Source organism: Amblyraja radiata, unplaced genomic scaffold (assembly GCF_010909765.2).
Source record: "Amblyraja radiata isolate CabotCenter1 unplaced genomic scaffold, sAmbRad1.1.pri S43, whole genome shotgun sequence".
Lineage (NCBI taxonomy): Eukaryota > Metazoa > Chordata > Chondrichthyes > Rajiformes > Rajidae > Amblyraja > Amblyraja radiata.
In genome coordinates, this window is record NW_022630150.1 from 96,519 (window position 1) to 168,415 (window position 71,897).

Sequence of the window (71,897 nt, forward strand, 5' to 3'; positions counted from 1 at the left end):
TGAGAGAGAAAGGTGGATCAGCCATGATTGAAAGGCAGAGTAAACTTGATGGGCCGAATGGCCTAATTCTGCTCCTATAACTTATGAACAGGGAAGGTTTAGAGGGATATTGGCCAAATGCAGGCAGCGGGAAAGACAATACACCGAAAGAATCTGTGGAATTCTTTGCCACAGACGGCTGTGGAGGCCAAGGCAGTGGAGACTTTTTTTAAGGCAGAGATAGATAGATTCTTGATTAGTGCGGGTGTCAGAGGTTACGGGGAGAAGGCAGAATGGGGTTGGATGGGAGAGACGGGGTGGAAGATTGCAACCTTCATGTGGTCCGCCCTGTTTCGACGAATGCAATCAACCTGGCGTGCACAATCAACTAAGATCAAACAGAACAAGTTGTCATACAACTTTAGGCTGTGCAGGCCAAACGCAAGGAGGAGGAGGGAGTGATATTGTAGATCAGCCACGACTGAAAGGCGGAGTAAACTTGATGGGCCACAAGGCCTAATTCCACTCCGATCACTTATGACCTGATGACGGGGACGGTCAAGGGATCGGCGGTTGTGCGTGGAACGCCTCGCGCTGCACAGGATTCACTCCCATTTCCCACTCCCCATCCCCCCCAGCCCGTCGAGTCTGACAGAAACCCCATGGCCATCCTCCAAATGGATGAATGCTCCATCCAACTGTTCCCCTGATCTGCTGCAGCCACTGCACGATGCGAAATATTAGAACTTTATTCATCCCAGGAGGGAAATTGGTCTGCCAACAGTCATAAAAAGACAAGATACATGAAACATGACCAGTGGAAAGTCCAGCATTATGGACAATAGACAATAGGTGCAGGAGTAGGCCGTTCAATGTGATCATGGCTGATCATCCCCAATCAGTACCCTGCTCCTGCCTTCTCCCCATATCCCCTGACTCCGCTATCTTTAAGAGCCCTCGTGATTGGGGATGTGTAAAGATTGGGGAGGGGGGGAAAAAGAGGAAGGGGAGTCAAATGACCTCACGACTGAAGAGGGAGGAGTTGTACAGTTTGATAGCCACAGGGAAAGAGGATCTCCTGCGGCGTTCTGTGCTGCACCTTGGTGCAAACCAATCTGTTGCTGAAGGTGCTCCTCAGGTTGACCGGTGTGTCATGGAGGGGGTGAGCTGTATTTCAGTATATAATACTGATCTATAAATACACACACTGAACTTTTTGTTCTCGTTTATTATATTACAGTTTACAGTGTTACTACGTTGACATGTTTAAGAAAGAATGCTGGTAAAATCGAAGGCAGACAAAAAAAACGCTGGAGAAACTCAGCGGGTGAGGCAGCGTCTATGGAGAGAAGGAATAGGTGACGTGTCAGACTGATTTTCTGAAGGGTCTGAAACGTCACCCATTCCTTCTCTCCATAGATGCTGCCTCACCCGCTGAGTTTCCCCAGCATTTTTTGTCTAACGACTATGTTTACATGTTCTGTTGCAAGTAAGAATGTTGTTGTTTTGTCTGGGGACATATGGCAATGCAACACTCTGGCCTCTGACACAGCCATTGTCTTGGGGGGGGAAGAGGATGGGGGAGGGGGAGGAGGGGCAAGCTTTTTTGCTTTTTTTTTTTTATAAACACAGAGGGTGACCGGTGCCTGGAATGTACTGCGAATGGAGGGATATGGATCATGTGCAGGCAGATAAGAGTTGCTCTTTGCATCATGTTGACCACAGACATTGTGGGCCAAAGGGCCTGATCTGCTGCTGTACCATTCTGTTATAGGAAAGATATTGTCAAGCTTGAAAGTGTTCGGAGAAGATTTATGAGGATGTTGCCGGGATTAGAGGGTGTGAGCTACAGGGAGAGGTTGAGTGGGCTGGGTCTCTATTCCTTGGAGCGCAGGATGAGGGGGGATCTTATAGTGGTGTAGAAAATCATGAGAGGAATAAATCAGGTAGATGCATAGAATCTCTTGCCCAGAGTAGGGGAATCGAGGACCAGAGGACATAGGTTCAGGGTGAAGGGGAAAAAATTTAATAGGAACCTGATGGGTAACTTTTTATCACACAAAGGGTGGTGGGTGTATGGAACGAGCTGCCAGAGGAGGTAGTTGAGGCTGGGACTATCCCAACATTTAAGAAACAGTTAGACAGGTATGTGGATAGGACAGGTTTGGAGGGATGTGGACCAAACGCAGGCAGGTGGGACTGGTGTAGCTGGGACATGTTGGCCGGTGTGGGCAAGCTGGGCCGACTATGTGTTTGTCCAAGTCTATATACCTGTGATGTTGCTGTAAGCAAGATTTTTCCATTTAACTTGACTTTTTGTTTTAAAACCACTCCATCTTGCTGTGTGATCACCTTCTTTGAGTCTTCCCCAATCATCTTGGTCTCTACGGTCAAATCCCCAACTAATCTGATTAACATACCCTCAAATAATCGTAGGCCTCAGTTCAGGTAAAAAATAATACGCAAATGGAAAAGTTCTCCAAAATAGAGGGAGCTTTATTCTCAGTCCATCCACCTGTGTGTGTGTGTGTGTCTGTGTGTGTGTGTGTGTGTGTGTGTGTGTGTGTGTGTGTGTGTGTGTGTGTGTGTGTGTGTGTGTGTGTGTGTGTGTGTGTGTGTGTTGTTAACAATGGGAGCTCTTATCTCATCAACCACCTTTCACCAAAGACCCTATAGCGGAGCAAGATAGACCACTCCTGCTAAATGCAATGGGCTGACGTGTAGTACTCAACGGAACGGAACGTGGGCCTTTTTTTCCATCCATTTCAGTAACCCGACCCGACGTGTAATCAACGTTGCGGGGGAACAGTTTGTGTTAATAAATTTAAATTCTGAAAATGACAAGATTTTTACCAAATAAATAATTTTACGAGGATGTTTCCATAACCGGCTTCCGTCTAGGCACCAAAGATCCCATAGCGGAGCAAAGATACTAGTGCGGAGACGGAAGGCGGTTACGGAAACCTCCTCGTAAAAATAAAAGTTCTTTGGTAAACATCTTCTCCTCGTTTTCAGAATTATAATTTATTAACACAAACTGTTCCCCCGCAATGTTGATTACACTGCGAGTCGGGTCGGGTTACTGAAATGGATGAAGAAAAGGCCCACGCTCCGCTCTGTTGCGTACTACACGTCAGCCCATTGCATTTAGCAGGAGTGGTCTATCTTTGGTGGGAAGCGGGGAGGTGGGGCGGTGGGAGATGGGGTGCAGGATTTTCTGGAGCACCTTCCTATTGCCAATATTTTGTATGTTCAAAGTTAATAAGGAGGACTAGGCAGGAATATCAAAATGATCACCTGCAGCTGAGAAATAAAAAGATGATTTGTGTCTGAAGACGCCATGACCAAAGCTAAGATACTAGAGCAGAGACAGAAGCCGGTTACTGAAATGGTGCTGAAGATTACCCATGACCCTACTACGGCTTTTTCGTCGAGTGGGCTATCTTGCTCCGCTATAGGATCTTTGGTTCCAACAGAGTAGGAAGGAACTGGTTTACACTGAAGATAGACAAAATGCTGGAGTATCTCAGCGGGACAGGCAGCATCTCCAGAGAAGGAATGGGTGACATTTCTCGTCTCGACCCGAAATGTCACCCATTCCTTCTATCCAGAGATGCTGCCTGTCCCGCTGAATTACATTTTGTGTCTATTTACTGTTCCAACTGACACTAGATTCTGCCTCTACCTCTCCTGCGGCCTGTTGTCCCAGAGGATTATCCACCAGGGGCAGCTGTATGAGGAGACAAAAAGAAACAACAAGGGCTGTTCCTATTTTCCCCCCCCAATAAGATTCAATTCAAAAGGATGTTAAACCAGCAGTACATTACACACTGAAAGAGAGAACAGATCCCACCCATAGGTAGACAAAAGTGCTGGAGAAACTCAGAGGGTGCGGCAGCATCTATGGAGCGAAGGAAATAGGCAACATTTCGGGTATGAACAAGGATTTTGGCCCGAAACGTTGCCTATTTCCTTCACTCCATAGATGCTGTCGCACCCGCTGAGTTTCTCCAGCGCTTTTGTCTACCTTCGATTTTCCAGCATCTGCAGTTTCTTCTTAAACAGATCCCACCCATAGCCTGGATCCACCCTCCTTCCAGATGTTGGGGCAGATGTTATTAAAAGAGAGGTTGAGCAACTGGGTTAATACAAATATATGGGGGTGTGTAGGAAGGAACTGCGGATAGCCACAAAATGCTGGAGTAACTCAGCGGGACAGGCTGAAGAATGTCAGAAGGAATGGGTGACGTTTCGGGTCGAGACTCTACTTCAGACCGAAGAAGGGTCTCGATCCTAAACGTCACCCAATCCCCCTCTCCGGAGACGCTGTCTGTCCCGCTGAGTTACTCCAGCATTTTGTGTCTACCTACAGGAGAAAAGGTGGACAAAATGGTGGAGAACCTCAGCGGGTGAGGCAGCATCTATGGAGCGAAGGAAATATGCAATGTTTCAGTTCGAGACCCGAAACATTGCCTATTTCCTTCACTCCATAGATGCTGCCTCACCCGCTGAGTTTCTCCAGCATTTTTGTCTACCTTCGATTTTCCAGCATCTGCAGTTCCTTCTTAAAAATATAGGAGAAAAGAGTTAAGTTTCACCCAGCATCTGCAGGAGTAACTCATACACAAGGAACTGCAGATTCTGGTTTACACCAAAGATGCCGGAGTAACTAACCACTTCTTTGGAGAGAACTAACTAAACTAACTAACTAACTAAAGGCAGCTTCTTTGGAGAGAAGGAATGGGTGACATTTTCGGTGTGAAGGGCCTTGGCCCAAAACTTCACCTATTCCTTCTCCCAAGAGATGCTGCCTGTGCTGCTGAATTACTGGCATTTTTTTGTCTATCTTCTTGATAAAATTATATATTCTTGTGGGGTTACGTATAAATCATTATTAATGATAATAAAATTGCTGCAGCTGCTGCTGTATATATTTTTCCACGTGAGATAGAATAAATCACTATTAACAAATACAACTCATTCAGATGCTGCAGAACAAATATATATATAGTTCGATTTGTGAGATAGAATAAATCATTATTAATAATAAAACACCATCTGCTGCTGTTTATGTATGTACATATAGATGCATGTATATATACATGTGTATAGGGTACACAAAAATGCTGGAGAAACTCAGCGGGTGCAGCAGCATCTATGGCGCGAAGGAAATAGGCAAAATTTCAAGCCGAAACATATGTATGTGCGTGTATGTATGTTTATATACATGTATATATGTATATGTGTTTATATATGTCTATAAACATGTATATATGTATGTGTGGGTATGCATGTGTGTATATACATCTATGTTCAGTCTGAAGAAGGGTTTTGGCCCGAAACGGCGCCTATTTCCTTCGCTCCATAGATGCTGCTGCACCCGCTGAGTTTCTCCAGCATTTTTGTGTACATGTATGTATATATGTGTATATACATGTGCATATATTATATATGTGTGTTTATGTATATATGTATGTGTGTGTGTATATGTATGTATGTATGTATATACATATGTGCATATGTATGTATATTACATGTATGTGTATAGATATATTATATGTATGTATGTATATATGTATGTGTGTGTATGGATATATTATATGTATGTGTGTGTATATATGTGTGTGTGTATATATATATATATATATATATATATATATATATATATATGTATATGTGTGAGTGTGTGTGTATGTATATGTGTATGGATATATTATATGTATGTGTGTGTATATATGTGTGTGTGTATATATATATATGTGTGTGAGTGTGTGTGTGTATGTATACATGTGTAGATATTATGTGTGTGTGTGTGTGTGTGTGTATATGTTTCCATTTGTAAAATAGAGAATAAATAATTATTAATGATAATAAATCATTATTAATGATGATAAATCTGCTGTAGCCGCTGCCCAGCCCCGTTAACCCACAAAGGGGGACATTTCTACAGTCTGAAGAAGGGTTTCGGGCCCGAAACGTCGCCTATTTCCTTCGCTCCATAGATGCTGCTGCACCCGCTGAGTTTCTCCAGCAATTTTTGTGTACCTGGGACATTTCTACAGCCTGGCTCCCTCTGAGTGAAGCTGGGGGTAGGCCTGGATCCTCGGTGTTTCCTGGCGGGGGGGGGGGGGGCGGGGTCCCGTCCACCGTCCACTCACCTTTCGGTCGATGCGCACCTGGAAGAGCTGCCCGTCGCCCAGCGGCTCCCGGCTCATGGCCAGGCCGTGGTTGAACTCCTCGGTCGGCTTGTTGCGCTTGGCCGTGCGGTTGCCGTTGAGCAGGGCCACCAGCTTGCCGGTGCGCAGGTGGAACTCGGCCGCCATCCTTGGCCGCAGCGGCAGCGGCAGCGGGGCCCGGGGGGGGAGGGGGGGGGGGGGACAAGCGGCGGCGGCAACAGCAACGGCAGCAGCGGCGGCGGCGGCGGGTCCTCCAACGCGCGACACTTTCACCACTGGGAGGCGCTCCACTTTACGGCTGCGTGGCGCCTCCTTCAATCAGACGGCAGCCCGCTTTACGGCAGTGCCCCGCACGGAGGGGCGCTGCTCGACCCTTTACGACTGATCCACCCTACGGCTGAGTGGCATCTCCACTTTACGGCTGAGTGGCATCTCCACTTTACGGCTGAGGGGCATCTCCGCTTCGCCTCTCCCTCGGCCAAAGCCCTGGCGCACCGGCCGCTTTACGGCACCCCGCCCCCCCCCCCGCTCGGTCGCAAGGAGGTGCGAGCTTTTCGACGGAGGGCGGCGTCCGCATCCACACAATACACAATACACAATACACAATCCACTTTGCGGCAGCAGGTCAAGGTGTGGCGGAAGCGGTGGTTGAATCAATGGCATGGCGTTGCCAGGACTGAGTGTGGCAGAAGGTTCAAGTTCAAGTGAGTTTATTGTCATGTGTCCCTGATAGGACAATGAAATTCTTGATTTGCTTCAGCACAACAGAACATAGTAAGCATTTATTACAAAACAGATCAGTGTGTCCATATACCATGATTTTGGTTTGAAATCTGAGGAAGGACATTATTGCCATAGAGGGAGTGCAGAGAAGGTTCACCAGACTGATTCCTGGGATGTCAGGACTGTCTTATGAAGAAAGACTGGATAGACTTGGTTTATACTCTCTAGAATTGAGAGGGGATCTTATAGAAACTTACAAAATTCTTAAGGGGTTGGACAGGCTAGATGCAGGAAGATTGCTCCCGATGTTGGGGAAGTCCAGGACAAGGGGTCACAGCTTAAGGATAAGGGGGAAATCCTTTAAAACCGAGATGAGAAGAACTTTTTTCACACAGAGAGTGGTGAATCTCTGGAACTCCCTGCCACCGAGGGTAGTCGAGGCCAGTTCATTGGCTATATTTAAGAGGGAGTTAGATGTGGCCCTTGTGGCTAAGGGGATCAGAGGGTATGGAGAGAAGGCAGGTACGGGATACTGAGTTGGATGATCAGCCATGATCATATTGAATGGCGGTGCAGGCTCGAAGGGCCGAATGGCCTACTCCTGCACCTAATTTCTATGTTTCTATGATATAAATCCATGAGATCAGTGTGAAGAAGGGTTTCGGCCCGAAACGTGGCCTATTTCCTTCGCTCTATAGATGCTGCTGCACCCGCTGAGTTTCTCCAGCATTTTTGTGTACCATGATATAAATATATACACACATGAATAAATAAACTGATAAAGTGCAAATAACAGAAAGTGGTTATTAATAATCAGAGTTTTGTCCGAGCCAGGTTTAATAGCCTGATGGCTGTGAGGAAGTAGCTATTCCTGAACCTGGTTGTTGCAGTCTTCAGGCTCCTGTACCTTCTACCTGAAGGTAGCAGGGAGATGAGTGTGTGGCCAGGATGGTGTGGGTCTTTGATGATACTGCCAGCCTTTTTGAGGCAGCGACTGCGATAAATCCCCTCGATGGAAGGAAGGTCAGAGCCGATGATGGACTGTACGGCACGGCACCCGCCCCGCTCGGTCACAAGGAGGTGCGAGCTTTTCGACGGAGTGCGGCGGGGGTTCCACATCCACTTTGCGGCAGCAGGTCAAGGTGAGGCGGAAGCGGTGGTTGAAATCAATGGCATGGCGAAGGACTGAGTGGGGTGGAAGGAACTGCAGATGCTGGTTTACAATACAATTTATTTGTTGTCATTTGAACCCCATTGAGGTTCAAACGAAATTTGGTTTCTGCAGTCATACACACAAGAAAAAAAAACAAGACACAATACAATTTACACAAGCAAAGTCTTATATCTCCCCTGCACTCCTCATTCTCCTCCCGATGTCAGAGCCCCCGGCGGGCGATGGTAAGTGTCCCGCGGCCATTCGCGCCGGGCGATGCAAGGCCGCGCTCCGGGTCTTGGTGTTGGAGCCCCCGGCGTGCGCTAACAAGTCCCGCGGCCATTTAAAGCTGCGCCGGGCGATGATGTATGGCCCCGCTCCAGGTAATTTTCAACCCCGCAACTCGAGCGTTATACACCGAGTATAAACACAAAAATGCTGGAGTAACTCAGCGGTCAGTCAGCATCTCTGGAGAAAAGGAGTGGGTGACGTTTCAGGTCGAGCACTATTCTGCACATTAGGAACAATTTACACTTTACAGAAGCCAATTAACCTACAGACATGCACGTCTTTGGAATGTCAAAGATTATGGGGAGAAGACAGGAGAATGGGGTTTGAAGAGAGAGATAGGGAGGAGGGAGTAGACTTGAGGGGCCGAATGACCTAATTTTACTATCTCTTATGAATGTGGGAGGAAACCAGAGTACCCGTTGAAAATCCATGAGAACATACAATCCACAGAACATATAAACTCCGTACAGACAGCACTTGTAGTCAGGATCGAACCCGGGTCTCTGGCACTGTAAGGCAGCAACTCGACCACTGTGCCGCCATGGTTGACTACTTTTAAGGCAGAAATTGATAGGTTCTTGATAAGTAAGGATGTCAAGATTATGGGGAAAGCCAGAATAGCGTTGAGGGAGGGAAATAGACCAGCCATGATGAAAAGGCATAGCAGGCTTGATGGACCGAATGGCCAAATTCTGCAGAAGGTGGACTCAAAATGCTGGAGTATCTCAGCGCGTCAGACAACATCCTTGGAGAACAGGAATAGGTGATGTTCCGGGTCGACGTTACTCCAGCATTTTGTGTCTATCTTTGGAATAAACCAGCATCTGCAGTTTTTTAGTTTAGTTTACAGATACAGCGCTGAAACAATCCGCGCTGACCAGCGATCCCCGCACATTGACACTATCCTACACACAGTAGAAACAATTTATATTTATAGAAGGCCTAGACGTCTTACGAGTGTGGGAGGAAACTAAAGATCTCGGAGAAAATCCACCAGGTGATGGGGTGAAGGTGCACAAACTATGTACAGACAGCACCCGTATTTGGGATCGAACCTGGGCTGCAAGCCAGTGCCTTTACCGCTGCCTGCTTTCCTGTACATTGGCCTAATTCTGCTACTATGTGTTATGACCTATCTAATGACCATTTACATAATCTGTTGAGCAAGTAAGAATTTAATTGTCCTATGTGGGGATATATGACAATAAAACACTCTTGACTCTAATACCCACCCGGTCAGTCAGCGGGTGCAGAGAGAAAGTTGCCAAGGTAGGTGACGTCACGCCGCAGTGCGGAGAGTTCGCCGGGAGGTCTGGCGGTCACGCGGGGGAGGGGAAGATCACGTGGTGTAGCGCCGTGCCGGGGTGTGGCTCCCCATTGGCTGTCTCCCCCTAGCAACAGGGCGCCCTACGTGGCTCCGGCGCCTGGCATTGGGCGAGAGGAAGAGGTCACGTGTCTCTCCCCACCCCCCCCGCCCCCTACCCACCCTATTGGCCCGGCAGCGCGGCACCCCACGTGGGGGGCGGTGTGCCGGCTTCGACGTCCGCCATTGGACGAGAGGGGGAGGCGGTCACGCCGTGTCTCGCTCCGCATTGGCTGTCTCCCCCTAGCAACAGAGGCGACGCGGGGCGGCTCCGGCGCCCGGCATTGGACGAGAGGGGTAGGAGGTCACGCGGAGTGGCGCCGTGCCTCTCTCCTTATTGGCTGTCTCCCACCCCCACCTAACCCCATTGGCCCGGCAGCGCGGCGCCCCACGTGGGGGGGGGGGGGGGGGGGGGGGTGGCGGCTCCGACGTCCGCCATTGGACGAGATCACGTGGTGTGGCGCATTCCTCGCCCCGCATTGGCTGCCTCCCCCTAGCAACAGAGTGACGCGGGGTGGCTCCGGCGCCTGGCATTGGACGAGAGGGGAAGGAGGTCACGTGCTTGCGCCGTGCCTCTCTCCTTATTGGCTGTCTCCGGCCGCCATTTTGCGCGCGGAGAGAGCGGCCGAGTCGCCGCCACCGCCATTGTTCACCCTCCGGCGAATAACCTTCTGTTCGGCCGGGAGAGAGCGTCAGTGGCGTCGCCCCAACCTCACCGCTGCTCAGGTGAGGAACCGCCGGCGGGAGGGGCCTCGGTTGAAAACGTAGACTTCATTCGAGAAATAAATATGGACAATAAATGCACGAGATGAGAAAAACATTTTTCACACACAGAGAGACAGAGAGTGGTGAATCTGTGGAACTCTCTGCCACAGAAGGTAGTTGAGGCCACAGTTCATCGGCTATATTTAAGAGGGAGTTAGATGTGGCCCTTGTGGCTAAAGGGATCAGGGGGTATGGAGAGAAGGCAGGTACAGGATACTGAGTTGGATGATCAGCCATGATCATATTGAATGGCGGTACAGGCTCGAAGGGCCGAATGGCCTCTACTCCTGCACCTATTGTCTATGTTTCTATTCGGCCCTGCGAGCCAGCACCGCCATTCAATGTGATCATGGCTGATCATCCACAATCAGTACCCCCGTTCCTGCCTCTAAAGAAGGGTTTCGGCCCGAAAAGTTGCCCATTTCCTTTGCTCCATAGATGCTGCTGCACCCGCTGAGTTTCTCCAGCTTTTTTGTGTACCTTCTCCCCTGACTCCGCTATCTTTAAGAGCCCTATCTAGCTCTCTCTTGAAAGCATCCATAGAACCGGCCTCCACCGCCCTCTGAGGCAGAGAATTCCACAGACATAGAAACATAGAAAATAGGTGCAGGAGTAGAGGCCATTCGGCCCTTTGAGCCTGCACCGCCATTCAATATGATCATGGCGGTGCAGGTACACAAAAAAGCTGGAGAAACTCAGCGGGTGCAGCAGCATCTATGGAGCGAAGGAAATAGGCAACTTTTCGGGCCGAAACCCTTCTTTAGAGGCAGGAACGGGGTACTGATTGTGGATGATCAGCCATGATCACATTGAATGGCGGTGCTGGCTTGCAGGGCCGAATAGAAACATAGACAATAGGTGCAGGAGTAGATGCCATTCGGCCCTTCGAGCCTGCACCGCCATTCGATATGATCATGGCTGATCATCCAACTCAGCATCCTGTCCCTGCCTTCTCTCCATACCCCCTGATCCCTTTAGCCACAAGGGCCACATCTAACTCCCTCTTAAATATAGCCAATGAACTGTGGCCTCAATTACCTTCTGTGGCAGAGCATTCCACAGATTCACCACTCTCTGTGTAAAAAATGACTTTCTCATCTCGGTCCTAAAAGACTTCCCTCTTATCCTTAAAGATTGGGGAGGGGGGAAAAAGAGGAAGGGGAGTCAAATGACCTCACGACTGAAGAGGGAGGAGTTGTACAGTTTGATAGCCACAGGGAAGGAGGATCTCCTGTGGCGTTCTGTGCTGCACCTTGGTGCAAACCAGTCTGTTGCTGAAGGTGCTCCTCAGGTTGACCAGTGTGTCATGGAGGGGGTGAGCTGTATTTCAGTATATAATACTGATCTATAAATACACACACTGAACTTTTTGTTCTCGTTTATTATATTACAGTTTACAGTGTTACTACGTTGACATGTTTAAGAAAGAATGCTGGTAATCCCCAATCAGTACCCCGTTCCTGCCTTCTCCCCATATCCCCTGACTCCGCTATCTTTAAGAGCCCTATCTAGCTCTCTCTTGAAAGTATCCAGAGAACCGGCCTCCACCGCCCTCTGAGGCAGAGAATTCCACAGACTCACAAATCTCTGTGAGAAAAAGTGTTTCCTCGTCTCCGTTCTATATGGCTTACCCCTTATTCTTAAACTGTGTGTGGCCCCTGGTTCTGGACTCCCCCAACATCGGGAACATGTTTCCTGCCTGTAGCGTGTCCACCCTTAAAAATCTTATATGTTTCAATGAGATTCCCTCTCATTCTTCTAAACTCCAGAGTGTACAAGCCCAGCCGTACCCGGAGGAAACCCATGCGGTCACAGGGATAACGTGCAAACTCCATACAACAGCATGGAGTAGGACTTCAACAGCATCTGAAGTCAGGAGAGAACCCAGGCCTGACGCTGTGAGGCAGCAACTCTACCGCTTCCATCCTCTGGGAAAACATGGATCTGAATAATAATAATAATAATAAATTTTATATTTAATGGGCGCCTTTCATACAAAATCTCAAGGACACCTTACATAGTAAAACATATAATCAGAATAAAATAAGTAATAAAGACATCACAGAGACTCAAATTAAAAACAGAATTCATTCCAAAAACAGAAAATCAAAAACACAGTGTGAAGAGAGAGCAGCGGCAACCAATTCGTGCCAGCGTCCACTCTCTCTTCACGGCAGCCATCTTGGACACAGACTTACAGGATTACATTAGACAAAAAAATCATCCCCCCACAATGGATACCACTGTGGAGGAAGGCACAATGTCCAGTCCCCATCCCCAGTTCACCCCAAAGTCAGGCCTATTGAGGCCACCGCAATTGCCTCTACGGAGGCCCGATGTTCCTGGCCGTTCTCACCGGGTGGTCTTGCCCCGGCGTCAGGAGAGTCCTCTCGGCGGCTGGGCCACCTGGAACGGCCGCTTCCTAGCTTGAGACCGCGGCTTCCGGAGCCGACAAGGACGCACCGAGTTGGAGCTCCTAGGCTCCCGATGTTAAAGCCGGCGCCGCCCTCTCCACTCCGCAGACCCGCAGCCCGGGGATGTTGCTCTCGCCGGTCCAGCTCACCAGAGCTCCAGCGCGTCGCTCCAGCGCGGCGACCCAGGCAAGGCATCGCCCGCTCCACTCCGCTCCTGGCCCGAAACGTCGCCTTTCCATGTTCTCCAAAGATGCTGCCTGACCCGCTGAGTTACTCCAGCACTTTGTGTCAGAATAGTACAGCACAGGAATTAGTACTCCGGCCCACAATGTTTGCGTAAAACATGATTCCGTGAGCTTCTGTGAAGTTGTCATAATTTTATATGCTTCAATTGGAGAAAACAATCCATCTATCCAAGCACTCCCTGTAGCTGAACCCCTCAAATCCAGGCATCATTCTGGTAAACCTCTGTGCCTTCTCCAAAGCCTCCACGTCCTTCCTGCAATGGTGCGACTAGAACTGCACACAATACTTCTGAGGGGGGTGGGGGGTAAGCATTGGGGGTAATTATTACCCTAACACCCCGCTCTGGCTTCTGAAAGGATTAAGAGAATGTGCCACCCTGGAATCTTTTAGCTGTGTATCAAGGCATAAAGAATTGGCAAACAAGTCAATGGAGCCAATAGTCAGGTTTGATAACATCAAACCGATTTGTCTTTGTCCCTTTAATATAACCCAACACTGTCTTCTCGATGCCCTTTACCCAGTGTGGCTGGTGCTTGGTTAGTCTTCTCTATGTTCAACTTTTTTTTTTAAATTTATGGAACTTTTTGTTGTTTGTGTATGAGTACTGATCTTCTGAGTACTGTGTTTACAGACCCGTTATGCTGCTGCAAGCAAGAATTTCACTATTCTGGTTTGGTACATATGACAATTAAACACTCGACTCTTAAATTGACTTCCTCCACCAGCTCCTGTACAAACTACATTGACCAGAATTCCCCACTGGTGTCCATGTATTCCAATAATTAGTACATGCATGTGGTCACTTCCTGTAGCTCTTTCTCTTTCCCCCTGACTACTTATGCTTGCTCCCTACAGTGTTACCTTGCATTGCGCTGGTGGTTCATCAACTGCCCACGTTCAGTCCTTGAGACTAATATGGTTCTCTTTGTATACTCCTTTATTACTTCTTTATTGGCTAATAAAATATTATTTATTGGCTAATAATAATAATAATTATTGGCTAATAAGTTTTTTTTATTGGCTAATAAAATATTATTGTGATTGATTTCCCTAAGTACATCTGTTGCTGTACTTCCTTACGATGTGCAGAGGTGGCCCAGGCTAATTTGCAGTGGCCAGTTAATCTACCAACCCCCACATCTTGGGATGTAGGTGGAAGCTGGAGCACCAAGGGAAAACCCACGCAGTCACGGGGAGAACATGTATACTCCATGCAGACAGTGCTGGAAATCAGGTTCATGGCGCTGTGAGGCAGCAGCTCAACCAGTTGTGCCATTGTGTCGCCCTTCATTTTGCACATTACATTGTTCTTGTGAACTATTCATGATATATAGAATAGTACAGCAGGGAAACAGGCACTTCAGCCCACAACATCTGCGCTGAACATGCTGCCAAGTTAAACTAATCTATGCATACACGTGATCCATATCCCTCCATATCCACGTACCTGTCCAAAAGCCTTTTATGCCACTATCATATCTGCCTCATCCATTAACCCAGGCAGTGCGTTCCAGACCCCCACCACTCTGTATAAGGAAAAAAATTGCCGCAAGAATCTTCAAATTCTCACCTTAAAGCTATGCCCTATAATCTCTGTGGGGGAAAAGGTTCTGACTGCCTACCATATCTGTGTCTTTAATCATTTATAAACTTCTATCACAATTCCTGTCAGTTTATCATGCTCCAGACAAAACTGGTTAGTCATTAACAAATGCTGTGTGTCTTTTGCCAGGCTACCAGAGGACGTCACTCTAAGCATGGAATTAGTGAAGGATATTCACTCTGGTCTCCCTCTCCCCGAGTCCGAGTCTGGTGTCCATCGGCTTTCCCTGATCCGGGGAGATTATCTGTACTACCACTACGGCTGCGATGGCATAGATGACTGCGGCTGGGGTTGTGGCTACCGGACAATGCAGACCCTCTCTTCCTGGATCATTTTACAGCAGACTAATCGAAACAACCACAGAGTGCCCACTCTAAGAGAGGCGCAAGAGGCGCTGGTGGAGATGGAAGACAAGCCTCCCAGCTTCGTCAACTCCAAGACTTGGATCGGCTCCTTTGAAATCGCCCTGTGCATCGATAAATTCCACGACGTTCCCTGCAAACTCATCCACGTGCGGAAAGGGGGGGAGCTGCTGCAGAAAATAGACGAGCTTCACTCGCACTTTGACACGCTGGGGTCCCCGGTCATGATGGGTGGAGACAGTGACAGTGCTTCAAAGGGGATCTTGGGGGTTTTCACAGGGTCGGAGCACCACTACCTGCTTATTTTGGACCCTCATTACTCTGGGAAAACCCTGGACAAGGAGTATGCCCAGAGGAAAGGCTGGGTGGCCTGGAAGAAATTGGACCTATTTGATCAGAACTCATTCTATAACTTTTGCCTCCCTCAGTGGAAAGGTGTGTAACTGCTCATCGCTGCAACCTACTTCAGCTGTTGACCAAAACATCTCCATGTCTGCTGTTGTGAAGTGACATATTTACAGAGCAATTTGATGAAATTGCTTAACACTACGTTATGTGGCGCTCTCTGTAAGTTCACCCACTGACAAGAGTCTAATGACCGAGCAGGAGCCTCCATTGCTTCTGACTTTAGAAAGATTCATTCCTTACCATGAAGAACTTTGCCGCCATAAATCAGTGCATAATAGACAATAGGTGCAGGAGTAGGCCATTCGGCCCTTCGAGCCATTCAATGGCTGATCATCCCCAATCAGTACCCCGTTCCTGCCTTCTCCCCATATTCCCCCGACTCTGCTATTTTTAACAACCCTATCTTGCTTTCTCTTGAAAGCATCCAGAGAATCTGCCTCTACCGCCCTCTGAGGCAGAGAATTCCACAGACTCGCCATTCTCCGTGAGAAAAAGTGTTTCCTCGTCTCCGTTCTAAATGGCTTACCCCTTATTCTTAAACTGTGTAGCCCCTGGTTCTGGACTCCCCCAACATCGGGAACATGTTTCCTGCCTCTAGCGTGTCCAAGCCCTTAACAATCTTATATGTTTCAATGAGATCCCCTCTCATCCATAATCTTGACATTGGAGTCTGGATTTTCGGTGCTTCAGTCGTTGCCATTGTTTCCAATGGGAGATATTAACTGATGAAGGTGTTTAGATTTACATTGAACCACAGTTGATCATTTTGCATCAGAATTGACCGGCTCTAGATTGAGATGACATTAAGCTGTCACTATGGCTGAGTTTTAACGTAGCCCATTATCGTCATCCCATGATGTTTCTAGGGAACGGGAGAATTTAACAAACCTATTTGACAAAATTTAACAAAAGAAGCACGTTACCTAAATGAAAAGCTGCACACCCGGAACCGTTCAATTAGCTAAAGTGTAGGTCAGCTGTTGCCTTAAAAATTAAATAACTATTATTTATTAAAAATTCAAAAGTTAAAAATCCCAAACAAATAACCCAAATGCAAATAAAATTACCACCAAAATACATACAATTTAAAAAAAATTAAATCCATTTAAAAAAAATGTGAATGCTGATGATCCCAATGAGTGCAGATAGTCTCTTGAGCGATTAATGCTTTCTGTAATTTCATCACCAGAAAATCTAAAACCACCTCGTTCTCTGTAAAGCATATACCTAGCCATCCTAAAATAACACAGTAGAGGTCCTACTGTGGCCATATTGCATTTGTCAACAACTCCCTCCTCCATATGATGATGCTTGTTCGCTTCCTTGAGATTTCGTGGCCCTGGGACATCCGACGTTGTCCTCAAAAGTGCAACTAGTACTTGTTTTGCTGATACCCTCCCAGACTAACTCCTCCTTTAGTACCTCAGGAGAAACTGCAGATGCTGGAATCCTGAGCAGAAAAACAAACCACTGAAGGATCTCTCAGGAAGGGTTTCAGCCCGAAACGTTGCCTATTTCCTTCGCTCCATAGATGCTGCTGCACCCGCTGAGTTTCTCCAGCACTTTTGTCTACCAAAAGATCTCTGGGTCAGGCAGCAACTGTGGAGGACAAATGACCATCCGGGTCTAGCACCTTCTCCGTCTCGAGAAAGGTTCTGACATGAAACGTCACCTGTCGATTCGCTCCATGGGTGCTGCTTGACCTGCTGAGTTCCTCCAGCACTTTGGCTTTTGCTCAGGATTCTAGCATCTGCAGTTTCTCGTCTCCTAAACAACTCCCACTCTCTCTGCAAATTTGCTTCCGTTCATCTGGTACTTGCAAGCACGTGGCGGAATAGCTGGTCAAACTGGCAAACAGGAGCACAGGTGTAGGAAACAATTTACGTCATTGACCATTAAACTAATGTGGAATCTGGTCAGGTGTACTGTAATCACATTTATTTTGTGCCTACAATTATGCTCGTTACATCTGCATTCTAGAGTTCCTCCGTGCAATGAGAGTTTAAAGATGCATCTTGCATATTTGTCTCAAATGGCTGAGTTGCATAGCGACTACCCTTGTGTACCTATCAATAGTTTAGCTTAATTATAGATAACACCCAAGAGGCAAGAGTTGGGGATGTCAATTTAATTTCAGAAAAGATAGGAGATATTAGTCCCTCTGGTTAACAGTCAAGGGTGTTTTATTGTGGCATGTCCCAAAAGAGAACAATAAGTTCCTAATGGCACTTGGGAATATCAGCAATCATCTGAAGAAACTTGACTCATTGGACTGTTGGATCCTCGAGATTGATGCTGTTGCTGCTTCTGATGTCAGTAATAGTTAATTAAAACTAATTTATCTGTGAATAAATGTTTTAAGAAAGAACTGCAGATGCTGGAAAAATCAAAGGTAGCCCATAAAGCTGGAGAAATTCAGCGGGTGAGGCAGCATCTATGGAGCGAAGGAATAGGCGACATTTCGGGTCGAGACCCTTCTTCAGACTGATGTCGGGGGGGCGGGGGAAGAAAGGAAGAGGCAGTGACGGTAGGCTTGTGGGAGAGCTGGGAAGGGATGGGGAAGGGGAGGAGACAGCAGGGACTACCTGAAATTGGAGAAGTCAATGTTCATACCGCTAGGGTGTAAACTACCCAAGCGAAATATGAGGTGCTGCTCCTCCAATTTGCGGTGGGACTCACTCTGGCCGTGGAGGAGGCCCAGGACAGGTTCGGAATGGGAGGTGGGGTTGAAGTGCTGTGAATAAATCTATCTTGTAACTTGTTCTGATGCAATGCAGTGTTTTGACTTTAAAATTCCCACCGCCTGGGTTAATGCCCCGGGGGTGCTACATGTGAACTTGAGATTGAGGGTTTTCAGATAGATTTGGTGTCAGTGTCAGTTGGTCAGGATTTTCTTGTTCTTAAAAAAAAAACATTGCTGTTACAAGGACGGCACATTGGTGCAGCCGGTAGAGCTGCTGCCTCACAGCCCCAGACCTTGCAAGTTTGCCTGTTCTCCCTGGGACCACGTGCCGTTCTTCCAGGCGCTCTGGTTTCCTCCCATAGCCCAAATACGTATGGGTTTGTAGGTTAATTGGCTACTCTAAAGTCGACCCTAATGTATTGGAAGTATATTGGAATGTGGGAAACCTAGAGTGTGTGATCAATGGTTGGTGAGGATTTGGTGGGCTAAAGGACCGGTTTCCATGCTGTATCTTTATTTTTATAAACTAAAAAATAATTACATTGTCCATGTATGTTTATGGTGCTAATTGGGGGGGAAATCCAAACGAAATTTGGAAAACTACAATACTTAACTGACCTTCCAAAGTTGGTGTACAGCACTGCCCCTCCTCTTGAAGCTTTGTTTCCAGTGCCTTCCTTCAGTTAGTCTGAAGGCCTTGACCTGAAACGTCACCTATCCATGTTCTCCAGAGATGCTTCCTGACCTGCTGTCACTGCAGCACTTTGTGTGTCTCTCTTTGGCAGACCAGCATCTGCAGTCCTTGTTAATACATTGTGATTGAGAGATGTCCGTTTTCCACTGAAGCAGTTGATACAACTCTTTTTCAATGCATTTCTTAATTGATTTCACCTCGCATCCCCCAAGGGTGCAATGTTTACCTTCTTGGTCTGCACAGATGCTCAGCAGCCAAAGCTGCAGGTTGACAAAAGTGCTGGAGAAACTCAGCGGGTGCAGCAGCATCTATGGAGCGAAGGAAATAGGCAACGTTTCGGGCTGAAACAAAGCTGCAGTTGCACTCCAGCAACCTGAGTTCATGTCCTGACTTTAGTTGCTGTCTCAGATGTGCTGGTAGGTGGCAGCAGAAGCATTGAAGAATTAATGGGCACAAGGGAGGTTAGGAAAATGAAGTGAGGTGTGGGATTGATGGGGATGCGAAGAACTGGCATCGATCTATGGGCCTTGTGTCATCAGAAGATATGGAAACTAACTGAGCCAGCCAAGATGGAGAAGTGTGGGTGTTCAGAGCCTAACGCTGTCCTTATGCCAAGGTAACCACCAGCTTCGAGCTAAAGGCTGACTGGGAGGTTCCTTAAACCACAGGGATTTGTGTCTGCAGTTTCACAGCTTTTGGCACAGTGTTAAACTGGAGTCTAGTGAAACACACAAGTATATTGGAGATCACATTACCCAGAACTTGAAGGAATTGATTACAACTGAGTTATGTATTTTAGCGAGAGGGAATGCAGCTGCCTATTGGTCTTTGATGCCAAGGGAAATCAACCAGTGCTCTTCTTAGTGGTACACAAAAAAGCTGGAGAAACTCAGCGGGTGCAGCAGCATCTATGGAGCGAAGGAAATAGGCAACGTTTCGGGTCGAAGCCCTTCTTCAGCTGCTGCACCCGCTGAGTTTCTCCAGCTTTTTTGTGTACCTTCGATTTTCCAGCATCTGCAGTTCCTTCTTAAACACTCTTCTTAGTGGTAATCTGCTGGAATATAATGTGTGTGGGTGTAAACAAAGACAGGTACTATTGTGCCTGACCTGGCTACCAATATTGAGCAAATCAGACTCCAGATATGTCATGAGAAAGATGGTCTGCACCTAGGAAGTGTTACCTCAACAAGTAGAGGGGGACACAAACCTTAGCAGGTAAACAGTTTTTAAATCATGATTAACTGTGGATTATCAGATTGAGATCTTAACTTAGTTTAGAGATACAGAGTGGAAACAGGCCCTTCAGCACACCAAGGCCATACTGACCAACAATCACTCCACACACTAGTTCAATCCTACAATCTAGGGACAATTTACAGAAGCCAATTAAACTACAAGCCCACGCATCTTTAGGATGTAGGAGGAAACTGGAGCACCTGGATAAAACCTACAGGATCACAGGGAGAATGTGCAAACTACATGCAGACTTCACCAATAGTCATGATCGAACCCGGGTCTTGTGCTGTGTCACAAAGCTTACTGACATTTTTTTTAACTAACAATATTTAATGAACGATAGGCAAGATTTCTCTACCCTTTATTGGACCAAATCAAAGAACGAACTACATTCAAGTGACTAAAAATTACAGTATCAATAACACTTATCAGTAGTGGGTCACATTATTTTGCAAACCACTAAACGTGAACACTATACAAAGAGTAGATTTATTGTGCATCCTCTGCATTTAACTATATTTTAACACAAACATTTTTGAACAAAAGAGGGTTTGCAATTCCCTTGCAAATAAAGTGAACAGCGCAAAACAAAAAAAACATTCTGACACAAGTAAACATCCGTGTCTACTCAAAAGTTACACAAAATATCACCTCTGCTATCTTTACTTCAGAGACTGTAGTGTCACTGGCAAATGCAAACTAGAGTACTACTATTTGGAGCTTGCCTATTTGGTTCAGGTTCAGATTGTTTTGATCAAATACTAATGCCAGGCTATGCAATGTAAGTGAATACCTACGTCCCAAGTTGTTATTTTAACAAGTGGCAGACAGAAAAAGTTACAAGGCCTTGGGGATAAGCTAATTTTATGCCCAAGCAAGCTTCAACATGTTGATGGATAATCAACATATAGTTAAAAAAACAAAAAAACGTTGTGGTTTTTAATTTTAACCACCCATTTGAGGAGATTTATTTCCCCATGACTTTTTCTGGTATTAAGACAATAGACAGAACAACAGAAGTCATTTTACATTAATGTTGGAATGCTTAGCCTAGAGCCACAGGTAATTTACTGCCACCTAAAATTAAATGTATGTTGCCTCAAAACTTCTTTGCCCAAGTTTAGGACATTTGCAAATATACAGTATCAGACCACCTGACTAGGAAAATATATTGCAGTACTTTAATCTTCACTGCGTCCAAACCCTTTAATTCCTTACAAAGAATGGAGAAAAGATTCATTCTCAGGGCTGCAGTGATTTATAATGGCAGCACTTACCCCACCTTCAAAGTAATTGGGGATGATCTTGCCATCTATAAAATTGTATAAATAAAAAGCAATTTGTGAAGTCGCATGGAACACAAGACCTAGTCTAGTTTCACCTATACACCATAACATGGGGACATAAATAAAACTTCCCTGAAAGTCACTCTTTGTTCGAATGCACTCTTTAGCCACTTGGCTTGATGTCAATTTCACCCTTCTCCAAAGCAGCTGACTCTTTTCAGCCATTGTGAGAATCCACCCTGGTCTCCCAATTTCCCAGTTAATTCCTTCATTAAAACCCAGCTCTTTATCACTTGAAAGAAAGAACAAAAAAAATGAAATCCAAATTTGAGTCAGGACATCAAAACAAAGCTCTTAACATTGTTAATTATTGCCAAAAATATCCCTGTATATTCACAGATCCATTTTGTAGAATTACTGAATTACTAGAATCACTGCGAGTTGTCGACAGGTATAGCCTCCGCATACTATTCCTTTACCGATGGTGGCAGCAAGGAGAGACAACTTGATTGACGGGGCAGAATTAATTTGAACATTTTGCCACAAGTCTCCAGAGCAGAAATAAAACAAAACAGATTTGGTGCCAGATAAACAGTGACTTAGAGCACATTTCTTCATTCATGGCCTGCTGTACGTCTCCCCCTCCCACCCCCAGGTTAAATAAGGAAATCACAGCTGCCAACTTCTATCTCCTGAGTAACCGTTGGCAAAATGTCTGTTAACCTCACTGGGTCAAATACTTTAAACTCAGACCCCGAGGATGTGCTGTTTAATCTTGACGCCCCATTACAATCAGAGGAACTCTGTGGCGGGATGGAGTATTCACATTCAGGCAGGGTTTCTGGATAAATTGCATAAAGCTCTGTGTCATGGTGAGACTTTAATGAAGGGCTGCTACTGTCATTCAGAAGCGAAAGGTGCTTTTGCTCAGTTCCATTGCCGCCCTGGATTCCTGGGGCTCCTGAATCGTCCGATAAACACACAGTGTTAATTTCAGCCTCTGCTTGGTGGATGCCCTTGCTCTTGGCTGGGCATTTTGGTGAATCTGCCACTGCGCAGTCTAACTGAGTGCACTGTTTGAGTTCAAGCAAGGTGCTGATGGCGTCGTGCTCCGCTTTAGAGACGGGCCTGCTCTGCTCCTGACACCCGTTTAAGGAGGGAGGGATAGGGCACGGCGCAGTTGGCTGGACGTTCGTTGGAGCCACGCATGCAGACATGATTGGAGGTGGAGTGTTAAGTTGTAAACCCTGCATCATCTGAAAACACAAATTGGATCATCATTGTTAATAACACTTTACTGACACCAGTAACACATGACATCATCATATGATTGTATAGCACAAAAATGGGCCCCTCTTAAATTTGTGCTCTCGAGCTCTAAACGCCCCTTACCTTGGAAGAAAAAGACTCTCACTATCTGTCCTATTTATGCCCCTCAATTTTATAAACCCACCCAGCTTCCTTTGCAGGGAGTCAATCAGCTCTTCATACACCCTTTATTCCAGGCAGCCTCCCAGTGAAATGCTAAAATAAAAATGCCTGACAGGCTAACACCAGCCACTTTAATATATAGCAGCCACACCGATGGTCGACATGGACTCGATGGGCTGAGGAACTATTTCTATGCCGTATATCTCTAAACATAAAAAAACACATCACTGTTACAGCCTGAAAGAGGTACTCAAAATTGACCACATTGTAACACGGTAAAATGCAGAATCCCAACTAATGAGGTTGACTCTAAGGAAGGAATAAAGGTTGGGCAGTAGTTCAGGTGGGGCCTATAGATACAGTTTTGTTTACAAATACAGCATGGAAACAAGCCCTTCAGCCTAATGGGTCTACTCCGGTCATAAATCACCCGTTCACACATTATCCCACTTTCTCATCCATTCCCCACACACAAGGGGCCAATTAACCTACAAATCCACACGTCTTTGGGATGTGGGAGGAAAGCGGAGCACCCGGAAGAAACCCATGCAGTCAAAAGGAGAACATGCAAACTCCACACAGACAGCACCCGAGATCAGGATCGAACCCAGGCCTCTGGTGCTATGAGGCAGCGGCTCTACCAACTGAGTCACTCATGACTATGAGTGACAGAGAGCTGCAAATACGGGGCAGCGAGTAAGCAACGTCCAAACTGTTCTATTACCTGGCGTGTCGGATGCGAGAGATGGTTGTAAACTCGATAACCGGAGGGCAGCATTGGGTCGGTGTAGAAAAACTCACACGGCTGAAGAATTGGCACTGCAATAGAAAGGACAGGAGACGGTGAGTTAAACAGCCTTATTTATTCTGCTCTTCATAGAGCCGCAACGGGCGAGGTACGAGAGAAACTCTCCATGTGAAATGACAAGGAAATGTTGCACAGCTAGTGTTGCTGCCACAGCTCTGACAATAATAGGTTCCACCCTGACCTGTGTGTTGCTTTCCTCTGGATGACCAAGTTGCCTCCCACGATCGCTCCCTTAATTGGCCACTGCAAATTGTCCCTAGTGTGTAGCTTTGTGGTAATACCTGGGGGAGCTGGTGGGGACATTGGGGTAATTAAATGGGTTAGGATAGGATGTTGCATGGTCAGCCTAGACTTGGTGGGCTGCAGGGCCAGTTCCCATTCTGGCTCTCTCAATGACCACCACTATAAAGATGTGCAATATTTCCTATTCAACTAACTACTTGAATGCACAGAGTATTTTGCCCCGAGCTGGGAAATCAACAAACCAGAGGACATGGGTTTAATGTGAGAGGGGAAAGATTTAATACGAACCTATATAACCATTAAGCACGGAAACAGGCCATCTCGGCCCTTCTAGTCCGTGCCAAACACTTATTCTCACCTAGTCCCATCTACCTGCACTCAGACCATAACCCTCCATTCCTTTCCCGTCCATATACCTATCCAATTTATTTGTAAATGATAAAATCGAACCTGCCTCCACCACTTCCACTGAAAGCTCATTCCACACAGCTACCACTCTCTGAGTAAAGAAGTTCCCCCTCATGTTACCCCTCAACTTCTGTCCCTTAATTCTCAAATCATGTCCTCTTGTTTGAATCTTCCCTACTCTCAATGGAAAAAGCTTATCCACGTCAACTCTGTCTATCCCTCTCATAATTTTAACGACCTCTATCAAGTCCCCCCTTAACCTATTGCGCTCCAAAGAATAAAGACCTAACTTGTTCAAGGTAGACAAAAATGCTGGAGAAACTCAGCGGGTGCAGCAGCATCCATGGAGCGAAGGAAATAGGCAACATTTCGGGCCGAAACCCTTCTTCAGACTAACTTGTTCAACCTTTCTCTGTAACTTAGTTGCTGAAACCCAGGCAACATTCTAGTAAATCTCCTCTCACCTGTCACCCAGAAGGTGTATGGACCCTCTGGTATATACAAGAGGGTATATGAACAATCTGCCGGAGGAGGTAGTTGAGGCATGTAATGTTACACCATTTAAAATACATTTGGACAAGTACATGGATAGGACATCCTGGTGCAAGGGTCAGGGATGTCACTGAACGGCTGCAGAACATTCTGGAGGGGGAGGGTGAACAGCCAGTTGTCGTGGTGCATATTGGCACCAACGATATAGGTAAAAAAAGGGATGAGGTCCTACAAGATGAATTTAGGGAGCTAGGAGATAAACTTAAAAGTAGGACCTCAAAGGTAATAATCTCTGGATTACTACCAGTACCACGGGCCAGTCAGAGTAGAAATAGGAGGATATTGCAGATGAATACGTGGCTTGCAAAATGGTGCAAGGGGGAGGGATTCAAATTTTAGGGCATTGGAACCAGTTCTGGGGGAGGTGGGACCAGTACAAACAGGACGGTCTGCACCTGGGCTGGAATGGAACCAATGTCCTTGGGGGAGTGTTTGCTAGTGCTGTCGGGGAGGATTTAAACTAATGTGGCAGGGGGATGGGTACAAGAGCAGAGAGGCAGGGGGGTGTAAAATGAGGGTAGAAGCAATAGGTAGCAAGGTGAAAAGTAAAAGTGGCAGGCAGACAAAACCAGGGCAAAAATCAAAAAGGGCCACTTTTCAACATAATTGTATAAGGGGTAAGAGTGTTGTAAAAACAAGCCTGAAGGCTTTGTGTCTCAATGCAAGGAGTATTCGTAATAAGGTGGATGAGTTGAACGTGCAGATAGCCATTAATGATTATGATATAGTTGGGATCACGGAGACATGGCTCCAGGGTGACCAAGGCTGGGAGCTGAACATCCAGGGATATTCAATATTTAGGAGGGATAGAGAGAAAGGAAAAGGAGGTGGGGTAGCGTTGCTGGTTAGAGAGAAGATTAACGCAATGGAAAGGAAGGACATTAGTTTGGAGGATATGGAATCGGTATGGGTAGAGCTGCGAAACACTAAGGGGCAGAAAACGCTGGTGGGTGTTGTGTACAGGCCACCTAACAGTAGTAGTGAAGTTGGAGATGGTATCAAACAGGAAATTAGAAATGCGTGCGACAAAGGCAAAACAGTTATAATGGGTGACTTCAATCTACATATAGATTGGGTGAATCAAATTGGCTGGGGTGCTGAGGAAGAGGATTTCTTGGAATGTATGCGGGATAGTTATCTAAATCAACATGTAGAGGAACCAACGAGAGAGCAGGCTATTTTAGACTGGGTATTGAGTAATGAGGAAGGGTTAGTTAGCAGTCTTGTTGTACGTGCCCCCTTGGGCAAGAGTGACCATAATATGGTTGAGTTCTTCATTAGGATGGAGAGTGACATTGTTAATTCAGAAACAATGGTTCTGAACTTAAAGAAAGGTAACTTTGAGGGTATGAGACGTGAATTGGCCAAGATTGACTGTCAATTAATTCTAAAAGGGTTGACGGTGGATATGCAATGGAAGACATTTAAAGACTGCATGGATGAACTACAAAAATTGTTCATCCCAGTTTGGACAAAAGAATAAATCAGGGAAGGTAGTGCATCCGTGGATAACAAGGGAAATCAGGGATAGTATCAAAGCGAAGGATGATGCGTACAAATTAGCCAGAAAAAGAAGCATACCGGAGGACTGGGAGAAATTCAGAGACCAGCAGAGGAGGACAAAGGGCTTAATTAGGAAAGGAAAAATAGATTATGAAAGAAAACTGGCAGGGAACATAAAAACTGACTGCAAAAGTTTTTATAGATATGTGAAAAGAAAGAGATTAGTTAAAACAAATGTAGGTCCCTTGCAGTCAGAAACAGGTGAGATCGAAAGGTAAATCATGTCTGACGAATCTTATAGAATTTTTCGAGGATGTAACTAGTAGCGTGGATAGGGGAGAACCAGTGGATGTGGTGTGTCTGGACTTCCAGAAGGCTTTCGACAAGGTCCCACATAAGAGATTAGTATACAAACTTAAAGCACACGGCATTGGGGGTTCAGTATTGATGTGGATAGAGAACTGGCTGGCAAACAGGAAGCAAAGAGTAGGAGTAAACGGGTCCTTTTCACAATGGCGGGCAGTGACTTGTGGGGTACCGCAAGGCTCAGTGCTGGGACCCCAGCTATTTACAATATATATTAATGATCTGGATGAGGGAATTGAAGGCAATATCTCCAAGTTTGCGGATGACACTAAGCTGGGGGGCAGTGTTAGCTGTGAGGAGGATGCTAGGAGACTGCAAGGTGACTTGGATAGGCTGGGTGAGTGGGCAAATGTTTGGCAGATGCAGTATAATGTGGATAAATGTGAGGTTATCCATTTTGGTGGCAAAAACAGGAAAGCAGACTATTAACTAAATGGTGGCCGATTAGGAAAAGGGGAGATGCAGCGAGACCTGGGTGTCATGGTACACCAGTCATTGAAAGTAGGCATGCAGGTGCAGCAGGCAGTGAAGAAAGCGAATGGTATGTTAGCTTTCATAGCAAAAGGATTTGAGTATAGGAGCAGGGAGGTTCTACTGCAGTTGTACAGGGTCTTGGTGAGACCACACCTGAAGTATTGCGTACAGTTTTGGTCTCCAAATCTGAGGAAGGACATTATTGCCACAGAGGGAGTGCAGAGAAGGTTCACCAGACTGATTCCTGGGATGTCAGGACTGTCTTATGAAGAAAGACTGGATAGACTTGGTTTATACTCTCTAGAATTTAGGAGATTGAGAGGGGATCTTATAGAAACTTACAAAATTCTTAAGGGGTTGGACAGGCTAGATGCAGGAAGATTGTTCCCGATGTTGGGGAAGTCCAGGACAAGGGGTCACAGCTTAAGGATAAGGGGGAAATCCTTTAAAACCGAGATGAGAAAAACTTTTTTCACACAAGAGAGTGGTGAATCTCCGGAACTCTCTGCCACAGAGGGTAGTTGAGGCCATTTCATTGGCTATTAAGAGGGAGTTAGATGTGGCCCTTGTGGCTAAGGGGATCAGAGGGTATGGAGAGAAGGCAGGTACGGGATACTGAGTTGGATGATCAGCCATGATCATATTGAATGGCGGTGCAGGCTCGAAGGGCCGAATGGCCTACTCCTGCACCTAATTTCTATGTTTCTATGAAAGGTTTAGAGGGATATGGGTCAAACGTGGGCATATGGGACTAGTGTAGATGGGGTATCTTGGTTGGCATGGGTAAGTTGGGCAGAAGGGCCTGCTTACGCGCTGTATGACCATGACAGTGTTTAAATGCCTTACTGTTAATTTCCTGGGAGGGCAGGGCAGAGGCTTCAGATTTTGCCGTGAAGTGAAATGGTGAGCAGGAATTGACGGAGTCTTGCTTGTCGAATGTGGAGCCGTTGTTTTCCGCGGGTCGGCTGTGTCTCCGCTGATTCGCAACAGCAGTGTAGAAGGATTGGAAGGACGGATGCGACAGCAATCTCGTGGAGAACGGGGCAACGATACCCGAATACTTTGCCTACACAGAAGAAAGAAAGATCTATGCATGAATACTTGGGACAACAGTGTTACTATTGGGACCAATTTAATTTGGCATGGTGTTAGTTTCAGTTTAACCTGGCATCATGTTCGATGCAGGCAGTCTCAACCTTTCTCCCAGGGTTGAAATGTCAATTGATACCTCTAGTTTCCCTCCCCCCCCCCCGACTCTCAGACTGAAGAAGGGTTTCCACCCAAAACATCGCCTATTCTCCAGAAATGCTGCCTGACCCGCTGAGTTACGCCAGCATTTTATGTCTATCTTTGGTGTAAAGCAGCATCTGCAGTTCCTTCCGACTCAAAGACTGGAGGGCACAGCTTTAAAATGAGAGGGACAAAGTTTAAAGGAGATAAAGGGGCAAGTTTTTTCTTTTAATCACACACACACACAAACACACAGGGAATGGTGGATGCCTAGAAAACACTGTCAGGGGTTATGGTGGAGGTAGATATGTAGTGGCATTGAAGAAGCTTTTAGATAGGTACATCAATAATCAGGTAACCATATAATAACAATTACAGCACGGAAACAGGCCATCTCGACCCCTCTAGTCCGTGCCGAACACATAATCTCCCCTAGTCCCATATACCTGCGCTCAGACCATAACCCTCCATTCCTTTCCCATCCATATAACTATCCAATTTAAAATGGAGGTAATGGAGGCACCGGCAACGGCGACTTCTCCCGCCCGAATTGCGGGGTTGAGAGTGACCTGGAGCGGGGCCTTACAACGCCCGGCGCGGCTGTAAATTGCCGCGGACTTGCTAGCGCCCGCCGGGGGCTCCAACATCAAGACCTGGGGTAGGGCCCTACATCGCCCGGCGTGGCTTTGAGTGGCTGCGGACTTGCTAGCGCCCGCCGGGGGCTTTGACCTCGACTTCGGGAGAGGAATGGAGAGCAGGGGAGAGACAAGTTTTGCCTTCCATCACAGTGTGGAGGAGACTCACTGTGATGGATGTTTATGTGAATTGAATTGTGTTGGTGTGTGTCTTGGTTCTTTTTTTGTATGGCTGCAGAAACCAAATGTCGTTTGAACCTCATGTGAGGTTCAAATGACAAATAAAAGGTATTGTATTGTATGGAGGGAGGTAGACAAAAGTGCTGGAGAAACTCAGCGGGTGCAGCAGCATCTATGGAGCGAAGGAAATAGGCAACGTTTCGTCCCGAAACCCTTCCGGGTTTCGTCCCGAAATGTTGCCTATTTCCTTCAGGGTTTCGGCCCGAAACGTTGCCTATTTTCTTCGCTCCACAGATGCTGCTGCACCCGCTGAGTTTCTCCAGCACTTTTGTCTACCTTCGATTTTCCAGCATCTGCAGTTCCTTCTTAAACAGGTAATGGAGGGATATGGGTCACGTGCAGACAGAAGGGATTAGTTGAACCTGGCATCATAGAAACATAGAAATTAGGTGCAGGAGTAGGCCATTCGGCCCTTCGAGCCTGCACCGCCATTCAATATGATCATGGCTGATCATCCAACTCAGTATCCCGTACCTGCCTTCTCTCCATACCCTCTGATCCCCTTAGCCACAAGGGCCACATCTAACTCCCTCTTAAATATAGCCAATGAACTGGCCTCGACTACCCTCTGTGGCAGGGAGTTCCAGAGATTCACCACTCTGTGTGAAAAAAGTTCTTCTCATCTCGGTTCTAAAGGATTTCCCCCTTATCCTTAAGCTGTGACCCCTTGTCCTGGATTTCCCCAACATCGGGAGCAATCTTCCTGCATCTAGCCTGTCCAACCCCTTAAGAATTTTGTAAGTTTCTATAAGATCCCCTCTCAATCTCCTAAATTCTAGAGAGTATAAACCAAGTCTATCCAGTCTTTCTTCATAAGACAGTCCTGACATCCCAGGAATCAGTCTGGTGAACCTTCTCTGCACTCCCTCTATGTTTGATATAGGCATTACAGGCCGAAGGGCCTGTCCAGTGTGGTACTGTTCTACGTATCAAACTATTGGTGGGTAAATATGCCCAAAATACTGCAACGCTGCTGTAAATCCAGGATCAACTGAGTAACACTATATCTGTTACTGCATTGGACTCCACATTGCACAGCCCAAGGCTGTTCTGTACTCTGCCACTGCAAACCTATGCCAATCAGACCCGTCACAGGATTGCAGTGCATTTACTTGACTGCAGATTCACATCCTGGGGATTTTGGGGTTGTACAGGCTAGATGCAGGAAGATTGTTCCCGATGTTGGGGAAGTCCAGAACAAGGGGTCACAGTTTAAGGATAAGGGGGAAATCTTTTAGGACCGAGATGAGAAAAATATTCACACAGAGAGTGGTGAATCTCTGTAACTCTGCCACAGAAGGTAATTGAGGCCAGTTCATTGGCTATATTTAAGAGGGAGTTATTAAAGCTTTATTTCAGACACAGGTCCATATAACACATCAAACAGTACAAAGAATTACAAAGATACATTAAAAAATTGCATATTAGCCTAAAATATATATAAGCTATTGCACCAATGCCGTCTTAGCCTAGAAGTGAATCTATAGCAGCTTTTCAGAGGGCTGACTAGGGCTTCAATTATGTGGTTCTCTGATTTGTCCAGGCGACACATAAAACTAAACATCAGCTGTCTTAAGAGTGCCTCACAGGTTGGCACTCTAGTGGACACAAACAATTGACTGGCACTATGCCACCTAGGGACACGAAGTAGCAACCTCATTGCATCATTGTATGCAACCTTAAGCCTCTGCATACTCTTTTTCTTATAATTAGACCACAATTGAGCAGTATATAACGGTGTGATGTAGGTTCTGAACAGGAAACACTTCACAGAATCAGAGCACAGTTAGATGTGGCCCTTGTGGCTAAAGGGATCAGGGGGTATGGAGAGAAGGCAGGTACAGGATACTGAGTTGGATGATCAGCCATGATCATATTGAATGGCGGTGCAGGCTCGAAGGGCCGAATGGCCTCTACTCCTGCACCTATTTTCAATGTTTCTATGTTTCAACTGAAAGGACTGTTGGGGTCCTTGGACGGAGCCGAGGGAGGAGGTATATAGACAGGTGTTGCATCTCCTGTGGTTGCTGGGGGAATTACCTAGGGAGAGGGTGGTTTGGGTGGGAAGGGATGTGTTAACCAAGGAGTTGCAGAGGGAATGGTCTCCGCAGAAAGAGGAGAGGGGTGGAGATGGGTAGACGTGGCTGGTGGTAGTATCCCGTTGGAGGTGGGCGAAAATGTGGGAGGATTATGTGCTGTATGGGAAGGCTGATGGGGTGAAAAGACTAAGGGCCAGGCTCAAACTTATAGAAACGTACAAAATTCATAAGTCTGAAGAAGGGTTTCGGCCCGAAACGTTACCCATTTCCTTCGCTCCATAGATGCTGCTGCACCCGCTGAGTTTCTCCAGCATTTTTGTGTACCTTCAAAATTCTTAAGGGGTTGGACAGAGGGGATCAGAGGGGCCAATTGGCCTACTCCTGCACCTATTTTCTATGTCTCTAAGAAGAGAAAGGAAAGCTTTCTTTACAAACTTTATTTTAACGCTTTAAATTTATTGGTATTAATTTGCTTTTGCAAAGGCTTTTAAAAAATTAATATCATTAAATATTTAAAGCACTTTAATACTTTGTACACCTCCCAATATTACAAATTATTACAAAGCCTCAGAGGGTTTGAATAGGAGGCAATGCTCCACCCTCAGCCTTGTCTCCTGTTAAAAGGTGTCAGGGGGTTAGTTTAGTTTAGAGATACAGCGTGAAAATAGGCCCTTCGGCCCACCGAGACCACGCCGACCAGCTTCAGGTTCCCGGGGGTCAACATCTCCGTTGACCTCTCTTGGACCCACAATACCTCAACTCTGGTCAAGAAGGCTTACCAGCGTCTCTTCTTCCTGAGGAGACTGAAGAAGGTCCATCTGTCTCCTCAGATTCTGGTGAACTTCTACCGCTGCACCATCGAGAGCATCCTTACCAACTGTATCACAGTATGGTACGGCAACTGCTCTGTCTCCGACCGGAAAGCACTGCAGAGGGTGGTGAAAATTGCCCAACGCATCACCGTTTCCTCACTCCCCTCCATTGAGTCTGTCCAAAGCAAGCGATGTCTGCGATGAGCGCGCAGCATCGTCAAGGATTGCGCTCACCCCAACCACAGACTGTTTACCCTCCTACCATCCGGGAGGCTCTACAGGTCTCTCCGTTGCCGGACCAGCAGGTCCAGGAACAGCTTCTTCCCTGCGGCTGTTACATTACTCAACACTGTACCTCGGTGACTGCCAATCACCCCCCCCCCCCCCCCGCGGACACTCCTTCCACCAGGGAAAAAAATAATAATTGCACTACTATGAGTGTATGCACGTAAATATATTTATTTATTCCTCATATTCTATGTCGCTCTTCTAGGGAGATGCTAACTGCATTTCGTTGTCTCTGTACTGTACACTGCACAATGACAATAAAGTCTGAATCTGAATCTGATCACCTGTGCGCTAATTATATCCTACACACCAAAGGGACAATTTTAAAGAAACTGATTAACCTACAATGTGGGAGGAAACCAGAGCAGCCGGCGAAACCCCACGCGGTCACAGGGAGAACGTACAAACTCCGTAAGGACACCCTCCACAGTCAGGATCAAACCCAGGTTATACCGGTGCTGTGAGGCAGCAACTCTGGCGCTGTGAGGCAGCAACTCTACCACTGTGCTGCCCCCTGGGGCAAGAGGTCAGAGATTCGATTAGGCGCCCATCTCTGGAATCGGATCCCAGGACAATTTAATTCAAAATTCTGCACCAGTTATGAGAACAGGAGGACAATGGTTTAAGTTGAGGCAGGTACTATTGTAATGCTTAAGAAACATTTAGGCAGGACGGGTTTAGAGGGATATGGGCCAAACGCAAGCAGTTGGGACTAGTGTAGAAGGGACATGTTGGTCAGTGTGGGCATGTTGGGCCGAAGGGCCTGTTTCCACGCTGTGTGACTATGACGAAAGAGAATAATTAAGCTGGGCAATGGAGAATAAAGTAACAACAGGCATGCGCAAACCTTTCTGTACTGGGAAACATTTCCGAAGCTCACCTCCTCAGCATTGTTCAACGACAATCCCACATCCAGGCAGTAGGGAGACTCTCTTCCTCTTTCGAGTTCGTTACTGGAACAGCCTGGGAAGAAGAGCTCTGTCAAGTCTTACATCTCACAAGGCCAGAATCACTCTCCCTTATTTATAAACACGCAAGAGAAACAAATGAGGTGGCACGGTGGCGCAGCGGTTAGAGCAGCTGCCTCACAGCACCAGAGACCCGGGTTCGACCCTGACCTCGGGAGCTGTCTATGTGGAGTTTGCACATTCTCCCCGCGACTGCGTGAGATTCCTCTGATATCCTCCCACATCCCAAAGATGGGGAGGTTTGATGCTTAATTGGCCCACAGTAAAATTGCCTCCAAATGTGGAGGGAGTAGGTGAGAAAGTGGGATAACATAGAACTAATATGCAGGGGTGATCGATGGTCGACATGCACTCAGTGGGCAGGGTAACCTTTCATTGCAATACCTTATAGTAGGCCCCCCTCGGTCATGACTGACCATGGGTGATGCATCCTGGTCGGATGCAAGCCTGGGCGATGCCATATGGAGGACAGGCTGTTGCCCATGTAGCACGTCCCCCCTCTCCACGTCGCTGATCGATCCAAAGGAACAGCAGGGCCGTTACAGTTTGGCACCAGCGCCATCGCAGGAGCTGCCAGAGCGAGGTTGTAGACAACGATGAACTTAGGGGCTCCGACTCTGAATTTTCTTGAGGTTTACTCCTGGAGCCTTTTCCATGACTGGATATGGGAGGTTTTAAATCAGAGTTTTCCCTCTCCTAGATGGACTGCCTTCCCAGGCTGACGAGCCCCATCTGCCCGAGACTCGTGCGGGCGGGAGCGTCTACCTTCCCATGCAGGTCTATAGCACCTGCCTACTTGCAATACCACATCTATCTTTTTCCTTCATTGATCTTTACGCCGGTTGGTTTCCATGCAAACTCTAAAATCTGTGTCTCACCAGAGTGAAATAAAACCGTCGCTCTGACACAATATGAGCAGTGAGAGTTGATCAGTGAACCCTTGTGACTGGAGCATCTTTGTCGGGATTGACTCAGTAAAAATAAGTGAGGCCCTCACTAAAAACAAACACAAAAAAATGCTGGAATCTCCAATCAGGTCAGGCAGCATCTGTGGAAAGAGAAATAGAATTAATGCTTCAGGTCATCTGATGAAGGACCTGAAACATTAATTCTGTTTCCCTCTCCATCAATGCTGCTGAGTGTTTGTACAATCTTCTATTTTTATTTCAGATTAACAGCATCTGCAGGTTTTAGTTTATTCACTTTCATTGAAGGATAGGAACCATTGGTATAGAGGGATCTTCGTACGATGTTGCCAAATCGCCGAAGGAATAACACAGGCAAGGTTGGATGCTTCGGAAGGCATTGGGGGGGGAAGCTGCCTCTATTAGCTCAGGAACAGAACACAAGAGTAAGAAGATCATGCTTTGAGCACTTCACACAGTTCTGCTCACCACACTACAGGAAGGAAATTATGGCACTGGAGAGATTGACAGCAATAAAGCTAGACAATAAATATGAGGAGACACCGGTCAGGTTAGGAGTATTGTCTTTGGAACAACAAGAGACCGAGGGGAGGATTAATTGAAATGTATAAAATTACAAGAGGCCTGGATGGTTTGTTTACACAAGTCTCACGTACATTCACAGCAGAGATGGATACCTTTGGACACAGAAAGGTAATGGGAAATGTGGACCTAAATGAACGATCGGCACCATGGAGACACAAAGAACTGCAGATGCTGGAATTTTGAGCAAAACATAAAGTGCTGGAGGAACTCAGATTCAGATTCAGACTTTATTGTCATTGTGCAGTGTACAGTACAGAGACAACGAAATGCAGTTAGCATCTCCCCAGAAGAGCGAACATAGAATATGAGCAATAAATATATATACGTACGCACATACATACAGTCGCAGTAGTGCAATTTTCTGGGGGAAGGAGTGTCCGGGGGGGGGGGGGGGGGGGGGGGGGGAGAGGGGGGAGGTAGGTGACAGGCAATCACCGAAGTACAGAGTTAAGTAATGTAACAGCCGCAGGGAAGAAGCTGTTCCTGGACCTGCTGGTCCGGCAACGGAGAGACCTGTAGCGCCTCCCGGATGGTAGGAGGGTAAACAGACTGTGGCTGGGGTGAGAGCAGTCCTTGATGATGCTGCGCGCCCTTCGCAGACATCGCTTGCTTTGGACAGACTCAATGGAGGGGAGTGAGGAACCGGTGATGCATTGGGCAATTTTCACCACCCTCTGCAGTGCTTTCCGGTCGCATATGTGGAGGAAATGGAGAAGCAACCTTTCAGGTCAGGATCCTTCTTCAGGCCTGAAATGTCACCTATCTACTCCCTCCATAGCTGCTGCCTGACCTGTCGAGTTACTCCAGCACTTTGTGTTTTGCTTAAGGTTCAGCACACATTCTTACTGAATGTCAGAGCAGGCTGAATAGCCTGTCGCAACTCTTTTTTTCCCTACCTCACACACAGCTCATTTCTTCAGTGAGCGACCAGAAGCCCTTCCCCAAGAAGCCACAATTTTATTGCTAAAGTTCAAGTTTGTGAACAGTGAGAAATGAACTGCTCGCTCAGTAATTCCCAGTTAAAAAAAACGTGCAAGTCCGTATTAATAATCTGCATTAATTATAATACTCATCGCTGCCATCAACTGCCTCCAATTGGTTACTACAAGGTGAAGTACTTAACTTGTGACGTATAACATGCACAAGCAAGTATATTTTACAGCTACGCAGACAAATTTAATTAGATTCAGAGCTGGATGTGAGATTCTATCATCATCAGGGGGCAACTAAAATTGGGGAATAAATGAGGCCTTCCCAGGCATGCTGGTTGACCGAGACATATGAAAGATATAGGAATTAAATTAATTTCCTCATACTGTTCCCAGGTATGTATCTGAAAAACTCACTGTTACTTTAATCTGTAATCTCACCAAGCATCTTACCTCCGGCAGGCAGAAAAGAGAAAGAACTCTCTGTTCTTGGATCGTTCATAGCATTCTCAAACTCGGTGTAATACTGAGATGGGGGAGGTTTCCCAATGATCTGCAGTAGAGACCTACAACGAGAAAGGACAGTGATCGTCACATTCCTGACCTGACGTTCATTTGAGCTCACCACTCCATTACTCCAATCTATTTGGACACGCTAGAGGCAGGAAACATGTTCCCGATGTTGGGGGAGTCCAGAACAAGGGGCCACACAGTTTAAGAATAAGGGGTACGCCATTTAGAACGGAGACGAGGAGACACTTTTTCTCATGGAGAGTTGTGAGTCTGTGGAATTCTCTGCCTCAGAGGGTGGTGGAGGCCGGTTCTCTGGCTACTTTCAAGAGAGAGCTAGATAGGGCTCTTAAAAATAGCGGAGTCAGGGGATATGGAGAGAAGGCAGGAACGGGGTACTGATTGGGGATGATCAGCCATGATCACACTCAAAGGGTCGAATGGCCTACTCCTGCACCTATTGTCTATTATTTATATTGCCTATTGTCTATCTCTCCCCTTTCAGATCTGGCAAGTGAATAATATCCATTAGCTTTATTGACTTGACACCTTTTGTTCTTGAGACAATGGGTCATCGTTTCTGGATTGGGACTGAATTTCACACTTCTCATCCTGGGATCAGATTCAGACCCTGCCATGAAAGGCTAGCCTGCCTTCCATTACACTGCCAAGCAAGATTTCTTGAGGCAATGGGGTTCCAATAGGAGATAACAGACTGTTCTAGAGATGGGAGTCACCTTTAAGAATAAGGGGTACGCCATTTAGAACGGAGACGAGGAAACACTTTTTCTCACAGAGAGTGGTGAGTCTGTGGAATTCTCTGCCTCAGAGTTCTCTGGATACTTTCAAGAGAGAGCTAGATAGGGCTCTTAAAGATAGCAGAGTCAGGGGATATGGGGAGAAGGCAGGAACGGGGTACTGATTGGGGATGATCAGCCATGATCACATTGAAGGGTGGTGCTGGCTCGAAGGGCCGAATGGCCTACTCCTGCACCTATTGTCTATTATTATAATGCCCAACATCACGCCAAGTTTGCAGGGGTTACTGGACACACAGCAGGATCTCGAACCACAGTGGAGTTTCCACACGCCCTCCCTAGATCTCCCACCAATTGATTAATGGCTGTAGAGGACAGTTATGGAAATATACACTTTCATCCAACTGAGGACTGCACTTTAGCCTGTGAAAATATTGATAGAGTTCCAGGGTCAAAGGGAAAGTTACACCCGACAACATTCTAATCTGTTCAAAGTGGCAAAGCTACAAAATCAGAAATTAAATGGGAGTGACAAACAGACGAAAACAAAACAGGGATAACAGGGACCAGTCAATCCAGTGTACATTGTAAAATGATTCTGCAGATATAGATCTATCTATTATCAGTCCCCGTAGTGAGCCCTTCCATCGAGAAAGTACAAGAGCCTGAAAACCATGACCACCAGGCTCAAGAATGGCTTCTTCCCATCTATCAGGCTCTTGAACACTGCACAACACTAATCCCATCTATGTGCTATGGTGCTATGTACTAAATGATCAGTCAGAAGAAGCAAAACGTCACCCATTCCTACTCTCCAGAGATGCTGCCTGTTTTGTTGTACCGGTATTAGTTATTGATTTATTAAAATTTTGATTATGATATTGTATCTGTGTATTGCCTTTACAGGCCTGTCACTGCTGCAAGTAAGAATGTCATTGTTCTGTTGTCAGTACATCTGACAATTAAACCCTCCTGACTTTTACCTTCATCCCTTCTGCCATTAAATCTCTCCCACCTTTTGTCCGATTTAGTAACTTCCTTTCAGTTCCCTCTTTCTCACCATCTCCTCCGTTCCCAAGATTTTCCCTTTTATGAATTCTCTTACCGTACCCCAGTTCTGATGAAAGGTCACACATCCAAAATATTGACTCAGTCTCACTCCTGGGTGGGTGGAAACCACATTTGGACCTTCCAATAAGTGTAACCACAAGCTCATTCAGGAGCTAAACCATAGTATTCAATGTAAACAATGCATAGAATTGCAATTTTGAAGATAGAAAAATAGAAAACAGGCTCTTCAGTCCACATTGTCGGTGCCAAACACAATGCCAAGATAAACTAATCTCATCTGCCTTGATATGATCCATATCCCTCTATTTCATGCACTTCCATGTGCCTATCTAAAAGCCTCTTAAATGTCACTAAAGCATCTGCTTAGACGTTACCATTGTATCTGCACAATGGAATTTTTTGCAACTTACATTTTATTACATGTACAGTGGAAAAATATTGCATATGGTGTTTAGGGGAGCCCTCAAAACCCAGCCACAATCGTCATGCAGTAAATACCTGAGATAGTCATGCTCTTCAGTTAGCTCCTCCTCCGTGCTGTCCAAATCAGAAGTGTATGCGTCCGACTCTGAAGACCAGTCCCAGGTTTGGTTCCTCGAGCTGCTTGCATGGTTACCGTGAGCTTCTTCCATTGGCGACTCACAATTCCAGTAACATACCTTCTCTGTCAAAAGAAACTTCAGCTAAGTTAAGTTTGTCTAAAAACTGTAAACAATGAGGAAGGATCCCGAGGCAAGACGCTGTTTGTCCATTCCCTCCACAGATAGAAATATCAAAGGTATCAAAGGTATTTTATTAGTCACATTCACATACACCCAGGTGTAGTGAAGTGAAATGCTTTTTGCCATTTTGCAGCACATAAAAAAAGATTACAGACATAACACCAATGAGAGTCTTAAACACATAGAACATCCCCCCACAATGGCTCCCACCATGAGGGAAGGCACAAAGTCCAGTCCCCAACCCCAGTTCACCCATAGTCGGGCCCATTGAGGCCTCCACAGTTGCCTCTACGGAGGCCCGATGTTCCTGGCCGTTCTAACCGGGTGATGCTGCTCCGGCGTCCGGAGAGTCCTCCCAGCGGCCTGGTCAGTCACAGTCACACAGCACGGAAACAGGCCCTTCGGCCCAACTCGTCCATGCTGACCAAGCCCCATTTTAGCTAATCCCATTTGCCCGAGTTTGGCTCATATCCTTCTAAATCTTAGCTATCATGTACCTGTCCAAGTGTCTTTTAAATGCTGTTATAGTACCTGCCTCAACTACCTCCTCTGGCAGCTTATTCTACACACCACCACCCCTCCCACCCCAACTACCACCGAGGGAAAAAGTTACCCCTCAGGTTTCAATTCAAGAATTAGCTATAAAAATTTCAAAAGAGAGCTGGGATAATCACTTACTACAGGTGCATAAATGTTCGATCAACGTACGACATACTCTCATCCAATTCAAAACATTACATAGACTATATTATTCAAAAACTAAAATAAATAAACTCTTCCCTAATGTCTCACCCATCTGTGATAAATGTGTGTCAAGAAGCTACCATAGCGCATTCTTTTGTTTTTTGTACAAAAATCCAAAAATTCTGGTATGAAATATTTGATATCTTTACAAAATTAATCAAAATAAAACTGGTACCAAAACCAGAATGGATCATTTTTGGAATATCGGAAGGTAACCCTGAACTAAACTTGTTTCAGAAGAATTTACTCAATTACGGGCTAATAATGGGAAAAAAAGCTCATACTTAAATTCTGGAAAAATGCGCCCACACCAACAATAAAAATGTGGATATCAAATATGTTTGAAACACTACATCTGGAAGAGATGAGATTCCTCTTAGCACGCAAAGCAGACCACTTCCAAAAGACGTGGTCTACGTTTTTGGAACTATTACAAGCATGAGGTGCAACAGTAATCTAATAAATAAATAAATAAATAAATAAATAGATGGTGCCAGTAAAACAACAAAAACAGACTTGGTTGGTAGTCCCCTTTCTGCGGAGTTTAATGTTATAATAGAGTGATTGTTTCTCCTTTCTTTTTCCTTCTTTTCTAGGGTCTACTTTCTTTCTTTCCTTCTCTAACTTCTTTTCTAAGGGGCTTTCTTTTCTCAACACTCTCTTGCACCTTCACGACTCTTGCGTACTTTCCTTACTTCCTTTACTTCTATCTTTTTCTTAAAGCTCAAAAAATGAAGCCGTACAAAATAATGTATTAAGACATATGTGTTGTGTATTATTGTAACTTACTGTACTTCTAATAAAAATAATTTAAAAAAATTTAAAAAAAAGGTTTCAATTCAATCTTTCCCCTCGTACTTTAAACTTACGCCCTCTGGTTCTGATTCCCCCACCTTGGATTAAAGACTTTGTACATTCACAAAGTTAATCGATTCCCCTCCTGATTGTATACACATCTATAAGATCACCCCTCAGCCTCTTCCATGCCAAGGAACAAAGTCCAAACCAGCCGAACCTCTTCCCGCCGAATTCCTCCAGCAATTTGTCTTTTGTTTAAAAGCAACTGTAAAGGCAGATTGGCTCAGTTAGACAGAGGCAGCTTGGTGAAATGGAAACATTGACAGCAGAACAGGCCATTTGGCCCATTAAATCATTGCTGGCTAAAAATTAGATTAATTATATGTCACAGCTCTGAGGGATACAGAGCTTCCAGTTGGTCTCTCCGTCCTGTCAGGCAGTAACTTCTGGGCCGACATCACTCATTGAGTTAATCAGCTCCTATCCATTGTAAAGCAAGGGCGGTAACGGGGACATTTTGTACCTGTACCAGGACTATTTAATTGGAAATGATGAATTTCCCAGCTCGTGGTCATTAAAATCGTCGCACCAAAAATAAATTTTAAAATGTCGGCAAGTTCCCAGATACTATAGTGTAGGACTGAACATCAGTGCAGAGAGGAGGCCTTTCACGTCTGTACGAACTTAGTAAGAACGTGCTACACCCCTTCTTACTGCTCATTGTATAGAAAATTACGTCTTCGGTAGGTGCGTCATGTCCAATTGTTCTTTACAGGAACATGCCTGTAACAGGTGATTCTATCACATGTTATAGTCATGTTCATAAAACATAACACATTTTTCTGGGGTCGGAATCTTTCTTCAGATACACGCAGGATTGTCACAGTCAGATCCGTGTAGGACAGAGTACGCATTGCTGTACCAGAGAACCAGTAGTTTGTGTCGGAAGGAATTGCAGATGCTGGTATATACCAAAGGTAGACACAAAACGCTACGGTAACTCAGCGGGCCAGGCAGCATCTCTGGAGAAAAGGATTAGATCAATTGGAATTTAATACAGAAAAATGTGAGGTGCTGCATTTTGGGAAAGCTAACATGGGAAGGACCTACACCATGAATGATAGGGCTCTGGGGAGTGTTGTAGAAAGTGGTGTTGCAGGTAGATAGGGTGGTCAAAAAGGTTTTGGGCACTTTAACCTTCATGAATCATAGTATTGAGTATAGAAGTTGAGGGGGTCATACAAGAAGGTACACAAAAATGCTGGAGAAACTCAGCGGGTGCAGCAGCATCTATGGAGCGAAGGAAATAGGTGACGTTTTGGGCCGAAACCCTTCTTCAGACTGAAGAAGATAGAGTCATACAAGATGTTGGTGTGGCCACATTTATAGTATTGTGTTCAGATTCGTCACCATGTTATAGGAAAGATGTTGTCAAGCTGGAAAGGGAGCAGAGAGGATTTACAGGGATGTTGCCAGTATTCAAGGCCCTGAGCTGTGGGGAGTTGAGCAGGCTAGGACTCTATTCTTTGGAACACAGGATAGAAACATTGAAAATAGATGCAGGAGTAGGCCATTCGGCCCTTCGAGCCTGTACCGTCATTCAATATGATCATGGCTGATCATCCAACTCAATATCCTGTACCTGCCTTCTCTCCATACCCTCCGATCCCTTAAGCCACAAGGGCCACATCTAACTCCCTCTTAAATATAGCCAATGAACTGGCCTCAACTACATTCTGTGGCAGAGAATTCCACAGATTCACCACTCTCTGTGTGAAAAATGTTTTTCTCATCTCGGTCCTAAAAGAGTTCCCCCTTATCCTTAAACTGTGACCCCTTGTTCTGGACTTCCCCAACATCGGGAACATGAGGAGTGAACTTACACAGGTGTACAAAATCAAGAGAGGAATAGATTGGGTAAACACACAGACTTTTGCCCAGTGTAGGGGAATCGAGAACCAGAGGACATAGGTTTAAGGTGAGGGCGGACAGATTTAATAGTAACCTGAGGGGTAACTTTTTTTTTTTTACCCAAAGGGTGGTGAGTGTATGGAATGAGCTGCCGGAAGATGTTGTTGAGGCAGGTACAATTGCAACATTTAAGAAAGGTACATTGACAGGATAGGGCCAAACACAGGCAGGTGAGACTGGTGTAGATGGAACATGTTGGTCGGTGTGGGCAAGTTGGTCTGCTGGGCCTGTTTCCATGCTGTATGACTCCATGACTCTACGACCAAGTGACATTCCGAGTCGGGAGCCTTCTTCAGACCCGCTGAGTTACTCCAGCATTTTGTGTCAGCAGAGTTTCCTGGATGACGTGCACCAGACCCTACGGTTAGATGTTCCAAATGAGGGTTAGCAAGCATCTCTATGTCCAGTCACCACTGCTCTAGTGTGGCGGATTGCAGGCAAGAAGAGCAACAGGTGCGATGCCTTCCCCAGCTGAATAGGTTGGCAAGGTCCACCTTTCAAGCTCATTCTTGAAGGATGGCCAGCTTCTGGTGTCTATGGAAACGGCATGAGCCACCGCTACTAAGGAGAGGACAAATACTCCGGGAAGAGGACAAACAGGGCGAAATTAAAATAAGTGACCTCTATTTCTCTGGACATTGAATATTTTGCTGCAGGCTCCCACAAAGGCTACTTGGACACGACAGGGATCAAAATGCAGAATCACTTGCCTCTGTCCCATGCAGACCCGCAGCTGGCTACGTTTTCAGAAGCGGGGTGATCGTCCTCGCTCGGGGAGTTCACAGCCGCCTGGAACCCTTGCCCAGTTCCCGGAGTTGACAATTCATTATCGTCGCCTTCCATTCCTTGTTCAAAATGTCGACAAGTTGAGAAGTTACATCATTAAAGGAGGTCCCGGCACCAGGAGTCTAAAGGACAATGGCAGGTTACCAATCTCCACCCACATCCTAAACCTCTTTGCCAAGAAGCGCATGGTACAGTGAGCTGGAGGTAGGAACCAGCTGAATTGACATTGGCATTGGATCAACTCTTAAGATACTTTCTAAGCGAGCTTTTTTTTTTTACGTAAAAGGGATGCGTTGCAACTTGGGTGGTGCAGCAAACTGCTCATGGGGTTCTGCTCAGACCCAGATTATCGCATTTCTGATGACTATGGGCTGAATCAACTATTCATCTCAGTTAGGTTGGCATCCAATGCCAGACTTCAGTTGGGAAAGGGGATAAACATCGGTGGGTGCACGGGATCCAATAATCGTTCCATGTCTCCTCTTGGAATTGGATGAGAGTTGACACTTTGAGGGAAAGGGTCTAGGGTAAGGTGAGGCAATCACTTCCTGCGGTTACATTAATGCGTGAGGAATGGCTCGACGCACCATGTATGGGCAAGTCTCACAAGACGAATAGCCATGCAAGTGAGGTCATTTCTGGCAACATCGCAGGAGTCTCTGACCACAAGTACCTATGCAAGCCTTATGTCATTAATGCTGCTTATTCCCAGGTACTGGATAATGAGTGGGAGAAGGAGGGCAGCAAAGATGGCAAACAAAAAAAGTTCACGGGCATTCATATGTGGGCAAGTGAGGAACATGTAGTGGGCCCAGGCTTGAGGGGGCTGGGAATTAGAATTAGCAGGGGAAAGGGGCACGGATGGAGAGGGGAATATCAAATTCAGTTTGAGTTAGATGGGTAGAGGGATGTGTGGGTGGCAAAGAGGGTCAGCAAAGGGGATTGGGAGCAAAAAAGATTGGAGATACTGAAATCTGGTGCAAATCGTTGAAGGGATTCAGCGGGACAGGCTGTGAAGGGAAATGGGTAAAGAAGAGTTGTGTAGATGGGGCATCTTAGTCAGCAGAAGCAAGTTGGGCCGAAAGGCCTGTTTACAAGCTGTACAACGCTATGATGATTTGGGTCACAACCCTTCCTCTGGAGTGAAAATAACTTGGATGTGCAGTGAGAGGATACCGGAGGGACACCTAGCATAACAGGAGCAGGGTAAGTAGTTGCCGCAAAGGGTGGGGGCCTGTAGTTTATTTTTAGAGCGGGGTGGGGTTTGGAGGCAACTTTAAATGTCCTGACCTGACGAGGGAGGTATATGAGGAAGGAGGAGGGGGGGGGGGGGGGGGCTTAGAGGAGGGATATGGCCTTTTCGGGGGGGGGGGGGGGTGAGGAGGAGGGGGGAGAGGGTACTAGTGATGATGGGGGGTGGTGGAGATGGAGGGGGTCTAGATGGAGATAGGACAAATGGAGGGAGGGGGTGATGGAAGGGGGAGAGGTGGAGAGACGGGGGGATGGAGAATGGAAGGGGTGGGAGAATGGGGGGGTGAGATGGGGGGGGTTGGTGAGATGGGGGGGGTTGGTGAGATGGGCGGGGGGTTGGTGAGATGGGAGGGGGGGGTTGGTGAGATGGGCGGGGGGGGTTGGCTGAGATGGGCGGGGGGGGTTGGTGAGATGGGGGGGGGGTTGGTGAGATGGGGGGGGGGTTGGTGAGATGGGAGGGGGGGGTTGGTGAGATGGGGGGGGGAGGGTTGGTGAGATGGGGGGGGGGTTGGTGAGATGGGGGGGGGGGGGGTTGGTGAGATGGGGGGGGGGGGTTGGTGAGATGGGGGGGGGGAGGGGTGGTGAGATGGGGGGGGGAGGGTGGTTGGTGAGATGGGGGGGGGAGGGGTTGTGAGATGGGGGGGGGGAGGGTTGGTGAGATGGGGGGGGGGGGGGTTGGTGAGATGGGGGGGGGGGGGGTTGGTGAGATGGGGGGGGGGGTTGGTGAGATGGGGGGGGAGGGGTTGGTGAGATGGGGGGGGGGGTTGGTGAGATGGGGGGGGGGGGGGGGTTGGTGAGATGGGGGGGGGGGGAGGGGTTGGTGAGATGGGGGGGGGGGGGGTTGGTGAGATGGGGGGGGGGGGAGGGGTTGGTGAGATGGGGGGGGAGGGGTTGGTGAGATGGGGGGGGGGGGTTGGTGAGGGGGGGGGGAGGGGTTGGTGAGATGGGGGGAGGGGTTGGTGAGATGGGGGGGGGGAGGGGTTGGTGAGATGGGGGGGGGGAGGGGTTGGTGAGATGGGGGGGGGGAGGGGTTGGTGAGATGGGGGGGGGGGGGGGGTTGGTGACAGTTGACAGTTGGCGGCGAAGAGGCGGGAAACCGCCCGCGCGCCCAACCGCCGCCGCTCGCGACCCCTTTCAAACGCGCGAGGCGGGAAAAGGGTCGGGGGGTGGGGGTGGGGGTGGCAGGGCGAGCAGTTGCGCACGCGCCGCCTGTGTGCGGACCGTGTCGGGAGGATGGCGCCATCTTCCCCTCCCCCCTTCGACCATCGCCACAGCCCCGGCCGGTCCCGGTAATGGAGTTTTGTTTCTCTCACTAACTCAATAACTCCATCTCACCCGCACACAAAAAACAAAACAGAAACAAATAAATGTCGCCGTGCAGGCCTCCCGGGCCTGGGGTGTACAGAAGAGCCGGTTGCGCAGCGATGTCGCGGTTCTCAACTCAACACTAACACATTAACTCCCGAAACGAACACAAACACAAACACACACAGTCGGGTTTTTTTTTTTTTTTATAATTTATTTCCGCCGGGATCCCGTGATCCCGATGAGGGGCCGGCGGGGGGGCTGGTGCCTTCGGGGAGGAACAATTTGCGCCCACATGGACGGGGTGTACAGCAAGGTCCCACATGGAGGGGGTGTACAGCAAGTTCCCACATGGAGGGCGTGTACAGCAAGGTCCCACATGGAGGGCGTGTACAGCAAGGTCCCACATGGAGGGGGTGTACAGCAAGTTCCCACATGGAGGGGGTGTACAGCAAGGTCCCACATGGAGGGCGTGTACAGCAAGTTCCCACATGGAGGGGGTGTACAGCAAGGTCCCACATGGAGGGGGTGTACAGCAAGGTCCCACATGGAGGGCGTGTACAGCAAGGTCCCACATGGAGGGGGTGTACAGCAAGGTCCCACATGGAGGGGGTGGACAGCAAGGTCCCACATGGAGGGGGTGTACAGCAAGGTCCCACATGGAGGGGGTGTACAGCAAGGTCCCACATGGAGGGCGTGTACAGCAAGGTCCCACATGGAGGGGGTGTACAGCAAGGTCCCACATGGAGGGGGTGTACAGCAAGGTCCCACATGGAGGGGGTGTACAGCAAGGTCCCACATGGAGGGGGTGTACAGCAAGGTCCCACATGGAGGGCGTGTACAGCAAGGTCCCACATGGAGGGCGTGTACAGCAAGGTCCCACATGGAGGGGGTGTACAGCAAGGTCCCACATGGAGGGGGTGTACAGCAAGGTCCCACATGGAGGGGGTGTACAGCAAGGTCCCACATGGAGGGCGTGTACAGCAAGGTCCCACATGGAGGGGGTGTACTGCAAGTTCCCACATGGAGGGGGTGTACAGCAAGGTCCCACATGGAGGGGGTGTACAGCAAGTTCCCACATGGAGGGGGTGTACAGCAAGGTCCCACATGGAGGGGGTGTACAGCAAGGTCCCACATGGAGGGGGTGTACAGCAAGGTCCCACATGGAGGGCGTGTACAGCAAGATCCCACATGGAGGGGGTGTACAGCAAGGTCCCACATGGAGGGGGTGTACAGCAAGGTCCCACATAGAAACATAGACAATAGGTGCAGGAGTAGAGGCCATTCGGCCCGTCGAGCCTGTACCGCCATTCAATATGATCATCCAACTCAGTATCCTGTACCTGCCTTCTCTCCATACCCCCTGATCCCTTTAGCCACGTCTAACTCCCTCTTAAATATAGCCAATGAACTGTGGCCTCAACTACCTTCTGTGGCAGAGAATTCCACAGATTCACCACTCTCTGTGTGTAAAAAATGTTTTCCTCATCTCGGTCCTAAAAGACTTCCCCCTTATCCTTAAACTGTGACCCCTTGTTCTGGACTTCCCCAACATCGGGAACAATCTTCCTGCATCTAGCCTGTCCAACCCCTTAAGAATTTTGTAAGTTTCTATAAGATCCCCCCCTCAATCTTCTAAATTCTAGCGAGTACAAACCGAGTCTATCCAGTCTTTCTTCATATGAAAGTCCTGACATCCCAGGAGGGCGTGTACAGCAAGATCCCACATGGAGGGCATGTACAGCAAGTTCCCACATGGAGGGGGTGTACAGCAAGATCCCACATGGAGGGGGTGTACAGCAAGGTCCCACATGGAGGGGGTGTACAGCAAGGTCCCACGGCAAGCTGTGGTCTGGGTGTCAATGTAAACATAGAAACATAGACAATAGGTGCAGGAGTAGAGACCATTCCGCCCGTCGAGCCTGCACCGCCATTCAATCTGATCATCCAACTCAGTACTACACCAACTAGTACAGACCTACACCAAACCCAAACCAATTAGGAGCAGACGAGGGCATTCGATCCAATTTGTGATCCCAGCTACAAAGACAGATGTGTACAGCAATTCGTTCTTCCCCGCACAATTAAAGCATGGAATAATCTCCACCCAACTATAGTTACCCAACCAGATGCAACTAAATTTAAAGTAGCTCTTTCTTCCCAATAACCCTTTCTGGCTATGTGTGTGTTTATGATTATGTTTATAGTTTGTTTGGTTGTTTGTCTGTTTGTCTTTTTGCACAAAGTCCGCGAGCATTGCCACTTTTCATTTCACTGCACATCTCGTATGTGTATGTGACGAATAAACTTGACTTGACTTCAGCCCTCCCTTCACCACCTCCAGTTTAAATTCCAGTTGGAATATTTTGGAGGACCAAGAAACCAAGAACTCAGTATCCTGTATCTGCCTTCTCTCCATACCCCCTGATCCCTTTAGCCACATCTAACTCTCTTAAATATAGCCAATGAACTGTGGCCTCAACTACCTTCTGTGGCGGAGAATTCCACAGATTCACCGCTCTCTGTGTGAAGAAAAATGTTTTTCTCATCTCGGTCCTAAAAGACTTTCCCCTTATCCTTAAACTGTGACCCCTTGTTCTGGACTTCCCCAACATCGGGAACAATCTTCCTGCTTCTAGCCTGTCCAACCCCTTAAGAATTTTGTAAATTCTAAATTCTTCTAAATCTTCTGAATTCCCCTTTCTCATCCCCTCTCTCCTCCCCCCTCTCTCCTCCCATTCCCTATTCCCCTCACCCGTCCTCTCTCCTTACCCCTCTTCTAAAATCTTCTAAATTCTAGCGAGTACAAACGAATGTATGCACGGCTAGATCCCACGACAAGCGGGAAGCTAGGGTTGGGTGCCAATAAGTACTTAGCATGATCCCAGGCGGAGGTGGGGGGGAGGGGGGTTGTATAGCAAGCTCCCACGGCAAGCTGGGGTTGAGGTGTCAATGTATGCACACCAAGATCCCAACCGGGGAGGGGGTGCAGAGCAAGATCCCATGTGGTGGGGCATTGTACAGCGAGATCCCACATGAGGGGAAGGGGGGAGTGTACAGCAAGGTCCCACAAGTTGTGGTTGGGTGTCAATGCACGCACGGCAAGATTTCACGGGGGGGTGGGGGGTGTGTACCGAAAGATCCCACGGCACACGAGCGCCCCACTGGGAAGCTGGTGTTGGGTATCAATGCGTGCATGGCAAGATTCCACATGGTGTTTGATGGGGGGGGGGGGGGGGGGGAGGGGCGTTGTATAGCAAGACCCCATGACAAGCTGTGGTTAGGGTATCACTGTATGTACAGCAAGATCCCACGACAGGTAGACAAAAGTGCTGGAGAAACTCAGCAGATGCAGCAGCATCTATGGAGCGAAGGAAATAGGCAACGTTTTGGGCCGAAACTTTGCCTATTTCCTTCGCTCCATAGATGCTGCTGCACCCGCTGAGTTTCTCCAGCACTTTTGTCTACCTACGATTTTCCAGCATCTGCAGTTCCTTCTTAAACAAGATCCCACAAAAAAAGGTGTGTCCCCACGAGAAGCTGGGATCGGGTGCTAATAAGTACACATCATGATCCCAGGGATAGGGAAAGGTGTATAGCAAGTTCCCATGGCAAGCTGGGGTCGGGTGTCAATTTATGCACGGCAAGATCCCACATGGAGAAGGGGGGTAAGGAGGAGTGTACAGCAAGACCCTACCACAAGCTATGGTTGGGCTTCAATGTATGCACTGCAAGATTTCTCTGGGGCGGAGTACAGAAACATCCCACATCAAGGTTGTGCCCCTGCGGGAGATGGGTGGGTGCACGGCAAAATCCCACGGGGGGGGGGGGGGGAAGAACCCATGGCAAGAGAGTGCCCCTTGTGGGAAACTGGGGTGTCAATGTATCCACAGCAAGATCCCACCCAGGGAGGAGAGGGGCGTTGTACAGCTAGATCCCATGTGGAGGGGGGTATGGGGGAGTGAACGGCAAGATTTTCCACGTCAAGTGAGTGGTCCTGCGGGAAGCTGATACATTACCTATCTGTGTTCTCTACAGATGCTACCTGACCCGCTGGGTTCCTCCAGCATTTTGTGTTTTACAACCAACATATGGAGCATTGGCTTCTTACTTTAATAAACTTTAAGGCCTCATTATTATACAAACGATCAGAAATCTATGTATGTTTAACACAGAAAAAAACAACAGTGCTGGAGTATCTTAGCGGGTCAGGGAGCATTTCTGAAAAACATGAAGTGGTGACATAGGACAGTACAGGAACAGGCCATCAGTCCATAATGTTTCTGCCCAACATTACAAGTTAAATCACACACATGATCCATATCCCTCTTCCACATGCCTATCAAAAACATTTAGGGTCAGTACCGTCCCTTTGTCAGTCTGAAACGCCACCTATCCACGTTCTCCAGAGGTGCAGCCCGACCCATTGAGATACTCCATCACTTTGTGTCTTTTTTTGTAAACCAGCATCTGCAGTTCATTGTTTCTACAATTCTATGTTTAACATTCCACATTTTCTACTTCTACATAACCACCAACTAATCTTAGCCACAAACTCTGAATACTAACAACCACTAAAGCTAGTTTTAACCACTAACCATAGCCTCAGGTTGTGACCTTAACCACTGCCTTTAAATTCTGTTTCCAACTGCTATCCCCAAATCTTAACCCAGATTACTTTTCCAAAGCACTAATCCTCTGTAGTGCATAGTGACTAGGCATTGAGATCATCGTCAATGCAGAAAATCCGGTCGTAACATAGGGTTGCACAGTGGCGTAGCTGGTAGAAGTACTGCCTCACAGCACCAGAGACCCGGGTTTGATCCTGACCTCGGGCGCTGTCTGAATGGAGTTTGGGTGTTTCTCCGGGTACTCCGGTTTCCTCCTACATCGAGTTAATAGGTTAATTGGCCTCTGTGAAATTCCCAAGGCATGTAGGGAGTGGATGAGAATTAAGGGTCAGAAGTTTTGGAGTAACATGAGGGAGAACTTCTTTACTCAGAGAGTGGTAGCTGTGTGGAATGAGCTTCCAGTGGAAGTGGTGGAGGCAGGTTCGATTTTATCATTTAAAAATAAATTGGATAGGTATATGGACGGGAAACGAATGGAGGGTTATGGTCTGAGTGCAGGTAGATGGGACTAGGGGAAAATAAGTGTTCGGCACGGACTTGAAGGGGCGAGATGGCCTGTTTTCCGTGCTGTAATTGTTATATGGTTATATGGAAAGTGGCATAACATAATGCGTGTAAACGGGAGTCATGGACTGGGAAGTCCGCAGGGCCTGTTTCTAGTTTATCTCTAAATCAATTAAAATTTGTAAAGTAAACGGGTTAAATCCTTTGCAAAGGCATTGGGGGAAAAATTTGTAGGCAAATATAAAGTCATACAGAATGGAAACAAGCCATTCAGCCAACTCATCCATGCGAACCAACATGTCCCATCTACATTAATCTTACCTTCCTGGTTCATATCCATCTAACTTTATCCTATCCATGTACCTGTCCAAATGCTTTTTAAACATCGTGATTGTACTTGCCTCAACTACCTTTTCTGGCAGCGCGTTCCATATATCCACCATGTAATAAAATTGCCCTTCAGGTTCCTATTAAATCTTTCCCCCTCACCTTAATGCGATGTGCTCTGGTTCTTGATTCCCTACTCAAGAGTAAAAGATTCTGTGCATTTACCCCATCCATTCTCCTGTGCTCCAAGGAATAGTGTTAGACTGTTCAACCTCTCTCTATCGCTCAGGCCCTCAAGTCCTGGCAACATCATCGTAATTCTTCTCTGCACTCTTTCCAGCCTAACAACATCTTTCCCATAACATAATGACCAAAACTGAACACGGGGACAGTGCCCTCTCACTTGTATGTGTCATCCTACTCCCAATAAAACCACTGGGACAAACCAAAGCCCATCAGCACCCCTGTGTGGTCAAGACTGGGTTGCTGAGAAGAAACCCTAGACAGCCAGTGCCTCGACTGAGTGGCTGGGGCAAGCCTGAGGTGCCAGAACCTCTTTCTACCCACAGACAACAAGGGACTGTGTCCCCACCCACCAAGTCTGGCCACCAGGATAATCCTGAGCCTGCCAGTGTTTCCGCTTCAAGCCCAAAGCTGAGCTGCCAGGAAGAAGTCCTGTCAGCACCTCCTCTCGAGGCAAGGGTAAACTGAGATTGCCATGCCTCCTCCCTTGAAGACCAGGACAGAGCCACCAGGACAACCCAGAGATCGCCAGTATCATCACACATGCACTCTTACAGTGAAGGTCAGTACCCCCGAGCGGTCCTGGACTTTCTTACCATTGTAAATAAAATAAATCGTGAGTTCATGCAACTGCGAGTGCCGGTGTGAACACGGCTGAATTCGCAGTCATCCCTGAAGCCACAACATGGTGCTTCAAATGCGGCCTCACCAATGTCTTGTACATAACCTCCCAACTTCTGTACTCGTATACAAAACAATTAGAAGCTGCTAACATGCAGATGTGATTTCAGGCCCCTACGATCATGTTGAACAGTGAGGAACTCTTGACTTGATCAATGAAATGCTATTTAGTATTATCTTAGTTTACTTAGAGATACAACATGGAAACTTCTTGTATCAAGGCCATTTGGCCCACCGGGTCCACACAAACCATCTGGTAAATCTTGTGACTACGAGATACAACTTTACTCTCAACATCTTTGAAGCTATTAAAGTGAGGAAAATATTTATAATGTAACATCCAGATATAAAACATACTGTAAACTCAACTAAACACATGGGCCAGTGTTTGTTTTTGAAGGGGAGAAGTTTTAAACAAAACTTGTATTCTAAATGATCAGTGCTGAACTACTATCTACCTCTTTGGTGCCCCTCGGACTACCCAGAAGGGGGCCATCGAGCATAAAGGGGGGGACCCGGCGTGGAGCCACCTGCTGCCAAGTGCGATGGCCGACAGAAGATACGAATGTTCAGTGAACTTTTGTAACTTTGTCTGCGCTAGAAACATGGCGACTCTTACGCATGCGTCTAGCGCGACCAAACGGAAGCGGAGTTCGCGCTAAGTATGCGGTAAGTGGGCGCAAAGTTCGCGCGTGACGTAATTTACGTCATACTCACCAATCAGCTGGGCAGGAGGCGGGCCGACTGAATTTGGACGTTGCACGGCGCCGGGTGACGTCATCACGCAACGCCACGCCGGGCGTTGACGTCGTCGTGCAACGCCACGCGCTAGGCGTACGCCGTCAAGACGCTGCGTACGCCCTCAATGCGCCTGCTGGCCGACAGGCCGTTGGCTCGTGGAATTTTCGGACAGTACAGGATTTTTGGAGCCTTGCGCGATGTCGGGACCAGCCCCGCACAACTCCATATGCCTCCACGGCTCGAAGTGGGACCGGCCCTGCGCGGCCGTACGCCTCAAGCGACCACGTTTGGTCGCGCTAGACGCATGCAATCGCATGCTGGTGGGACAGGCCCTTTATGTACTGCCTACGTGGGGTTTGCTGTTTGATTTTACCAGGTTGTATGCAAAACAAAGCATTTCACTGCATCTAGGTACATGTGACAATAAAATATTATCATCAACCTCTCCTTGTAGCTATTACTCCCTAATCCGGGCATCATTCTGGTAAACCTCCTCTGCACCCTTTCCAAAGCTTCCACATTCTTCCTGTATTGAGCCTAGCATAGAGTGATACAGTGTGGAAACAGGTCCTTTGGCCCAACTTGCCCACACCAGCCAACATGTCCTAGTTACACTAGTCTCATCTGCCTGTGTTTAGTCCATATGCCTCCAAACCTGTCCTATCCATGTACCTGTCTAACTGTTTCTTAAATGTTGGGATAGTCCCTGCCTCAACAACCTCCTCTGGCAGCTTGCTCCACACACCCACCACCCTGTGTGTAAAACGTTACCCCTCAGATTCCTATTAAATCCTTTCCCCTTCATCTTAAACCTATGTCCTCCGGTCCTCGATTCACTTACTCTGGGCAAGAGACTCTGTGCATCCATCCAATCTATTCCTCTCATGATCTTCTACACCACTATAAGATCACCCCTCATCCTCCTGCGCTCCAAGGAATAGAGAGTAAAGAGTCACATGTCCCAGATAGAACAATTGAAATTCTTGCAGCAGCACGCTATAATATGCAAACATAGTACACTGTAAACAATATAATAAACTTCTCAGCCTACTCAACCTCTGCCTATAGCTCAGACCCTCTAGTCCTGGCAACATAAATCTTTTCTGTACCCTTTCCAGCAGTTGTGTTGTGTTTTTTGTTGTTTGCAAAGGATATACGTACATGAAGAGGCAAATGTCCCTGCTGTACACGTCCAGTGTTTTCTGGGGTTTTTTTCCACAGGAATCTAGCCCAGTTTCTCCGTCCCCAAAGGAGCATTATGCAGAAAATTACATCATACCATCTCATGCACAACTTGGGTGGTAAATCAGAATCACAAGCATGATTCACGCCCACAAATGCACAAGCGAGTGCCTAGTGTGGCGCAAGATGACCCAAGGTGGTCATTTTAACACATTTCACTCAATGAAAAAGATTCATTTCAATGTCTAGGACTGAAAAAGGCTGCATTATGCAATTGATTCTCAGCATTACAAATTGTAGCATTTACTGGGCAGCAACAAAAATAGCACAACTGAGATTGGTGGTAACAACATCCATATTTTTACTTTTATTTATTAATCACTCTTTCTTCAAATGAAAAGGAAAGCAGTAGAGTTGCTGCCTTACGGCACCAGAGACCAGGGTTTGATCCTGACTACCGGTGCAGTCTGAATGGTGTTTGTACATTCTCCCTGTGACCACTCCAGGTGCCCGGTTTCCTCCCAAACTACAAAGACGTACACTCTTGTGGGTTAATTGGCTTCGGTAAAAAAAATCCCTAGAGTGTAGGATAATGCTAGTGTACAGTGTGATCGCGGTTCAATAGACAATAGGTGCAGGAGTAGGCCATTCGGCCCTTCGAGCCAGCACCGCCCGGCTCGGCCTGCGGACTCCGGCTGCGGGAGGCGGCTGATCAGGAGGTCCGGGCCGCTGAGGAGGAGGATGTTCACCGTCGGGGATCGGCGTCGGCGTTCCACCAGCCCGGCGTGAGGGCCTGAACATCGGGCCACCCGGTGCGGCGACTGCGGGTGCTCGGAAGGCCCAGACCACGGATGAACACCTGGGAAGATCGGAGGGGAGGCTGGCTGTACTATGGTGCCTTCCTCACCTTGGTGCCACTATGTTATGTTGTGTCGTGGACTTTCTGTGTTTGTGCTTTTTTTTTTTTGCTTTTTTTTTTCTTTTCTTTTTTTTTTAAATTCAATTTTATTTTTAATATGTTTTATTATTTATTATTTATTTATTTTTATGGTACTGCCTGTAAGGAAAATTCATTTTGTTGTCTCTAATTGAGACAATGACAATAAATTTGAATACAATACCGCCATTCAATGTGATCATGGCTGATCATCCCCAATCAGTACCCCGTTCCTGCCTTCTCCCCATATACCCTGACTCCGCTATTTTTAAGAGCCCTATCTAGCTCTCTCTTGAAAGCATCCCAAGAACCTGCCTCCACCACCCTCTGAGGCAGAGAATTCCACAGACTCATCACTCTCTGTGAGAAAAAGTGTTTCCTCATCTCCGTTCTAAATGGCTTACTCCTTATTCTTAAACTGTGGCCCCTGGTTCTGGACTCCCCCAACATCGGGAACATGATTCCTGCCTCTAGCGTGTCCAAGCCCTTAACAATCTTATATGTTTCAATGAGATCCCATCTCATCCTTCTAAACTCCAGAGTGTACAAGCCCAGCTGCTCCATTCTCTCAGCATATGACAGTCCCGCCATCCCTGGGAATTAACCTTGTAAATCTACGCTGCACTCCCTCAATAGCAAGAATGTCCTTTCCCAAATTAGGGGACCAAAACAGCACACAATACTCCAGGTGTGGTCTCACTAGGGCTCTGTACAACTGCAAAAGGACCTCTTTGCTCCTATATTCGATTCCTCTTGTTATAAAGGCCAACATGCCATTCGCTTTCTTCACTGTCTGCTGTACCTGCATGCTTACTTTCATAGACTTATGTACAAGGACCCCCAGATCCCGTTGTACTTCCCCTTTTCCCAACTTGACGCCATTTCGGGTCAGTGTGGAAAATGTTGTATCTCGAAAATCCAAAGTTATCCCATCTCTAGTTATCCTCCAATATTTATTCCTGAATCAACATCACAGAAGAAGAATATCTGGTATTGTTCCATTGGTATTTCTTGGGTGCTTGCTGTGCGCAAAAACGCTGCTGATTTCCTATGTACCAACAGTGACCACACTTCCAAAAGAGCTCCATAGAATAACAGAGTGAAACAGCACAGAAATTGGCCCTTCATCCCACTAAATCTGTGCAAATCAATCATCAATCACCCATTTTCACAGCGCCAGTGACCCGGGTTCGATCCTGATGTTTCCCCGCATGGGTTTCCTCCCACATCCCAAAGACATGTGGGGTTTTGCAGGTTAATTGGCCCCTGTAAATTGGCCCCTAGTGTGTAGGGAGTGGAGGAGAAAATAGGATAACACAGAAATAGTGCGGGTAGACAAAAATGCTGGAGAAGCTCAGCGGGTGAGGCAGCATCTGTGGTGCGAAGGAAATACGCAACGTTTCGGGTCGAAACCCTACTTCAGACAGACAGAGACAGAAATAGTGTGAACTGGTGATCGATGGTTGTCTTGGACTCATAATAATATATTTTATTGTCATTGCACAGAGGTACCACGAGATTTGGTATGCAGTTTCCATCCGATGTAATAATTTAATTAACTAAAAATTTAGACACCCAGAGAAACAATATTTTTTTTTAAAGAGTAAAACAGTATAAAGTGCAAATAGGTCGGTGCCGGGTCGATGTGCGACGTAGATCATTTGACCCTCAGTGGGTCAAATGGCCAGTTTCCTTGCTATATATCTAAACTAAACTACACTAATCCTATTTTAATTCCAGATTCAACCACTCACACGAGTCATACAGCACAAAAACAAGATACCCCATCTACACTGGTCCCATCTGCCTTTGTTTGGCCCAAATGTGTGGAGAGAGTGTCCAGCTTTAAGTTTCTGGGCACTCACATTTCAGAGGACCTCACATGGTCCACCAACACCGCTGCGCTGGTCAAGAAGGCACAGCAACGACTGTTCTTCCTGAGAACATTAAAAAAAGACTGGTCTGCCCCAACAGCTGCTGACAACATTCTACCGCTGCACGACAGAGAGCATACTAACGTATGGCATCTCTGTGTGGTATCTCAGCTGCACGGAGGCGGAGAGGAGAGCTCATCAGCGCGTCGTCCACAGAGCGCAGAGGATTATTGGGACACCGCTACCAGCATTGGAGGGCATCTACCACACAAGGTGCCTCAGGAAGGCCGTCAGCATCCATAAAGACTCCTCACACCCTTGTAATTGACTGTTCAAACTACTTCCCTCCGGCAGACGTTACAAGGCCTTCTACGCCCGCACCTCCAGACTCAGGAACAGCTTCATTCCCAGAGCTATAGCGGCTTTGAACCGGCCCTGCTGAGTGCCCCCCACCCCCATGGACTGTCTCTCTCGGATGGTCACGTCGCACAGACACATCTGCACTTTAGTCTGTTTTGACTGTTTTAATGTTCTTTTTACAAACCATGTTCTCGGGGTATCTAAATCTAAATGTTATTAGTTATTTAAGTTATAACATCGGATGGAAACTGCATTCCAAAACTCGTTGCACTTATGTGCAATGACAATAAAATATATTATTATTATTATCCCACTAAACCTTTCCATGTACCTGTCCAAATGTCTTTTATGGGGGCAATTCACAGGTGGGCCAACTAACCTGCACATCTTAGGGAGGGAAGTGGAGCACCCATGGGGCAACAGGGAAGATGTGTAACCTCCACCTATACAGCAATTGAACCAAGGCCTCCGACACTGTGAGGAAGCAGCTCTTCCAGCAGCACCACTACCGCCCTACTTCAGTGACTGCAAAATGCCTTTGGGCATCCTAATAGGGACTTAGAATTGTCATACAAGTGCTAGACATTTCTTTGTGGAAATTTACCTAAAAGCACAGAAATAAATTGCCTGCAATCGAAGACATTGCAACGGTGAGACAGAACTCTTAAAAAAACTCCCCTGTTTTTGTATTTCAATCACTAAAGGTCCGGCCTATGAGTCATTTGCAAAACATACAGTCTGATCACCCCCTGAAATCTTTCAATAGATAATAGTTTATCATAGGAATAGTTTCATCTTACCTGAATCACCAAGTGTGTTTAAGCAAATATCTCCACGTAAGTGCAGTTTTGCTGGATTTGAACTTGCAATCTTGGGTGCCCTGCTTTCCAGCAGTTAAAGCTGGCAATGACTCGCAGTGACTGACCAGGTAGACCACTCCTGTTTGGTCTGCAATCAAGTCGAGAGCCAGGGATTGGCCCAGGTCACACAAAACAAATAATCAATCGGCACCTTCCTTTTGCAGAACCAGCTGAGTGACTGGGCCCAAGAGCAGAAGCCAGATTAGGTGCTAATGGTCACATTGTGTCAGACAGATGGCTTCCAATGGGACTGCTCCTAATCAATGCCTCCCTTCCCCCAGCATGGGACATTCCTAGTAATAGCTGAATATTGTGTGAGGGACAATTGTCATTAAAAATGTTGGGAAAACACCCTACTGGGCTGTGTGAGGAATGCCATCAGCCGGAAACAGTTCAGCATGCTCTAGTTGCATGTAGAAGATATGAAACAGAAAGAAGAGTTTTGATCAGTGAAATGAAGAAAATTGGAATGACAGATATATCAGAAAAGAACATTCTAGAGTATGGAGGGGAAGGAAAAGGAGTAAAGGTGTTGTTTAATTTCTTGAGGGCCTCTGGCCTTATAAAAATGATATAATGTAAAGACATGAGGACTGTGGAGTGAAGCCAGAAGGTGGCAGCAATGCAACATTGTGGATGCCGGCTGCTGTAAAACTCCAAAGAAGAAGAAGAAGAAGTAGGAGAGGGACAATTGTACAATCTTTAGGAGCACTGGGAAGGAGGTGAGAGAAGCAACATTTGGGACCACAAACAGGATTTCCCCCTGATTTATCAGGAAAGTGAAGTCGAAAATCCCCAATTTCTATATTTCATAAGCAGGATCTCCTGTTGCAATGATTTGACGAAAATAATCCAGGACACTGCAGTGCTGTATCGCCAAGGGTCCCGTCTTTAGATGGCTCTTTAAATTAAGTTGTTGTTTGCCTCTTGAATGACCAAAGATGTAACACCAATAATAGATATAAAACGCTGGAGTCTGAAGAAGGGTTTCGGCCCGAAACGTTGCCTATTTCCTTCGCTCCATAGTAAAGTCAAGTTAATTCGTCACACGCAGTTACTAAATGTGCAGCGAAATGAAAAGTGGCAATGCTCGCGGACTTTGTGCAAAAAAAACCATACAAACAGAATGGAACAGAATCACATATTCTTTTACATATTAAATATTGTGGGCGGAAGGAAAAAGGGGAAAAAAATTAAACCAGCAATTAAAAAAACCCAAAAAACTGGGGTGATACAGTAAAGTTAGTCCCTGGTGAGATAGGAGTTCACAGTTCTAGTGGCCTCTGGGAAGAAACTCCTTCTCAACCTCTCCGTTCTCACAGCATGGCAACGGAGGCATAGATGCTACTGCACCCGCTGAGTTTCTCCAGCATTTTTGTCTACCTCCGCTAGAGTAACTCAGCGGGTCAGGCAGCATCTCGAGAAAATGAATGGGTGATGTTTTGGGTCGGAACTCTTCTTCAGACACAATGCCCACTTGGCAAAATACTCAAGTCCACCAACTAGAGAGTGGTCCTGAGCTACCATCTCATAAGGTCATAAGTAGAGCCAGGATGTCATGTCAAGTCAAGTTTATTCGTCACATACACATACGAGATGTGCAGTGAAATGAATAGTGGCACTAAAAAATGATGTAGGCAGGCAAAAAGGCATTATCAGTGAAATCATCAAAAAAGTCATGAAAAGGCACATGGCAAAATCCTGGCTCTAGTCATAAGTAATAGGAGAAGAATTAGGCCATTCGGCCCATCAAGTCTATCTGCCATTCAATTATGCTGATCTATCTCTCCCTCCTAACCCCATTCCCCTGCCTTCTCCCTATAGCCTCGAACACCCGTCATAACCCCATCTACCTCATTGAAGACCTTAGACCTATCTTTAATCAGACTTTCCTGGACTTTATCTTGCACTCAACATTATTCCCTTTATCCTGTATCTGTACACTGTGAATATAGACTTTTTAATGGCTCTTTAAATTAAGTTGTTCTTGGCTCTTGAATGACCAAAGATGTAACACCAATAATAGGTTCAAAAAGCTGGAGTAACTCAGCGGGTCAGGGGGCATCGCTGGAGAAAAGGAATAGGTAATGTTTCGGGTCGAAACCCTTCTTCAGACTGAGAGTCGGGAATATCAAAAGATACATACAAGAGATATGAACTAGTACATAGGGCAAATTAATGAAAGATATCCAAAAAAGACAGATCAAAGCTGTGGACAGCTTTGATGCGTGTTTGGCGGCACTGGGCCTGTATTCGCTGGAGTTTAGAAAGACGAGGGGGGGGTCTCAATGAAACATACCGAATAGTGAAAGGTGTGTATAGAATGGATTTCGACAGTCTGTTTTCACTCATGGAAGAGTCTAGGACACGACGTCACAGGCTCAGAATTAAAGGATGTTCCTTTAGGAAGGAGATGAGGGGGAATTTCTTTAGTCAGAGGGTGGTGAATCTGTGGAATTCTTTGCCACAGAAGGAGGTGGAACGTGTTTCCAGCTTCAGGTTCAGCTTCAGGTTCCTGGGGGGTCAACATCTCCGATGACCTCTCTTGGACCCACAATACCTCAACTCTGATCAAGAAGGCTCACCAGCGTCTCTTCTTCCTGAGGAGACTGAAGAAGGTCCATCTGTATCCTCAGATCCTGGTGAACTACCGCTGCACCATCGAGAGCATCCTTACCAACTGTATCACAGTATGGTATGGCAACTGCTCTGTCTCCGACCGGAAAGCACTGCAGAGGGTGGTGAAAATTGGCCAACGCATCACCGGTTCCTCGCTCCCCTCCATTGAGTCTGTCCAAAGCAAGCGTTGTCTGCGGAGGGCGCTCAGCATCGCCAAGGACTGCTCTCACCCCAACCATGGACTGTTTACCCTCCTACCATCCGGGAGGCGCTACAGGTCTCTCCGTTGCCGGACCAGCAGGTCCAGGAACAGCTTCTTCCCTGCGGCTGTCACTCTACTCAACAACGTACCTCGGTGACTGCCAATCACCCCCCCCCCCCCCCCCGGACACTCCTCCCACAGGAAAAACACTATGTCTGTATACATGTAAAAATATTTATTTATTGAAATCATATTCTATGTCGCTCTTCCAGGGAGATGCTAACTGCATCTCGTTGTCTCTGTACTGTACACTGACAATGACAATTAAAGTTGAATCTGAATCTGAATCTGAATCTGAATCTGTGGAGGCCAAGTCTGGATATTTTTAAGGCAGAGGTAGAAAGATTCTTGATTAGTGCGGGTGTCACGAGTTATGGGGAGAAGGCAGGAGAATGGGGTTAGGAGGGAGAGGTAGATCAGCCATGATTGAATGGCGGAGTAGACTTGATGGGCAGAATGGCCTAATTCTGCTCCTATCGCTTATGACCTTATGGCTTGATTGGAAGCTTATATAGTCTTTTTGCTGACAGGATAGCACACAACAAAAAAGCTTTTCACTGTACCTCTGTACACGTGACAATAATAAACAAAACTAATATTTGTGGCATCCTCTTCCAGACATCGAGGTGTTCTGTCTATATCCCTCCCTCTAGCTTTACATTTTATTCCTTATCTGACACCTTACCGTCTCCTTTGTAACTTCACCCATCTGCCAATGCAAATAACCCCCCCCCCCCCCCCCTCACCTATAGCCACACATTATTTGTGAATAAAATAACTTCAAATGTTGGTTTAAATCGAAGGTAGACACAAAATGCTGGAGTAACTCAGCGGGATGGGCAACATCTCTGGATGGGTGACGTTTCGGGTTGAGATCCTTCTTCAGACTCCATACATCGTTTCCCAGGCTTTGTGCTGCCCACATCTGTCTTTACCAGCTTTCTCCCCCCACTGATATCAATCTGAAGAGCCCTGATCCAAAACGTTGGCTGAAATCTTCCTCCAAAGATTTTATTTGTTTAGTTTAAAAATACAGTGCGGAAACAGGTCCTTCGGCCCACCCCTGACCAACGATCACCCGTACACGAGCTCGGTTATCCCAGTTTCGTATCCTACACACTAGGAGCAATTTACAGAAGTCAATTAACCTCCAAACCTGCACGTCTTTGGGATGGGCAAGGAAACCGGAGCACCTAGAGAAAACCCATGTGGTCACAGGGAGAATGTACAAACACCATACTGACAGCACCCGTAGTCAGGATCGAACCGGGGTCTCTGGGGCTGTAAGCTAGCAATTCTACCTCCACACCATCTGTGCCAGATGTGGCCTGACCCACTGAGTTCCTCCAGCACTTTCTGTTTTGCTCAAGATTCCAGCACCTGCAGTTCCTTGTCTCATTAAGGCCACGTGAACCTCCATTAAGGGCCATGATTATACTCAGACTGCTGTGTTGGGTAGACCACTTCATCCCCATAAAAATCTAAAAACAGCAGATGCTGGAAATCAAAAATGTATAATGCAAAAATGCAAAAATGCAAAAAAAATTGTGGAAAGAGAAACAGTTAACAGAAAATGCTGAAAATACTCAATGTCAGGCAGCCTGTGTGAACCGAGATTCACATCACTCACATCCCTGACACCAGACTCCCGAAGCAAACATTCTATTTCAAGCTCAGGGTAGACAATCAGAACCTTTTTCGGATTCTTAGCAAAGCCGTAGGATGTAGGAAGACCGTTAGTTTGGATATATATTTAGTTTAGAGATAGAGATCGCTGGTCAGTGTGGACTCGGTGTGCTGAATGGCCTGGTTCCACACCGACCAGTGAACAGCCGTACACTACTTCTATCCTAGTCATTTGGGACAATTTACAGAAGCCAATTATATCAATATCAATCAATATCAATATCAGTTTTATTCGTCACTTGCACATAAAGTGCAGTGAAATGAATTTGCCAGCAGCAGTTCAATGACAAAAGAACACACAAAAACACAATAAAAATTTAACACAAACATCCACCACAGCATTTATCACTGTGGTGGAAGGCACAAAATTTGGCCAGTCCTCCTCTATTTCCCCTCGTGGTTGGGACCTCAACCCTCCACAGCCGCCGCTGCGGGCGTCCAGATGTGTAGACAAGGTAAAGTCCAGGTAAGTCCTGAATTAACCTACACACTCTGTACAGGGTTCGATCCCGACTACGGGTGCTTTCTGTACGGATTTTGTACGTTCTCCCTGTGACCGTGTGGGTGTTCCCTGGGTCCTCTGGATTCTTCCCACATTCCAAAGACGTACAGGTTTGTAGGTTATTTGGCCTCTATAAATTCTCCCTGGTGTATAGGATAGAACTAGTGCACGGGTGATCGCTGGTAGGCGTGGACTCAGTGGGCCGAAGGTCCTGTTTCCATGCTATATCTCTTTAATTAGTTTAAAGATTGAAAGACAGACAGCGTGACTCTCCTGTTCAATTCTTCTTCTTTCGTGTCCATCTTCCATGTTTCAAATGTTGACTTCGCTGTCATCGTCCGTCCTGAAAAGGACGCAAGCTTCCGGCGACAATCAGTGGGAGCCATCACTTGTTGCAGTAGATGATGGTGGTAGCAGAATTAGCTCGGGATACTTCCAGTTTCCAGCCCCGCGACGTGGACGCTTCTGCTATGGGGCCTCCTGTTCAATAAAGGAGAAAGACAGAATACAGGTTACTATGGGCAGTTAATTTAATAGTTATTGGCAAGACGCCAGAGTAAATATTTAAATAGGGAGTTGCTAAGAATTTGGAAGAGCTGAATATAATTAAACATAGTCAACATATTTTTATGAAAGGTAAATCATGTTTGGAAAATTTGCTTGAATTCTTTAAGAATCCAACAAGGAGAATGGAAAGCCTTTCGTGTGAGTCTCGACCCGAAACATTTCCTATTTCCTTCGCTCCATAGATGCTGCCTCACCCGCTGAGTTTCTCCAGCATTTTTGTCTACCTTCGTGTGACATGTTTAGATTGACAAGGCGCTGCGTAAATGAAAAGTCCCTGGTATCAGGAAGTATGTTACATTGGATTTAAAACTGACTCTCATAGAATACAGAGCTTAAAGAAATGGGTCCTTTACAGAGTGGAACAAGATTTAGTTTAGTTTAGAGATACAGCACAGAAATGGGCCCTTCGGCCCATAGAGCCCCCGATGACCAGCAACTCCCGCACACCAACACTATCATAGGGACTAGGGACGATTTACATTTATACCAAGCCAATTAACCTGCAAACCTGTACGTCTTTGGAGTGTGTGAGGAAACCGAAGATGTAGGAGGAAACCCACGCCGGTCACAGGGAGAACGTACAAACTCTGTACAGACAAGCACCCGTGGTCAGGATCGAACCCGGGTCTGGCGCTGTGAGGCAGTAGCTCTACCTCTGTCCAGCGCGCCACCGAGTTGCAAGAGTGTTTTGTTTAAAGATCATTTAGAAGATTGAGGGGGGATCTTATAGAAACTTACAAAATTCTTAAGGGATTGGACAGGCTAGATGCAGGAAGATTGTTCCCGATGTTGGGGAAGTCCAGAACAAGGGGTCACAGTTTAAGTATAAGGGGGAAGTCTTTTAGGACCTAGATGAGAAAAACATTTTTCACACAGTGAGTGGTGAATCTCTGGAATTCTCTGCCAGAGAAGCTAGTTGAGGCCAATTCATTGGCTATATTTAAGAGGGAGTTAGATGTGGCTCTTGTGGCTAAGTGGATCAGGGGGTATGGAGAGAAGGCAGGTACAGGATACTGAGTTGGATGATCAGCCATGATCATATTGAATGGCGGTGCAGGCTCGAAGGGCCGAATGGCCTACTCCTGCACCTATTTTCTATGTTTCTATATGGGCGAACACTACTGAGTATGACACAAATGAATAGATACAATAGATACTGAGAATGTACAAAGAGTGCTTTCTTTCTTTTTTAAATATGTTTATTCGTTTTTTTCAAAAGCGAGAACAAGACAACAAAAAAATAATGATAAACATAACAAAGATATTGATACATAGGGATCAGGGTTACATTAATAGGTACACAAAATTGCTGGAGAAACTCAGCGGGTGCAGCAGCATCTATGGAGCGAAGGAAATAGGCAACATTTCGGGCCGAAACCCTTCTTCAGACCCTGCCCTCAAAAAAAAAACTCTCTAACTGCCCCCTCTCTGTGATCCACCCTGCCCTCCAAAAAAAAAAAAAAAAAAAAAAAGTCTTAAACAGGGTTACATTAATGGCAGGTACACAAAATTGCTGGAGAGACTCAGCGGGTGCAGCAGCATCTATGGAGCGAAGGAAATAGGCGACGTTTCGGGCCGAAACCCTTCTTCAGACTGATGGGGGGTGGGGGGGGGAAGAAGGAAGGAAAAGGGGAGGAGGAGGAGGAGCCCGAGGGCGGGCGGATGGGAGGGTGGGAGGAGACAGCTAGAGGGTTAAGGAAGAGGAGGAGACAGCAAGGACTAGCAAAATTGGGAGAATTCAATGTTAATGCCATTCGGACGCAAGGTCCCCAGACGGAATATGAGGTGCTGTTCCTCCAATTTCCGCTGTTGCTCACTCTGGCAATGGAGGAGACCCAGGAAAGAGAGGTCGGATTGGGAATGGGAGGGGGAGTTGAAGTGCTGAGCCACCGGGAGTTCAGGTAGGTTATTGCGGACTGAGCGGAGATGTTCGGCGAAACGATCGCCCAACCTACGCTTAGTCTCCCCGATGTAAATCAGCTGACATCTAGAGCAGCGGATGCAGTAGATGAGGTTGGAGGAGATACAGGTGAACCTTTGTCGCACCTGGAACGACTGCTTGGGTCCTTGAATGGAGTCGAGGGGGGAGGTGAAGGGACAGGTGTTACATTAATGGCAGGTTTAACCTAAATATGAGTCCAGGGTCAAAATACACATTGAGTATAGACCTCCCGGTCTCTATGTAAATATAGTTAAGTGTTTAAAAGAGAATTTATATGTATAAAACAAAAAGATAAAAAGTTTTGCTCAAGATTACAGCATCTGGAGATGGCTCTAAAGGTGTTGATAATTAGCCTAACAGCCCACTTCCCAGAGAAGCCTCAGTTAGTCATTTCCTTAAGTCAGGCTGCAGGTCATGCAGGAAATGTAGACAGAGATACAGAAGTTAACATTTCGGGTCAATGCCCTTTCTTTCGAACTAAATGTGCCAAAAAAATCAGTAATCGGCTGAACAACATCTTGAAGATATCTGTAATTGAGAGGGAATCCAGAATGGAAAGGGTGGAATTTTTGATGGGATCCAGATGGAATAGATCTGAACCAAGGATTATTGCCTCAGGAATAAAATGGGGAAATGAAAGTGAATTTTGGTAAGTTAGTCACATAAGAATGTAAACAGAAACCGATGATGAAATAATGGCTCATTAGTAACCATAGTTGGGATTCCTGCAACTACTGGACTGATTGCCCAATAGATATGTTTGAGAAGGAACTGCAGATGCTGGAAAATTCGAAGGTAGACAAAATGCTGGAGAAACTCGGCGGGTGAGGCAGCATCTATGGAGCGAAGGAATAGGTGACGTTTCGGGTCGAGACCCTTCTTCAGACTGATGTGGGGGTGGGGAGAAGAAAGGAAGACGCGGAGACCGTGGGCTGTGGGAGAGCTGGGAAGGGGAGGGGAAAGAGGGAGAAAGCAAGGACTACCTGAAATTGGAGAAATCAATGTTCATAACATAGAAACATAGAAAATAGGTGCAGGAGTAGGCCATTCGGCCCTTCGAGCCTGCACCGCCATTCAATATGATCATGGCTGATCATCCAATTCAGTATCCCATACCTGCCTTCTCTCCATACCCCCTGATCCCTTTAGCCACAAGGGCCACATCTAACTCCCTCTTAAATATAGCCAATGAACTGGCCTCAACTACCTTCTGTGGCAGAGAATTCCACAGATTCACCACAGATAACGCTGGGGTGTAGACTACCCAAGCGGAATATGAGGTGCTGCTCCTCCAATTTGCAGTGGGACTCACTCTGGCCATGGAGGAGGCCCAGGACAGAAAGGTCGGATTGGGAATGGGAGGGGGAGTTGAAGTGCTGAGGCACCGGCAGATCAGGTTGGTTATTGTGAACTGAGCGGAGGTGTTGGGCGAGGCGATCGCCGAGCCTACGCTTGGTCTCGCTCAACCTATTGGATACGATGCTTGGCAAGCACATTGTGCTGTCAAATTCAGGGCATATTTAAGAATTGTCGAATCCAAGCATATTATTGAGAATGCAAGGAACTGTCTGATTGCATCTCTCATTGGGCCAACTGTACCTCTTCACTTGTGTTTACCTAACTTGGAACTATGGGTCACAAATATGAGAGCTTCTTTTGGTCTTTGGCAACTTTACTAACTGGACCCAGAGGAATAGTCACACAGCGGAGAAACAGGCCCAATTTGTCCACACCGACCAACATGTCCCATCTACACACATTAGCCCCACCTGCCTGCTTTTGGTCCATATCCCTCTAAACCATTCCTATCCATGTACAGTACCTGTCTAGATGTTTCTTAAATGTTGTGATAGTACCGGCTTATAAAGGATTGTTTACAGATACAATCGACAATAGACAATAGGTGCAGGAGTAGGCCATTTGGCCCTTCGAGCCTGCACCGCCATTCAATGTGATCATGGCTGATCATCCCCAATCAGTACCCCGTTCCTGCCTTCTCCCCATATCCCCTGACTCCGCTATCTTTAAGAGCCCTATCAAGCTCTCTCTTGAAAGACCCTGCCTCCACCGCCCTCTGAGGCAGAGAATTCCACAGACTCACCACTCTCTGTGAGAAAAAGTGTTTCCTCGTCTCCGTTCTAAATGGCTTACTCCTTATTCTTAAACTGAGTGTGGATAAACACAGTGTGGATACAGGCCCTTCGGCCATCTGAGTCCACACTGACCAGCGATCACCCCATACAATATTTCTATCCTACACCCTAGGGACAATATCCAGAAGCCAATTAACCTACAAACCTGAATGTCTTTGGAATGTTGGAGTAAACCAAAGCACCAGGAGAAAACCCACACGGGCATGGGGAGGGAACGTACAAACTCCGTAAGGACAGCACCCATAGCCAGAATTGAACCCGGGTCTCTGGCGCTGTAAGGCAGTAGCTCATCTGCTGCGCCAATGTGTGCCCCTGAGACCTGACCCTTGGATCACCATTGGAGTCTTACAAAACTAAGCCCTCCAAGATAGAGAAGGCCAAGGGAAGCATGTACTTTGAACACCATCGGTGCAGAAGTTCCTCCTAAGGTCACGTGTGATTTTAACTTGGAAGTATATTGGCAGACCCTTCATCAGAACTGGGTTAAATCAATGGAACTCCAACCTTATCTACTGTATTCGGTAGGGGGCGCTGCACTGGCAGCAGCCTGTCGGCCGCGTGTCCGACTTTTTTCAACTTTTTTTATTTTTTTAGGATGTTTAAAAGTCTGTTTTTAATGTTTCTTTGTGTGTTATGTGTGGTGGGGTAAGGGGGAAACCGTTTTGGCCGCCTCTTCCATGGAGAGGCGACTTTTTCAGGTCGCCTCCCCCGTGGCCTAACAGCAAGGATCGGCGCGGCCTTTCCCGGAGACGCGCCCGGGGCTTCAGCGGCGGGCGCAGCGTGGACTCTCGGCGCGGAGCGGGTGAGACCTCGCTGGAGGGGAGCGCTCCGTTACGCTGGCCCGCGGCAGCCGGCAGCCTGAGGCCGCGGTCTGCAGAACTCCAGCTGGTGCGGCGTCTACAGCCCGGGATCTCACGTTGGGGACCCGGGTGGAAGAAGAAGCTTCCACCGCCGGCCCGCGGCCGTCTTCTACCGCGGGTGCGGCATGGACCTATCATCTCCCCTGGAGGGAAGCTTCGACCGCCGGCCCTGCAGACTGCGGTGCTTCCGGCTGCGGCACGGCAGGTACTTTAAAACTTTGACCGCCGGCCTGCGGCCTACACCAGCCTGAAGCCGCGGTCTCTGGTTGGGAAGAGCCGATCCTGGACTCACCTTGACTTTGACCCTTACCATCTGGACGCCCACAGCAACGGCTGTGGAGGGTGGAGGTCCCGAACACGGGGGAAAATGGAGGAGGACTGGCCAAGCTCTGTGCCTTCCAGCACAGTGACGAATGCTGTGGTGGATGTTTGTGTAAAATTTTTATTGTGGTTGTGTTCTTTATTACTGTACCGCTGCTGGCAACCCAAATACCACCGACCTTGGTTGTGTGGCAATTAAATTATATCAATTTAAGAAGGAACCGCAGATGCTGGAAAATCGAAGGTGCACAAAAATGCTGGAGAAACTCAGCGGGTGCAGCAGCATCTATGGAGCGAAGGAGATAGGCAACGTTTCGGGCCGAAACCCTTCTTCAGACTGATAGGGGGTGGGGGTAGGCGGGGAGACTCACCTACTGTATCCGTTGTTCAAGATGTGGACTCTTTTACATCGGCGAGACCAAACGCAGACGGGGTGATCGTTTCACGGAACACCTTCGCTCATCCCGCCTGAACCTACCTGATCTCCCGGTTGCTGGACACTTTAATTCTCCTTCCCATTCCCACACAGACCTTTCTGTCCTAGGTCTCCTCCATTGTCAGAGTGAGGCTAAATGCAAACTGGAGGAACAGCATCTCATATTTCGCTTGGGCAGTTTACAGCCCAGTGGTATGAATATTGATTTCTCTCACTTCAGGTAGTCCCTGCATTCCCTCTCTCTCTATCCCTCCCCCACCCAAGTCACACTAGCTTCTCATTTTCACCTTACAAACAGCTTACAATGGGCCTGTTTCCTTTGTCATCGTTACATTTTTGCATATCTTTCATTCATTGTTCTTTATCTCTCCACATCACCGTCTATATCTCTCGTTTCCCTTATCCCTAACCAGTCTGAAGAAGGGTCTCGACCCAAAACGTTACCCATTCCTTCTCTCCAGAGATGCTCCCTGTCCCGCTGAGTTACTCCAGCTTTTTGCATCTACCTTCCCAATAGCATTCACCACACAGAATGCAGTAGTGCAAGACAGTTCATTGTCACAGCCTCAGAAGTAGTTAGGAATAGGCTTTACACAAGTGCCCACATCTCATGACAGAATGACTAAGGAAGTCAAGAGTTTAAATTCTGTTGCAGAGACTTGAGTGCATGGTTCAAGTTGACCACTCCAATCCAGTACTCAAACACAGCAGTGCTATCTCGTACACAATATTTTGGGTGTGTATTCCCTACTCTGCAAATTAAATCTAATCAGATTGAGGAACAAGCCTTGAACAATCAAGGTAGTAATCCCAGGTACACAAAACTGCTGGGGAAACTCAGCGGGTGCAGCAGCATCTATGGAGCGAAGGAAATAGGCGACTTTTCGGGCCGAAACCCTTCTTCAGACTCGTTACCTTATCTCCCCAAGGTAGTAATCCCATTTGACTCTACAAGGGTTTCGGCCCGAAACGTCGCCTATTTCCTTCGCTCCATAGATGCTGCTGCACCCGCTGAGTTTCCCCAGCAATTTTGTGTACCTTCGATATTCCAGCATCTGCAGTTCCCTTTTGAACACTGACTCTACAAATATGTTTGCTTTGTAGTCTGCAAACAGTCTGAAGAAAGGTCCTGACCGGAAACATCGCCTATCCATGAAGAAGGGTTTCGGCCCGAAACGTTACCTATTTCCTTCGCTCCATAGATGCTGCTGCACCCGCTGAGTTTCTCCAGCATTTTTGTGTACCTTCTCCACAGATGCTGTGTTTAAGAAGGAACTGCAGATGCTGGAAAATCGAAGATAGACAAAAGTGCTGGAGAAACTCAGCGGGTGCAGCAGCATCTATGGAGCGAAGGAAATAGGCCTATTCTCCACAGATGCTGCCTGACCCAGAGTTACTCCAGCACTTTGTGATCTTTTGCTTTTATCAAGTTGTGTTTTGCATTCATGCCTTTTTTGCACAATCCTTTTTTTAAAACATACTTTACAGATGTAGAGATACAGCGCGGAAACTGGCCCTTCGAGTCTGTGCCGACCGACAATCACCCCATATACTATCCTACACAATAGAAACCATTTACAAATTTTACCGAAATCAATTAATCTATGATCGTACAGGTCTTTGGAGTGTGGGAGGAAACGGTGCACCCGGAGTAAACCCACGAGGTCAAATGAGAATGTACAAACTCTGCACAGACAGCACCATAATCAGGATTAAACCTGGGTCACTGGCGCTGTAAGGCAGCAACTCTACCGATGTTGCTGCACCCGCTGAGTTTCTCCAGCATTTTTGTCTACCTTCGATTTTTCAGCATCTGCAGTTCCTTCTTAAACTCTACCACTACGCCACTTTGCTGCCCTATCTTAAGTATCATTTATGTTTTGTGTTTAAGAAGGAACTGCAGATGCTGGAAAATCGAAGGGAGACAAAAATGCTGGAGAAACTCAGCGGGTGCAGCAGCATCGATGAAGCGAAGGAAATAGGCAACGTTTTGGGCCGAAACCCTTCTTCATTATGTTTTTTGTGTTTGGCTATTTCTATGTGCTGGTAATGCTGCCGTAAGCAATATTATCATTGTACCTTGGGACGACAGTAGGCACAATGGGCTAAGTGTTCGGCTGGCAACCGGAAGGTAGCCGGTTCGAATCCCGCTTGGAGTGCATACTGTCGTTGTATCCTTGGGCAAGACACTTCACCCACCTTTGCCTGTGTGTGAATACGTGTGAATGTGTGTGAGTGATTGGTGGTGGTCGGAGGGGCCGTAGGCGCAGATTGGCAGCCACGCTTCCGTCAGTCTGCCCCAGGGCAGCTGTGGCTACAGAAGTAGCTTACCACCACCGAGTGTGACTGAGGAGTGAATGAATAATGCGATGTAAAGCGCCTTGAGTATTAGAAAGGCGCTATATAAATCCCATCCATCATTATTATTATTACCTGTACCTCACTCGCTGTGCATATAACACTTAACTCGGCGT

At 47.0% G+C, this 71,897-nt stretch overlaps 3 protein-coding genes across 7 annotated transcripts in view; 1 reads left to right on the plus strand and 2 right to left on the minus strand.

Annotated features, from left to right (window-relative positions):
- Nucleotides 1-6,346, minus strand: part of neurl4 (neuralized E3 ubiquitin protein ligase 4) — a 71,150-nt gene extending 64,804 nt beyond the window's left edge. For all 4 annotated transcript variants that reach the window (XM_033016296.1, XM_033016295.1, XM_033016294.1 and 1 more), the window contains exon 1: nt 6,138-6,346. In XM_033016296.1, coding sequence (XP_032872187.1) covers nt 6,138-6,302 — 165 coding nt within the window. In that variant the 5' untranslated portion in view covers nt 6,303-6,346. The remainder of the gene's footprint in view (nt 1-6,137) is intronic.
- Nucleotides 6,347-10,282: 3,936 nt separating this feature from the next.
- Nucleotides 10,283-17,398, plus strand: ufsp1 (UFM1 specific peptidase 1 (inactive)). 2 transcript variants are annotated; one of them, XM_033016305.1, is made up of 2 exons: nt 10,283-10,411; nt 14,843-17,398. In XM_033016305.1, the coding sequence occupies exon 2, from the start codon at nt 14,868-14,870 to the stop codon at nt 15,516-15,518; it is 651 nt and encodes a 216-aa protein (XP_032872196.1). In that variant the 5' UTR covers nt 10,283-10,411; nt 14,843-14,867; the 3' UTR covers nt 15,519-17,398. The 2 variants fall into 2 exon arrangements, with proteins under 2 accessions (XP_032872196.1, XP_032872197.1); XM_033016306.1 differs by having other exon boundaries at nt 10,298-10,398; nt 14,840-17,398.
- Nucleotides 17,399-20,429: 3,031 nt separating this feature from the next.
- On the minus strand, nt 20,430-38,821 carry sap25 (Sin3A associated protein 25). Its single transcript, XM_033016321.1, has 6 exons — nt 38,657-38,821; nt 36,273-36,385; nt 33,292-33,374; nt 28,014-28,233; nt 23,538-23,632; nt 20,430-22,638 (listed from the first exon to the last, which is right to left on the minus strand). Exons 1-6 carry the CDS (start codon nt 38,788-38,790, stop codon nt 22,039-22,041), a joined length of 1,245 nt encoding a protein of 414 aa, XP_032872212.1. The 5' UTR covers nt 38,791-38,821; the 3' UTR covers nt 20,430-22,038.
- Between the last annotated feature and the right edge of the window lie 33,076 nt (nt 38,822-71,897).

What these genes read in the sequence shown, in the direction of transcription:
- ufsp1 (XM_033016305.1), top strand. Translation starts at nt 14,868, where the DNA reads ATGGAATTAGTGAAGGATATTCACTCTGGTCTCCCTCTCCCCGAGTCC.
- sap25 (XM_033016321.1), bottom strand. Translation starts at nt 38,790, where the DNA reads ATGGAAGAAGCTCACGGTAACCATGCAAGCAGCTCGAGGAACCAAACC. An exon ending in GAAGAGCATGACTATCTCAG is followed by an intron (nt 36,386 to 38,656) that starts GTATTTACTGCA and finishes TTCTCGTTGTAG; the next exon opens with GTCTCTACTGCAGATCATTG. An exon ending in CTCTTTTCTGCCTGCCGGAG is followed by an intron (nt 33,375 to 36,272) that starts GTAAGATGCTTG and finishes TCTTCTTCCCAG; the next exon opens with GCTGTTCCAGTAACGAACTC.